The 72089-nt window shown below is 37.8% G+C and overlaps 4 protein-coding genes and 1 pseudogene across 4 annotated transcripts; 1 reads left to right on the top strand and 4 right to left on the bottom strand.

Annotated features, from left to right (window-relative positions):
* Positions 1 to 25952: 25952 nt before the first annotated feature.
* On the top strand, positions 25953 to 27309 carry LOC148588181 (uncharacterized). The gene is made up of 3 exons (XM_088514570.1): positions 25953 to 26102; positions 26195 to 27184; positions 27283 to 27309. Exons 1-3 carry the CDS (start codon positions 25968 to 25970, stop codon positions 27307 to 27309), a joined length of 1152 nt encoding a protein of 383 aa, XP_088370696.1. The 5' UTR covers positions 25953 to 25967.
* Positions 27310 to 36604: 9295 nt separating this feature from the next.
* Positions 36605 to 37743, bottom strand: LOC148588182 (uncharacterized). Its single transcript, XM_088514575.1, has 2 exons — positions 37587 to 37743; positions 36605 to 37095 (listed from the first exon to the last, which is right to left on the bottom strand). Exons 1-2 carry the CDS (start codon positions 37741 to 37743, stop codon positions 36605 to 36607), a joined length of 648 nt encoding a protein of 215 aa, XP_088370701.1.
* A 208-nt stretch (positions 37744 to 37951) lies between these two features.
* On the bottom strand, positions 37952 to 39138 carry LOC132169570 (uncharacterized). The gene is made up of 2 exons (XM_088514578.1): positions 38648 to 39138; positions 37952 to 38516 (listed from the first exon to the last, which is right to left on the bottom strand). Exons 1-2 carry the CDS (start codon positions 39136 to 39138, stop codon positions 37952 to 37954), a joined length of 1056 nt encoding a protein of 351 aa, XP_088370704.1.
* A 444-nt stretch (positions 39139 to 39582) lies between these two features.
* LOC132169571 (uncharacterized) lies at positions 39583 to 40458 on the bottom strand. Its single transcript, XM_059580589.2, has one exon. The coding sequence runs from the start codon at positions 40456 to 40458 to the stop codon at positions 39583 to 39585; it is 876 nt and encodes a 291-aa protein (XP_059436572.2).
* Positions 40459 to 46522: 6064 nt separating this feature from the next.
* LOC148588183 (uncharacterized) lies at positions 46523 to 51600 on the bottom strand (annotated as a pseudogene).
* Positions 51601 to 72089: the final 20489 nt, after the last annotated feature.

Genomic DNA, 72089 nt, shown 5'->3' on the forward strand with positions numbered 1-72089 from the left:
GACATGATCCAATGTTCGGCCAGAGAGTTTGAATTCGGGTTTTAGGGCTAATTTCAAGTGAGGGCTTGGTTTAAGGTTAAGGCACACCCTTGGAGTTTACAAAAATGGTTTCCTAGGCTGAAGTATAACGGTTGATTTTGGGATAAATAATTCTTGAAAATTTGGGGCATCAAAAAACTTAACCCGTATGGGATAGAATGATCGAAACTAATGCAACGTAAGCTTGTGATAGACAGGAATAATAGAAAGAAGAAGGGATAAATATTCCTAAGATCGTGAGACTATCAACAAATCAAAGAAATATTCTCTAAACGCTACATTCAATCTAGGGTTTGAAGGAAAATAAAGAAGAAACTCAACTCTGAGTATTCTTATTGAAGAAAATCAAATAATAATCAAATGTTACGTTCTCAGGGTTATAAGCATGTATTTATCGCCCCAAGAAACCTAAACCTAATAGAAAACATAATTAATGTCGGTTTATGAGTCTACACTGGTCGTCCGAACAGGACATAATGTCGTCTGGACGGTCAGGGAAATAAAGCAGTAAATAACAGAAAATAACATAGGCGTCCGGATGGGCTACAGACAAGGACTTCAGACGAGGCTCTCGGATGCATCTGTTAAGTGCTAAAATATTCATATTTTCAGCAACTTACATGTTTTAATCCTTTAGTTTTAGTTAATTAGACCATTTTAATTCATTTTTGTGTTTTCCATACTTTTGCAGGCTTTTGGAAGAAAATGAAATAAATCTGGAAGATTTGGGCTCAAAGAAAGAAAATGGGAAAAGTTGGAGCCCCTGACACTGCGATCGATCATAGGTTCCCTGCGATCAAGCGCAATACTAGAGAAGACAAGGCATGAAGCGGCCACGAGCACTCGAGCGCACAACTGTCACGCCCCCGATTAAGGTGAATAGGGGAAACACGAACTTAAAAGGAAATTGCAACAATTAAGGAATATAAATATTAAATATCATTACATTAATACTAACCCAAGGAAGTTAGGAAGGCAAAAGTTATATAGAACTAGTGTTTTAATATGAACATTTATAAGATCTTGTATACATATGAGCTGGGAATCCAAAAATAAACATTTCAAGCCCTGTTAGGAGGCATAACCAAAAGTGACTACTGCAGGGAGGTTATAACCTTCCCATGCGTCAAATGTCCTCCTATATACAAAATGACAAAATTTGTGCAGTCTACAAAAAAAACCAAAAGTCTGCACAGCGATGGCGATCCTTGCAACCTATTGGAATCACATGCTCTAAAACCCCTACGGCTCCACAAAGTAGTAGGTCCATGTGTCCCAACCATAAGGCCATATGATCGGGTCCTCAAGTATGAGGACACCTACAGGAAGCCCCATTCTTAGAACTATTATGTACAACAGCATCTGAAAAAATAATGGGGAAAGGGGTGAGTTCGACAACTCAGTAAGTAACCACAACACCAAGATGCAATAAAACATGCTATGCAGATTCTATGCCATAATCTCAGTTATGCACAAATAAAATAATTGACAATTAATACAAGAATCGCGAGTAAATATGGGATATGCAAGCAATTCCTTTTTGCTTTTCTTCCAAAACTACTGTTTTACCCTTTTGATCCGACACCACAAATTTACCATGAGCAGCGCATGTTGGCTTGTCCCGAAGGACCTATATGCTCATCCTATCATCATAGGGGAGAGCTACCAGGTTGGGAACTTCCCTAGGTGAAGGCCACCTGGCCGGTAGCACACACCTTCTCGTAACCGTCCTTCGGTGTGCTTGCCATGCTACCCTATACGGTACCGATCGTCACTATAATCGTGTCTCGAGTTAAACATTTATAACCATGAATGCATATATAACATTTCATATGATCTGTAAGCACAACTGTAACTGTATGCTATGCCATGAACTTTGAGAGCTCTTTTCATTCATAATTGCAGTCATGCATAAATCATGAAATAGGGTAATTGTAACATGTAAAATTCTTAAACAATGACATATGATTGAATAAAAGTTGGCATTAAAATATAAAAGGATGTGCAATTGAAAATCATGTAAGTGAATTCTTTATAAAATCCCCAACATTTTTTCCAAAGATTTATAATAAAATTTGTTGGGGTTTTTAGGTGTTGTGTCCCCTTACTTGGATTTGATGTTGGCCTGAGTCGAGTCGTCCTTTCCCCTAAATAAATTGCAAGGATGAACTTGGAGGAGTATATTAAAGTTTTAGATATATATATATATATATATATATATATGTGTGTGTGTGTGTGTGTGTGTGTACGGATCCCCCATGTGTAAGCATATAAGGTCATATCCCAAATATATATATATATATATATATATATATATATATATATACACATGTGAGGTGCTAATCATTTATCTAACAAGTCTTACACATAAAAAAATTTATTATTGTTATTATTATTATTATGGATGTATAAAATCTAATCACAAAAACATTATAATAACTTATGTGAACTTATATAAAAAAATCTGTCTAAACAAAATATTGCATATATATATAATCTTTATAAAAGCTAAAGAACTAATATATCAATAATAAGAGTAATTTCTTCAAACTCCTTAAATACCCACCCATACAAGAATCCTAAAATACCCATAAGAAGCAAATAATAACCTATCCTAAATCTCTTTCCAAAAAAAAAAAAAAAATGATAATAGAGAAAAAAGGGGGAACAGTGATCCTCACCGTTGCTGTGCTAACGTGAGGTTGCAAGAAAAAAAACTTGAAGTCACCTCCTGCTTGTTTTCCCTACTGTGTGGTCGTGAGAAAAAGAAAAAAAGAAAAAAAAAAAAAAGGCTTTTTGGGGTATTTATAGTCTAACCAGGAGAGTTGGGAGAGAGATATAATAAAACAAAAAAAAAAAAACAAACTAAGAGACAAGTGTCAAAAATGGATATGGGGAAAATCCATGTAAAAGGACAAATGTCCATTACGTGGAAGCCTTCATCTTATGCATGAAATACAAGTGGCAAATGAATTAAAAGGGTAAGACACATTGATAAAATTGGCTTGGAGGCTAATTTTTTTTTTTTTTTTTTTTTTAAGCAATAAATCCTCCTAAAATCTAGGAGACTCCCAATTATTTAATAGGCTAAAAATCCCACTAATACTCTCCTAACTAAAAGAGTCCTCTTTATATATATATATATATTTATATATATACACCTATCACGTACCATGTTGAGTTAAGAAGAGATAAAATCTCTTCCTATTTTTTAGGAGATCTACATGATATTTAATTGGATAAAAACTCACCTAAAGTTCTATTCTAATGGCTTTTCTATATATGAGTATATAAATATTCACATTTATATATAATCACATGAATTAAATTCAGCAACTATATATATATATAAACAAAAATGCTTTATAATTTTATTTTAAATCAAATAAAAGTCTACGGGATGTCGCAACAACAGAAGAGGTTCAATCGCAGATGTGCGATCGAGCGCATACGGGTTGCGACAGATCGCACCCGTGCGCAGGAAACACATCAAAGTTGCGGCCAGAATATTAATATTTCCATATTAGGGTTTTCCAACTCCCAATTGTAATAAGTTTAAAACCCTACGAAATTCCTAGGTTAACTGGTTTGTCAAGGACTTCTAAATCTTATAAATAGACCCTTAAGCCTCTAGAATAGGTATGCTTTGTAAGGAGAAGAATTGGAGCTCTTCAAGTTCAAGTTTCGGGTTTATTTTTTCCTCTCTTTTATTTTATTTTATGAAGATGTTTAACATCAACTTTATGTGTAACTAATTTATATAGTAGGGCTAGATTGAAGCCCTAGTTATGTTTAGTTAATATTCAATATTGGCGCCCTTGTGATGATCTTGTTGTGATATCTAACTTGATTAATTCCTGATTTCATGAATTCTTCATATGTGTGTGCCTGATCAACATGTGCATGTGGTATGGACTAGTTAGTTAAATCAATTTGGATGACTGAGTTCTGGGTTTAACATAAGTAACGAAAGAAATCCACACCGAGTTCTTGGGTTAATCAACATGGGGAATCGGGAGTAGACATCCATGCCCTCGACCTCATGTGTTTATCGATTTCCATAGTTTTATGCTTTCATAAAGAACAACTTAGTAGACACCCATGCTAAATCCTTTAAGAAAGAAAAGAATTAGAGTAGACACCCATGCCTAATTCGTTGCTTTGGGAAAACAATAGCTTAAGGAGTAGACACCAATGCCCTTAGGTTGACAAACATTAGATATTCATAACATGATCAAAACATTGGCATATTGATATATTAGCGAAATATAATTAGTGGTGGATATCAAAGCCCTACCTTTTTATCATTATCAACTTAAATCCAATCTCTTGTTTTATTTTACTTTGGAAATTGATTTTAGACAAGATTTAGCAATCCTCGTGGGAATCACCCCGTAGTTGCACCCTATACTATTGTGTTGACCTCGAGCACTTGCGGGTAAAACATCCAATTATTTGCCTATTAATTTAGGTAGGTAATTGTGAACAACAAGTTTTTGGCGTCGTTGCTAGGGATTGCGGTGAATTTTGTTTAAAATTATTTTCCTTTAGTTGTGTTATTTTAATTTTTAATTTTTAATTTTGTTTTTATCAAAAATATTTTCTATTGATTCTTAATTTTTTCTGTTTTCTGTTTCAGGTTGCGGATTAGCATTCTGTGAATGTGATCGAACGTCAGCCGAGTGCGATCGAGTGCAGTTCCAGGGAGCATCCGGACCAGCAGCACTGAAGCTGCTTTGACTAAAGAAGCAACTCAATTGATGCAAGGTCATCGATTTCAAGATTCAACCGTTATTCCACTCGATCCTGAAATTGAGCGGACAATTTGACAAAGACCTAGAGACAAAGAAGAAGAGGAAGAAATTGAAATGGAAGATTTGCAAGAGAATCCAAGACCACTAGAGGCAAATCCACCACCGGTGCGGAGATTGATGAAACAGGTGTTTGTTCGAGCAAACCTCCATCAACCCTCACGCATAGCATATCAACCGGAGGTGGAAGGCAGCTATTATATTTCTCCTCAAATCCTCAATGCATTGACTCACTTTAGGGGCACAGCTACTGAGGATCCTAACTTACATCTTAAAGAATTCTTTGATTTATGCAAGTTGCAGCATGTCCAAGGCCTAACTCCAAAGAGACTCAGGTTAGTTCTCTTTCCTTTCTCTTTGAAAGATAATGCTAAACTGTGGTATAATTCTTTGCCTGCAGATTCTATCCATACTTGGGAAGAATTAGCCACCAAGTTTATGAAGAAGTTTTTCCCAGCCCAAAAGACAAGACAACTTAAAAGGGAACTTCAAATGTTCCAACAACGAGATGGAGATCTGTTGTTTGAGGCATTGGATCACTTTAATTCATTGCTTCTAAAGTGCCCGCATCACAATATCCCCCAAGATGATCAGGTACACATTTTCTATGAAGGTTTAGATGATGCTAACAAAGGGATGCTTGATTCAGCTTATGGAGGAGCACTTATGGAGAAGAGTAGTGAGGAAGCAATGGAGCTTTTTGAAACATTGAGTGAGCATTCTCAGCAATTTTGCTCTAGAGGAAGGCAAGGAGTCAAGAGCAAGGGCATGTATGAAGTGAACCTCAATGGGGGATCCCCCAATCATAAGGTTGCTGTGGAAAAGAAGTTGGACATGATTGTCAAGGCCATGACTGCTCAGAAAATCTCACCTTTGCAACAGGACACACCAATCCAGGTATGTGATATTTGTTCTCATTTAGATTACACTACTAAGACGTGTCCTTTATCTCCATTTGCAGAGCAAGAAGAGGTGAACTATGTAGGACAAAAAAATTACCCCCACAAGAACAATCCGTAGTCCAACACTTACAATCCAGGATGGAACAACCATCCCAATTTTTCTTGGAGTAACAATCAAGGACAACATAAGGGGCCCCAAGAAGCAAGCCAACCAACTCAAGAGTCAAAGTTGAACCAACTGGAGAATATGATACACAACATGGTGACCTCACAACAGCAATTCTCGGCTGATCAGAAACAATTCAATACCAAGACTGATCAAGCCATTCAAAGACTGGAAGTGCAAATGGGGCAGATAGCAAAGGAGCTAAGTGAAAGGAAGCAGGGAGAATTTCCAGCCCAAACAATACCCAACCCAGGGAGTCACTAGCAACTGAAAGCAGTCACAGTGCTCAGGAATGGAAAAGTCATTGGAACTGAAGAGCTACCTCAAGCATCTCCAGAGGAAGCATCAACTTCTAAGGTAAACAAAATGGAGAAGGTAAATGCACCCCCTTTTCCCTCAAAGGTTAGTCAAACCAAAGAAAGACAAGCAACTTATGGATACTTTTGAGACTTTGAGGAAAGTAGAAATCAATATTCCCTTGTTAGATGTAATTAAACAGATTCCTTATTATGCCAAATTTTTAAAGGATTGTTACACTAACAAAAGGAGGTTTTAGAAGCATGAGACTGTGGCCCTAACAGAAGAGGTAAGTGAAGTTTTGTTGAGAAAATTACCACCCAAGCTAATAGATCCGGGTAGTTTTACCATTCCTTGCAGGATAGGAGACCACCTTTTTGAGCATGCATTGCTAAATCTAGGAGCAGGGGTCAATTTCCTACCTTACATGGTATATGAAAAGCTGGGTTTGGGGGAGCTTCAACCAACCTCTGTCACCTTGCAATTGGCAGACAGAAACATCAAAAGACCAAGAGGTATACTTGAGGATGTGTTGGTAGAGGTAGGTACATTTATTTTACCTACTGACTTCATTGTGTTAGATGTGGAAGAATCTCCTATGCCATCAACCTTGCCTATCATCTTGGGAAGACCCTTTATAAGGACTGCTGATACTACAATAGGTGTGAAAAAGGGTATTGTAAGTATGAAGGTGAATGGTAAGACAATAGAATTTAAAATATTTGATGCAATGAAGTTACCTCATGATGATTTAGAGTGTTTTGATGCTTGTATGATCCAAAATGTTAGTGAGCAAGTTTTACAGGAACCACAGAAAGATCCATTGGAGGCCACCCTCACCCATAGTCTCACAAGAAAGGACATTGAACCAGAACCTGAAGATGTTACTAATGACATCATTGAAACAGTGCATCACCTTGAGGCCTCCCCAAAATATTCAAGTAAGTATACTCCCCCCTTTGAGACTCTTGAGCCTACTAATACCTCTCTTGTTCCTTCTATTGTCCAGGCACCTAAGATGGAATTGAAGCAATTGTCAGAGCACCTGACATATGCATACTTAGGAGAGAACAAGACACTACCGGTCATAATTGCTACAAACCTAAGTTGTGAGGAAGAAGAAAAGCTATTGAGAGTTCTTAAAGAGCATAAAACCGCTTTGGGGTGGACCATTGTTGACATCAAAGGAATAAGTCCAGCCAAGTGCATGGATCAGATCTTCCTTCAAGACGAAGCAAAGACAACCAGGGATAAACAGAGAAGACTCAATCCTCACATGAAGGAGGTAGTTAAGGCAAAGGTATTAAAACTGCTGGATGTGGGCATCATCTATCCCATCTCAAACAGTAAATGGGTCAGTCCAGTCCAAGTAGTGCCTAAAAAGAGTAGGATCACAGTGGTGAAGAATGAAGATGATGAGTTCCTACAAGAGTAACCACTAGGTGGAGGGTATGCATCGATTACAGAAAGCTGAACAAGGTAACCAGAAAAGACCATTTTTCATTACCCTTCATTGATCAAATGCTAGAGAGGTTAGCTGGCCATAGCCACTATTGTTTCTTGGATGGGTACAGTGGCTATAATCAAATTGCAATAGCACCAGAGAATCAGGAGAAGACCACCTTCACATGTCCTTTTGGCACATTCGCCTACAGAAGGATGCCATTTGGATTATGCAATGCCCTAGCCACATTCCAAAGATGCATGATAAGCATTTTTTCAGATATGGTTGAGAAAACCATTGAGGTATTTATGGATGACTTTAGTGTTTTTGGGTCCAGTTTTGATGAATGTCTCCTCCATTTGAAGAATGTTCTCAAGAGATGTGAAGAATGCAACCTAGTGCTCAATTGGGAAAAATGTCATTTTATGGTTCAACAAGGCATTGTATTAGGTCATGCAATTTCAAGAAAGGGCATTAAGGTGGATAAGGCTAAGATAGATATCATCTCCAAACTTCCCCCACCTCTGACAGTAAAGGGGGTGAGGAGCTTTCTTGGACATGCCGGATTCTATAGAAGGTTCAACAAGGATTTCTGTATGATCTCTAGACCCCTTTGTGCATTGCTAGGGAAGGAGGCCAAGTTTGAATGGACTAAAGAATGCATGACTGCCTTCAACACACTAAAAAAGCTGCTCACATCTGCACCAATAATGCGGGCACCTGATTAGAGTTTACCCTTTGAGCTCATGTGTGATGCCAGTGACTTTGCCGTGGGAGTTGTCTTGGGTCAAAGAATCAAAAAGGTACCTCATGCCATTTATTATGCTCTTCTAGAACATTGAATGATGCCCAGCTAAATTATTCTACTACTGAGAAAGAATTATTACCTGTCATATTTGCTTTGGAGAAGTTCAGGTCGTACCTAATTGGTTCTAAGGTTATTGTATTCATTGATCATGTTGCATTGAGATATTTGTTTGCCAAGAAAGATGCCAAACCTAGATTGATCAGATGGGTATTATTACTACAAGAGTTTGACCTTGAGATTGGATACAAAAAAGGCAGTGAGAATGTGGTGGCATATCACTTATATAAATTACTCCATGAGGAGGAAGGAGATGAGCTCCCATTGAATGAAAATTTTCCAGATGAGCAGTTGTTTGCAGTTGACATCCAACTCCCATGGTATGCAGATATAGTGAATTATATCACTGCCAAGGTGTTTCCTCCAGGTATGTCTAGTCAAGAAAGGAAGAGGTTAATATCCATATCTAGACAATACCATTGGGATGACCTCTATTTGTTCAAATTTTTCCCTGATCAAATCATTAAAAGGTGTGTTCCAGAAGAAAAGCACTTGAGTATTTTGCAGCACTGTCATTAGTTTACTTGTGGTGGACACTTTGGGGCCAAGAAAACAGCACTTAAGGTATTGCAATATGGTTTTTATTGGCCTAATGTGTTTAAAGATGCTTTCTTGTTTTGTAGCGCTTGTGATAGATGCCAAAGGACAGGTAACATCTCATCCAGAAATCAAATGCCGCTGCAAAATATTCAAGTTGTAGAGCTCTTCAATGTCTGGGGTATTGATTTCATGGGACTATTGCCTAACTCATTCGGTTATTTATATATTCTTGTAGGTGTTGATTATGCGTCTAAATGGGTCGAGGCTATCCCCTCAAGGACTAATGATCACAAAGTGGTTGTGATGTTTTTGCAGGAAATCATCTTTCCTAGATTTGGGACACCAAGGGCAATCATTAGTGATGGGGGGAGCCACTTTAACAACTATGCCTTTGCCTCTGTGATAAAGAAGTATGGCATCACTCATAAGGTTGGTACTCCATACCACCCCCCAAACCAGTGGTCAAGTCGAGATCAGGAACAGAGAGATCAAAGGTATCCTTGAAAGGACAGTGAACCCCAGTAGGAAGGATTGGTCACTACGCTTGAATGATGCACTATGGGCTTATAGGACTGCTTACAAGACACCCATCGGTATGTCTCCATATCGGTTGGTTTTTGGGAAAGCATGTCATTTACCAGTGGAATTGGAGCACAAAGCGTACTGGGCCATCAAGAAGTTTAACTTTGAAATGAAGCAAGCTGGTGACAAAAGGAAGCTCCAATTAAATGAACTGGAGGAACTGAGGCGTGATGCATATGAGAATGCCAAGCTCTACAAGGATAGATAAAAGGTATACCATGACAAGCAACTGGTCAGGAAGGAGCTTTAAGTAGGCAGGAAGATATTAAAGATGTCTCAAGTAATGGCAGTCTCTGAACCCAAATCAGAGACAAGCACGACTTTCTTGTCTTGCCACCAGCGTTTGGCCTCCCCAGTTAGCTTATTAGCACTGTTAGCCACCTTTTGCTCATTGGTGCACCTAGTATTGGTTAACAGTTCTTCCATATCATTCAGCTAGTTCTTTGCACTGATATGATCGCCCCTTCCATCAAAACTATCTAAATGATGACTACAAAAATCCTTTAAAGAACAACTAGGTCCTTCAGCTGGCTGCCTTGTGACCCTATCTCGATCTAAGGCCGACACTAACTGGCCAATTGCATCCATCACTTGATCTCTTCCCGGGGACGCTACTTTGTAGACCGAAATGTCCACTATTTCTAGATGAATGTCATCCTCGGCATTCCTAATTTCTAGGGCATTAGGCACAGTTGCTGGGTCCCTTCGGGATGGCATTCTCTATAACGAAAAGGAGAGTTAAAACTGACTCGACGAGAACTTGGCAACCAATCTAGAGACTAAGTCCTAGCAACTATCTAGTCTATATTTTGGTGTGATCATTGCCTAGGCTTTCTTTCCTTTTATCCTATAGTCTTTCATAGCATAAGGGTCTAATACCAACTGTAACGACCCCAATGGAAAATCGATTAATTAGTAATTGACTCCACGGTTCGTCTCCTAGCCCTATCCCTTAGGGATCTTAACCTCTCGTAAGCGAGAGAATACAGCGAAAGACTTTAAACTATAGGAACAAAAATCAACAACTACATTCCACACATACGATCACCAGAATAACGATAAAGCATCATGATATGAATAAGTCATCAAATGTGCTGGTCAAAGACCGGTCATCATAAAATAAGTTACAAAATCAAATCATTGTCTTAAAATAAGATAAAGATCAAATCCTAAGTTTAAGTAATGCCAAAGAGATGACAATCTCGATCATTTCCTCCCGCGTGGTACCTCCATCATCCCACATGGACTTCAACCAAACAAAGTCCATATCTTCAAAAATGACTCGAATCAGGTCCTGAGCAATCACCCAAGTTGGGTCCATAGGCATCTTCTTCTAGGCTAGCTAAACCGCATAATTATTCATAAAGGAGGGAGGAACATAAAAATAAGGGGGTAAGTCCAAAGACTTAGTGAAAATTAATGCACATAATACCCATGTCATTTTAGTGATGAACTCCATTTTATAAAGAATACAATAGTTTTGTCATGACAATTATTCACAGTTGCGATATAGATATAATACATGCTTATAATCATAAGTAACAATGATAGTTCAACAGTATGGTCTACTCGAGATATTACCCCTTCTTAGAAAGGTTGGCGCTGTCCCGAGGGACCTGTAATACAACACCAGTGCCTTGGATATTGTACACTACCGTCTATAATACTAGTGGCATGACTGAGTCCGACCTCGGGTGGCCCACACCACGAATGATGTACGTCCTGTAGTGACCCCCCATTAAGGCTGCGTAAGTCACGAAACAACCATTGGATCCAAGGCTCATATAACACACACATTTGACCATAAAGTTAACATGTATAGTAAGCCAATGGCCATTATTCCGCCCGTACCAGTGTACCGTGTCATATGATGCAATTAGTTTTGTCCGTATTTTACATGCATGCTTTTACAAGTCTCAATGTTATTATCTTGTTAAGTAGTACATTTTCACAAAAAGCTGGAGTTCATGTGCAACAAAGTGTAAAGTTGTAAATATGCATATTTTGGTACACAAAATAGTCGTGCAATGTAGGAAAATAAATGTCGAGCATTATGTGAGTTAAAACTCACCTGGGTCGAACAAAGTTTCTGAGTATTCCTCCAAATGTCTCAGGTTCTCCAAATCTATGGAAAGCCCTCTGTTAGTCCTAAGTCCAACGAAAACGAACCTAAATCATGAAAATATGATGTCGATAGGCTGGCCAAAATGGCATTCCCTGGAACGCTTCTAACTGTATGTCCGGGATCGAGGCCATACGTCCGCCCAGAAGGTTCAGGTAGAACCTCATTTTGTCCATGCATCCTCCTTTCCTCCCAAACAGGTTCTAAGTTTATCTAAACGGGTTTCTAAGATCTCTCATCTCAAAATAAGGCCTCCATGTATAAGAAAACACGGTTGATCATAACGAAACGCGTATCCAATTTAAACAAAGATCAATGGCACAACCTAGCTAAAAATTGAAACGAGCAACTAAGATATTCTAAAAAGCATTAATAGAGCATAATGACTTAAGAAACAAATAGGGCTTAGAAGGTTACCTCCTTGAAGCCAAAACCTCCAAGAATCACCTCCCCTTCTCACCAAGACTCACAAACTCACAAAGACACTCACACAAGGGGTTTTGGAGAACCTGGGGGTGAGCAAGAGGCTTAATGGTCGAAGGTAAGGGGGTATTTATAGGTAAGAAAAAGCTGAGGGCGCTGCAAACTATTATGAAAAGTAGCGTACGTACGGTAGTATTGCGGCGTATGTATGGTACTGTTTACCCAGCGGACCAAAAACTGTAGCATATGTCTGGGTATTATGCATGGGTTATCCAAAAGTCAGCGTACGTACGGTGGTCCCCCTACATACGTCCACTTTGAAGACAAGAGCATATGAACGATACTATTGGGGTGTACGTACGGTCAGAAATTCTAAAATTCCTAAAATGGCCCTTCAGCCGAACCTAGTGACCCAACACCCAAATTAATCATCTAACTAAGCTACCTAAGCTTAGTTAATTATTTGGGTCACTACTCTAGACCCGGGCACCAAATCAATTTGGTGTTGGATGTCACGAAGAGGTGGTAGCTCCTCGGGTAATTCTACTGGGAACAAATCGGCAAGCTCTTCGAATAACCCCTAACTGACTCTCGCACCAAGTCCGTGGTGTTGCCTTGTTTCCCATATAGTAAGTACACACACTCTGAGTCTTACATCTCCTTGATGAACTCCTGTTTGGCCAAAAGGGTTTGGCTCGCCCCTTTTGAAGGTTTCGGTCCATCACCCGGGCTAGGTAGTAGTGTTAGCTTCACATTATCCACCAAGAAGCTATAGGTGTTCTTCCTTCCGTCATGGTGAGCATTCCTATTGTATTGCCATGGACTTCCTAGCAATAAGTGGCATGCGTCCATGGCCACCACATCACACCATGTCTTTTCTTTATATTTGGCCCCAATTGAAAAAGACACAAGGCAACGTTTAGATACTATTACCTAATTTCCCTTCTTAAGCCACTCCAACTGGTATGGTGTAGGGTGTTTCTCCATCTCGCGGGCCAATTTCCGGACCACCTCTTCAGCCATGACATTCTCGCAATTGCCCTCGTCAATGACAAGCTTGCATACCTTGCCCCCTATAGTGCATGTCGAGTGAAAAAGATTGTGCCACTACCCATTGTCACCCTCTACCTTCCGGGGTGTAAAACACACCCTCCTAACCATCAAGAGAGGACTGTCATCCCCGATAACAAATTCTTCATCGACCTCGACGTAGTCATCGAAGTTTGCCTCTTGTTCTTTCTTGTCACCTTGTTCATCAAAGGCTTCTCCCGAGTCAATAAGTAGACCCTTACCATATTTCTCCCCCTTGCGACAATCCGCCATCCGGTGGCCTGGTTCGCTACATCGAAAGCATTTAAGCCCACTAGTTGCTCCAAATCGGTTAGGTGGTCCCATTGTTGTTGGAACCCAATTTTGACTTGTAGGTTGAGTGGTGCTTTGAACCGTGAATGGCCCACTTGACCCGTTTTTGCTCCCTCCAGCTCCACGGCCAAATAGGCCCGAAGGTCCTCATGGGATCATCTTCTCTAGCAACAGCGCCCTTTGATGGGCCTCCGACACATTGACGGGATCAAAGAGGTTCAAATAATCTTGTACCTATTGTCGCAAACCTCCAATGTATCGGGACACTAGTTGCGCGTCAGATTCTCCCAAATCAACATGCATCAACAGTTTGTAGAATTTTTCCGTGTACTCATCCACGTACTTCGAACCTTGGCTTAAATTCTACAGCCGTTGATACATGGGTCGGGTGTAGTTGTAAGGCCAACAGGTTGGCCACATGTGTTTCAACAGTTTGTCCCAATTGTTGATCTTTACCTTGCCCCGCCACACTCTGGATTGCTTCAATTGCTCGCACCATGCTGCCGCTCTTCCTCAAAACTTGGTTGCGACCGAAGAAACTCGTCGATCCTCGGGCAACCCCTTGAACTCAAGAATCTCTCTAATGGCTGCTACCCAATCCAAAAATTCTTAGGGTTGTAGACCCCATTGGAATTCTGGAATATCGAGTTTGAAACCGATCTCCCGCCGATTGGCACGAGCTTGCACAGGAGGTTGATGCCCGTGTGTTCGGTGCTCTGCAAAAGGGTTTCCAGATCCATTCCCATCACTTTGTTCGTCTTCCTCCTCCGAATCTTGCTGTGAGGGTTGATGATGATGTCCGTTGTGACCACCCATGTTGGACAATTGAATAGTGAGGGGTTCGATTTGATCCCTCAAAGTCTGAAATTGTGCATCCAAATGGTGCGCCCGTGCCGCTGATTGTTCTTCACGAACTGCCTCCTCTTGACTATAGACGTCTTCGAAGTTTGTATAGCGGTTGCCCATTCCTCTTGTGACTGGAGCCATGGAAAGAAATTTGGGTTGATACCAACTAATGCAGCGTAAGCTCATGATAGACAGGAATAATTGCAAGAAGGGGTAAATATTCCTAAGATCGTGAGACTATTAACAAATCAAAGAAATCTTCTCTAAATGCTAGATACTATCTAGGATTTGAAGGAAAATAAAGAAGAAACTCAATTCTGAGTATTCTTATTGAAGAAAACCAAATAATAATCAAAAACTATGTTCTCGTGGTTATAAACATATATTTATAGCCCCAAGAAACCTAAACCTAATAGAAAACATAATTAAAGTTGGTTTATGAGTCTACGCTACCGTCCAGATAAGACATAATGCCTTCCGAATGGTTAGGAAAATAAAGTAGTAAATAACAAAAAATAAGATAAGCATCCAGACGGGCTTCTGACGAGGACTTCAGACGAGGATCTCGGGTTTAGGCTTGTTTGGACGTGCGTTAGACGAGGTCCAGACGAGGCTCTCGGGTTTAAGCTCGTCTGGACGTGCGTGAGATGAGACTCCGGACGAGGCTCTTGGGTTCACTCATGTCCGGATAGATGCGTCTCCTCGTTCGGACAGGCTTCAGCTTCCGCACAAGTTTATTATCTTGTCTTGATTCCTCGGGGTGCCTCCACACGTACATCTGCGTGGGTCTTCATCTTGTAATTCCAAGCACTGATAAATTTACATCAGAAACACACCACAACGTTTTCGTAACCAACGTCCACGTTGGCCCATCTATCGACAGTGATTTGATGGTAACATTTGCGCTATCACCACAAAAGGACTAGTCAATTTGGAGCTTCCTTAGAAATCATTATAAAGCCCTGTTTCACCTAAAAACTGGGCAATGTGGGACGTAGCACCCATGACTATCTTTATAAATCACCCACTCTATGTGTGCTTCTTCTCATCTTTCCAATATGGGACCGGGGTGTTATAAACATTGTGACAATCGTAAGTCCTTTAGGGTATTTTTAGTTGACTCATAAATTTTTAAAAAGGGTTGGCTTAAGTTAACAATGAGAATGGATGAATAAAAATATAATAATAATAATAATAATAATAATAATAATAATAATAATAAGTAAATAATTAATAAAAGAATAAAATACAATAATAGTAATAATAATAATAAGATAAAGAAAAGAAAAAAAAAATGAAAGCTCTAAGTGCCGCCTACCGTTTGAAAACCCTTTTCGTTATTTTTACTTTTGTCCAACCTATTTAAGAATAAGACAAACCCTAGAGCAAAAGGCCACTCTCATATTCCTTCGTCGCTCTCTCTGCTATTCATTCATACAATCCTGTCAGGTATGGTTTCTTTTCCTCAGAATTTGCTTTTTCTTCATCTTATATCTATACTCATTTCAGGGCACAATTGTGAGTCAAAATTGTAGTTTTTGCCTTGGTTGCCGTGTTGTCTTGTAGTGGGAAAGAGAGATTTTTCTTTTTACCATTCACGTGCAACCATATCTCACACTTACCTTATCTCTTGTGGGAATAAATTGTTATCATATGCCATGCTTATATTTTGAACCAAGCCTTCTCTGTTAGCATTTAAGCAGGGTTCTCCCAATAAAACATTAATGTATTTTTCCTTTGGCACTCAAGCTATAGACCTACAAATAATCACTGTCACATGTGTGCATATATCTAGAATGATGTAAAGTATATATATATATATACACTTTACATCAATACTTTAAAATATAAAGATATAAATATATTAATTTGAGGTGTTGATAAACATATACATATGGAGTACTTTAAAATATATCAACACATATATAGATTTAGGTTGTTCATATATATATATATAGAAAGCTTATGGGAGCTAAGTGGAAAAAAAAAAAAATAATAATAATAATAATTTGTTGCCTTGGTTGTTTATCCAGTAAGAAGTCCAATGAATTTTGAGTATTAATCCATGCATGATTGAGATTAGTTTTGAAATCCCTTGACTATTTGTTGAGTTCACATACACGAGTTGAATCTTGTAATATCTCATAATTGCCATGATTGAAGCTAAGTTGTGATTGCCTGAAATTGTGAAGATAGTGTTTGTTTTATTAAGCCTGTTTATGACTGAGAACCATGATGGTTATGATATTGCATGTTTGAGAACTACAGGGGTATAAAATGTTTGTGGGTATCATTCCTGGAAAACCCTCACGAGACTTCACTCGTCCTCTAGGGAACTCCTAGGGGTTTAAAAGGCTTGTTGCATACGCTAAATGCAACCGTACATCCCAAGAAAGTTGGATTTATCTTTTTAGCTTTCACCTTATTTTCTGTTTTGTATTGCTAAGGGACTAGCAATATGTAAGTTGGGGGATGTGATGAGCGCCGAATGTTGCACATTCAAGCCCCTTAATTTACATATGTTAATTCCTTAGCGTTGTTATTTGTTTGATTTTGTTTTGTTTTTGTGTTTCAGGTCTTACTTGACAAACCATTGGAAATTGGGCATAAAAGATCAAAAAGTTGAGCATTCTGGAACTAGGATCGAGCGCAGCACTCCTGGGATTGAGCGCACTGCTCTCGAGCGTCTGCGATCAAGGATCGAGCGCATGCCTGCGCTCGCGGTCACACCAGCTAGGCTCGAGCGCACCAAGTCTTGGATCGAGCGCACTCGAGCGTACAGTGCACGGCAAGAATCCCTTTCCAGCATGGACTTGGATTTCAGTCTCCCAATTGGACTGGGAGACTGACTTCCGACTTTTTGAGGATTTCTAGGGTTTTAGGGTTTTCCAATTCCCTATAAATAGGGCTCTAAACATTGTAAACAGACACACCGCTTTTAGAGAAAAAATTCAGTAAAATAGTCTGCGGAGCTTAGAAGATCATGAGCAGCTAAACCCAATTGTGGGGTATTGATGTAGCCCTTTCCAAACACAATGGTTTGATTGTATTTAATTTCTAGTATTTCAATTTATGCATGTTGATTGTATAACTCTGAGGATTGCTACAATTGATTTATGTTCTTCATATTAAATGCAATTGTTCTTTAAATTCTAATTCAATATTAGTAAAATTCTTATCTTGTCTTAGAAATTATTTTACTATTATTGAACTCAAATCATTCTTATTTTCTGTGATTATAAGAATGATGGTTATACAATGGTTCTTAATTGGCATGCAATCAATAGGATTAGATAGGCCATACCTAGGGAAGACGGATCGTACTACACCCTAGTTTAGTGTAATTTAGGTAGACGATTCGTGCCAACCGAAGATGGGTTATGCTATTCCATTGATTGTATGAGATTATTTTTATATGTTTTCTTGTTAAAATTATAGCATGCATAGAATGAATTGCTAGAATTAAATATGGTTAACCATTGATGTGCGGATTATGGTGAAGTCAATACCCTACTCTCTCTCTCTCATACATTTACTTCTTTTATTTCCGTTTATTTTATGCACTCCAAATTCACACAAACAAATCACTCTTTTAATTAAGTTAATTTTAATCTTTCAAATTTTGATAATTAAACCCCTGCAGTCCTTAAGGTTCGACACCCTCAATATAGCTTTATCCTACGGGATTCGTCCTATTGCGAGTGATTATTTTTATAATTGATATTTTTGGTCACAAAAATACCACATCAATTTTTGGCGCCGTTGCCGAGGACTGCTTAACGGTTTTATTGTTAAATTTAAGGATTAATTTTAGCTTAATAATTTATTTTTCTGTTTTAAGTTGCTAATTTTAATTCTGTTGTGTTTCGTTTTTATTTTTTATTTTTTTAGAATTTGCAAACAGGTCCGTAGCTGCCATCTCTGAGACTACGATCGAGCGCAGATTGCGTGCAATCGAGCGCATGGACGCAATTCAACATGAATCAAGCAAGCAGCGCTCGAGCCTTCCCCTCCTACGCTCGCACCCATGCGGCAGTACGCTCGAGCGCACCCTGCCGTGCCATCGAGCGCACTTTCGCAGCAACCTGCATCCAAATCCCTAAGTGCACCTAAGGGACATTTGTGAGAGGTTTTTTTTTTTTTTTTTTTTTTTCTGTTGTTATTTTATGTTCATTCTATTAGTTTAGTTCATGTGGGGAGGCATTCCAACACCCCATGGACCATGTTCATATTGCTATAGTCCTTATCATCATGTTAGAGATTTTCCTACAGCAGGACAATTTTCTAATTATTCTTATGAGCATATGAACAGACCTTTCTCTAGACCGGGGAATGACCTTTATTCTGATCCTTATAACTCGGCATGGAGCAACCAGTCTAATCTCTCGTGGCAAGCTCAAGCTCCTACGAATTATGCTCCACAACGTCATGAACTGTACCATCAGGCATATCCGCAATTCAATGATCAATCCTATTCTCCTCAATAACAAGCAACTCCACAACAGATATACCAGGCCGCACCACCTCCCTCAAATTCTAATTTTGAGTCTTGGATACTAAAAATGATAAGTGAGCTAATGGGTGAGATAAAGCAGACGGTGAAATCTCAACTGGAACGTTATACTCCTTAATTCTTCGCCGAGAGAGACGCCAAGATGGAAGCTCATGTTGAACAAATCATCAACCACCTCAATAGGATGGAAGAAGAAGAGCTTCAAAGTCACCCGGTGGCCATTCCTGATGAAAACTACATGGAGGAAGAGAGTACTTCGTGTCATGAGCAAGCTATCACCACACTGAGGAGTGGAGAGGTGGTCGGAAACCACATGGAAGAAAGGAAGGAGGAGCCAAAGGAGGAGCAAATTGAGGTCCCACAGGATCTACATCAGGAAAAAAGCAAGGAAGCAAGCACTGAGGCTTCTTCACTATCACCTCCTATTCCCGAGATGCCATATGAGCCTTGAGCCCCTGTTCCAGGTAATCTGAAATCTTCATTTTTAGGGACAGATGACACTATTCCGGTCATTATTTCTTATGACTTACTAAGAGGCCAGGAGGGTAGTCTATTAGGGCAGTTAGATGAGCAAAAAGAGACCATCGAAGTAGAAAAACTCCCTAAGTATTCTCCCCATTTTATTCCAATTCATGATTCCTTTTCGGATGAGAAATTGTTTGGGAATACTCATAGCGATCCACCTCGAAATGCTGACATTTGGAACTACCCATTTGTGGGTCAAATTTATTCTCTTTGGTCCAAGAGAAGAAAAGATTGGTGCTTCAAATTTAAACTTAAAGGTCAGAGAACACTGCACGCATCAAGGATGTGGATTCTGTTGACTTGGCAGATTCCATATATTTTGACTAGATGAGTTAGTTTCATAGGATCGAGCGTAGGCCCTGTGCGCTCGACTCCTCACTTCACCAGGGTACATGATCTCCATCCAGGTTTATTTTATCCATTGTTGCTTCATTATTTGATTATATTTTTACAACATTGTGTGCACTTGATTGGTATTTGGTTGGAGTATCACTTTATTTTTAGGACATGTGTTTTTGCATTCAAGTTTGGGGGTATGATATGCCCACATCTACTCATTCATGTATTCCTATACTCTTAATCTTATTCTTTAGTTATATATATACATTGGGGACAATGTATGATTCAAGTTGGGGAGTATGAAAAAACAAAACACAGTCCATTATTATTGTTATGTCATTCTTAAGCATATGGTTGAGCTTTGATTTTGGTTTGAAATTCATTGGTTGAGCTTAAAGTTGTGAACACATGATTATGACTTAGGGATTTTGAGTCTTACTACTTACTTTTGGCAACATGAGATGCTTTTTGTTTCAATTTAAATCTATCTTGAGCACATTAGCACATGTCTGTGAGGTATGAATTTTGAGACCAATTATGTTTGTTTTCAATGTCTTGAATTCTGTTGGGTGACATATTAGATGAATAACTTTGGCATGCTATATATGTATAAAAAAAAAAAAAAAAAATTCAAGTTTGAATTTTTCACTGAATAACCGGACCTCTTGCCTCATTAAGCAGTGAGTGTTCGCGTCAAAAAGTGAAATTTTTGGATTGATTAATAAAATGGCTAGCTTAGCTTCGTAGCCTTTTTGACTCGAGTTAGTAAGTCCTTAGGGGTGTCTTTACACCTAGTGCCCTAAAGCCATTTGGTTTGGGAGACATTGGCCTAACACTCGATACATGGGTCAACTAGAAAGCTTAAGGGAGCTAAGCATTGCAAAGCCTACCAAAAAAAAAAAAAAAAAAAAGGAGAAAAAAATGTATGCCTTGGTTGTTTCATTTGATATGAAGTCCAATAAATTCTGAGATGTTGATTCATTCATATTGGAATTATTTTGAAGCCTTATGATTATGTGTTAGTTCACTTTGCACTAATTGAAACTTGTTGTATCTCAATCTGCCATTGGTAAGTGATTTGACTTGTGAATTCCTTGAAATTTTGAAGATGGAGTTTATAATTTTAAGCTTGCTAATGAATGAGAACCATTATTTTTGTGATACTTTATCCTTTTGAATGACATAATGATGACAATGTTTGTGGGTATCATTCCTGGAAAACCCTCACGAGACTTCACTCGTCCACTAGGGAATTCCTAGGGGTTTAAAAGGCTTGTTGCATACGCTAAATGCAATCGTATATACCACGAAAGATGGATTTATCTTTTTGTTTTTCAGTTTATTTTCTATTTTGTATTGCTAAGGGACTAGCAATATGTAAGTTTGGGGGTGTGATAAGCGCCGAATGTTGCACATTCAAGCCCCTTAATTTGCATATGTTAATTCCTTAGCGTTGTTATTTGTTTGATTTTGTTTTGTTTTTGTGTTTTCAGGTTATAGATAAATATGCAATTAATTCCATTGATTTTGGGCTTGAAAGCCCACTTTGAGATGATTAAGCTTAGCCAATCATAATAGAGGACCTATATGTTGTGGTTAAGTTTAATCAAATAAAGGAAGGGATTAATTCGGAATTTCTCAAATTGGAGTCAAAATCGGATTGGATTCAAATTTGGATTCTGCATACGTCTCGGTATTTTGGCCATAACTTTTAGCTCAAATATCCGATTGAGGTGATTCAAGCGGCACTGGAAAGCTAACTCAAATTTCTACAAATCATTGTGAAATATAATTTTTCTAATTCGGAGCGCCGCAATGCCAAAATCGCCTCTCAAGATAGGAACGCAATTCTGGGCGAATCCTATTCCGATTTGGACTTAGGTTTTCTTTAGGGAAATTGTATATAAAATGCTTAGGTAAACGCGCCTTTATTAAAAACTCCCTGGGTTTTTTTTTTCAAAAATTTAGTCCTTGGGTCACTCGAAACTACTAGAAACTCCATACCGTTAATTTTTGGTAACTGCCGTTATTTGAATGAAACGAACCGTTTCACTTAAGTCCACCTAAGTGGAATTTTTGTATCCTACGTGTTCACATTGGACACGTAGGATATAAAACTCACCGTTTTGGACCATCCAAAACGGTGAGTTTTATATAACTTGAGGGGTTATTTTTTGAAACCCATTCGGACCATACGGACCATACGAACCCACCCGATAGAACCAGCGGCAAGCCACCGACGCAGCAGACGCCACCGACCCAGACCCCGCCGGCGACAGAACCACCGGAAACGGAACCCACCGGCGACAGAGGCCACCGGCGACAGTACCCACCGTTTTGGACCATCAATTCCGGCGTCACTTTTCCGGCTAGGTTTCCGTCGATTCACAATATTTTGAATCGGAAAAATCTGGTTTCGACGAAGGTATTTTCCGAAATTTCTCTGTGGGTTTTGTTGATTGACTGAAATGGAAGCCTTTAATAGTTGTGTTTTGAATTTTCTTGTTGTGTTGGAAGCTTTTGGTCGAAACCCCATCCCCAACCATTTTTTGTCCAACATCTGTCGCATATTCCACTTTTGAGCCAATATTATTGTTGATTGGCAGTGGGTGTGGTCCACCTTGGTTGTGGTCCTGGAAAGAGACTGTTTTTCTCGTGTGCACTGGCAAGTTGGTCAAGGGGGATTTTGTCGTGTTAGGCAGAAGGGATTCTATCAATTTTTTTATGTGGGGCTTAATTTCCTTCCATTTAATGTACAGCTCAACTTGCTCAATATACTGTTAAAAAACAGAAAAAAAACTTTAGCTCACTCAATTTTTCTCTCAACATTTGGTGAAGTTCAGTAATTTTGAATGGTTACTCTAATTGCAATGGAAAAAGTGAAAGAACTTTATGGATTAGATTATGGTTAACGTTGTATCATTTACAATTAACCGCTAATCGGCATATCGGTTATGGTTGCGGTTATTTAAAAATGAATAACCGCTTAAATTGGTTGCAGTTTCGATTATGAGGGAAATAACTACAACCGTACATTCCTATTGTACATTATTTACGTCTTTTCTTTTCTACTAACTTATATATCAAAATTGTTTTTCATGAGCTTACACCGACAAACTTTTTTGCTTACATCTCCATACCTTGCATGTTATCGCATCTCTATCGGTTTGGAGCCAAAGAAAAAAAGAAAGCAATTTCTAAAGAAGAAATAAACAGATTTCCTTAAAGAATCTCATACTGCATTCACAAATTTGTGCTGCTTATCATTGATTTGATTGTCTTGTAAAATCTGGATTTGTTTGGTTTGACTTCAGATCAAAATGATAATGATTTTTTTTTTTTGGTTAGTTGCTATTCTCTCCTTTTGTTTGTTAATTATCTTCCGACAAGATTGTTCCTTGGGCCTCTAAAAAAAAAAAAAAAATTCACAAAGCAATAAGAGATAATAAGTTAAAAGAGTACCCACCCGATTCCTTTTATGAATAATGGCTCAGTGTGCTGGGGCCAAGTCAATAAAAAACTTCTATATCCATGACTTGTTTGTCCTTTATTTCTTTTCCTTTTTTTTTTTTTTTTTTCATTTCATTTTATTATTATTATTATTATTATTTTCATCTCACATTCTCTTAATATTTAGAAAGCATGATGGACATGTATATTAATATAATGTAATGGTGACTTTGGCAAAATATTGATCCTATGGAAAGTTATTAAGTAGCAAATGTAACTTAAACCTGCTTCTTTTACCTATATTAACGGTAAGGATTTTCTAGTAGTTCCGAGTGACCCAAGGACTAAATTTCAGAAAAAACAATACCCAGGGAGTTTCTAGTAGTTCCCTTATTACTATTATGTTTTGTCCTTTTTCCCAAATGAATGGTTGTCAACTATGTCAACCTAACATCCAAAATCAGCTTAAGTTGGGCATCTTGAGTCCAAAACATGCACGTAATCTATTTCATGCAATAGATAGATATTATTGTTTTTGTGTTTTCTTGTATGGACAAACATTTTTTCTTACACTCTTTTATATTTTTCTTACACTTTTTTATATGTTTACAGATATGACTGTCAATATAATCATGCACCACGGTGGGACAATGACCCATACCCCATTTAAATACATTGGTGGCGACGTCCATGAAGTGAAAGGCTATGATGTTGACTATTTTAGTATGTGGGAAGTGAAAGAGTTGGTTCGTGACTTAGGATACATGAGCGACTTTAGATGTTGGTATAATGTCGGTGATAGTCCACATAATCAAGTGATATCTTTAAATAGTGATGCAGACGTTGTAGATTTTGTAAATATTATGGCTAAGTACAGATCACAAGATGTTCATTTATATGTTGAGCATATGGTGGACAGTGCTATAATGGTAGAGGAGCATTTATTTCTTGAAGCTGTTGAAAGACAACATGGAGAAGGTGGTGGCGGGGTGGGTGAGATACCTAGTACTTCTCGGCATGATGGAGATGGAGAAGGTGGTGGTGGGGTGGGTGAGATACCTACGGCTCCCCGTCATGATGTAGATGCAGAAGGTGGTGGCGGGGTGGGTGAGATACCTAGGCCTCCCCTTCATGATGGAGATGGAGAAGGTGACGGGGTGGATGAAATACCTAGGGCTGAAGGTAGTATACTTATTTCTTATTTGTTAACTTAATTGTTTTTCAAATAATATATCATGACAGCACTTAGCCTTCCCTTCCCGAATGACTAACAACAAATTTGATTGTTTCTTTTAGGGATGGAGGACATACCTAATGCTGCACGCCAAGATGGAGATGTACAAGGACAAGGTGGAGAAGGTGGAAATTCTCAATCAAGACATTTCAAAAGCCCACGAGTTAAAACTAAGGCTGCCCGTTCTATTACGCCATCCAAGAAACCAAGCGGGGAACCGACCACCAGCCGAGGAGGTACATACAAATTGAAATTGAGTTGGATTCTTATTTTATTTTATTTTATTTATTTTTTTAGAAATAATATTCACCATCAACTAACTTTATGTTGTCACGATTATTTATGGTTTTTTATTAGTTGATTCTTTTGTTTTTGGTTTTTTATTTTAATTTTTGTATATATTTTTTCAGTACGCAGAAGAAGAAGGAGACGGGTTGCTCAACCGGTTTTGCAGGACGAGGAAGACAATCCGAATGTTGGTGCAGACACCGTGCCCGAAACTGGTACAAAAAAAAAAGGACGTGGTGGTAGGCCACAGAAGAAGAAAGTGGAAGAGGATATTGATGAAGTTATCTAGGAGCTGTTGACTGACTTCGAAGCAACTGATGGCGAGGATGAGGACCTTTTCTATGATGCTGATAATGTCAGAAAAGAGAAGAATGGGACGTCCAAATGGTGGGAAAAAGTTGACATTAACATAGGTGAGAAAGGAGCCGATTTGGGGGATGAGGAATCTGATGATGAAAGTGATGGTCTTGCAAGTTTGCAAGAAAGTGACGCTGGCGAGGTTGGAAAAAAAAGGAAGCGGTATAGACAGTTCAATCTGAAGCATGACTTGAAGATTCCAGTGACGTTTGAGCTTGGGGATCAATTTGCAGATTCAGGTTCATTCAAGATGGCACTGAAGACGTATGCTGTGCAGAAAGGGTTTGATTACAACTACAAGCACAATGACACGAGTAGGGTGAGTGCAGTCTGTAAATTAGGGCATTGCTCATGGAGGATTCATGCCTCTACTGATGCTACCAGGACTTGTTTTCAAATTAAGACGTACTACCCGGTTCATATTTGTGGTAATCAATACGAAAACTCCAGATGCGATGTTGAGTACCTTGTTCGTACTTATAAGAGGGACTTCAAGGATGACCCCACGTGGACACCATATGCATTGAAACAGAGGGTGAAGAGAGACCTTAACGTCGATGTTCCTATTGATCGTTGCTATAGAGCGAAGAAGGAGGCATTGCATCAACTTTTTGGAAGGCACTCTAAGCAATATCGCCTCACACGGCGATACGCAATGGCAATACTCAGCACCAACCCTGGTAGTAGTGCTTTTGTACACAGAGATGGAGCATTCTTTCAGAGGATGTATATTTGTCTTGATGCATGCAAGAAGGGGTTCATACATGGTTGTCGGCCCATAATTTGTTTAGATGCTTGTCATCTGAAGGGGGACTATGGGGGGCAATTGTTGTGTGCCATAGGCAAGGATGGCAACGACGATATGTTCCCCATTGCAATTGTTGTGGCCGAGGCAGAGACAAGAGATTCATGGCAGTGGTTTATTGCCATTTTATTGGAGGACTTATGCGGGCCAGATGGCGGACTTGGTTGGACTATAATGTCTGACAGACAGAAGGTATTTGGTGTAAAATACTATTTATGTTCTTATTGTATTATTTTATTCCTTTATGTTATTACATATAATTTAACATAAATTTATGTGTGTAGGGGCTTGGAATTGCGGTTGAGGCTGTGTTGCCACACGCTGAGCATCGCTTTTGTGTTCGGCACCTACATGCGAACCTCAAAGCGAAAGGCTACACAGGGAAAGCTATGAAGGATGAGTTGTGGGGGGCTGCACGTGCCTCCAATGTTTATGCGTTTGACCATCACATGCGGAATATAATGTCAATGGAGAAAGGTGCACACGATTACCTTAGTGGTGTACCTAAGGCATCATGGTCCAGACATGCTTTCAACTGCCAAACCAAAAGTGATATGTTATTAAACAACTTGGTTGAGAGCTTTAACGCGTGGATTAAGGAAGCTAGGATTAAGCCTATACTGACTATGCTTGAAGAAATTCGTCTGCAAATAATGGCACGCTTCCAGCAGAAAAGGAATGGAATCCGGTCGACGCACTACACAATATGTCCAAAGATCCAGAAAAAATTGGAGAGGTCAAAAAGCGATGCAAGGAATTGTATTAGTTGGTGGCAGAATGAGTTGGAGTTTGAGATCGAGCACATATACGAGCCACGGCGTTTAGTCCGGTTAGATCATCGTACATGCACATGTGGAAGATGGCAGGTGAGTGGGATCCCTTGCTCACATGCTTGTGCTGCAATTTACATGCATAAACAAAAAACAGAGGATTATTTGGATGATTATTACAAGATGGACAAGTATATGCAAGGATATGCAGCTCGAGTTTATGGCATGGAAGGTCCGCAGACATGGCCAGCTGATGATCCATGCGATGAAATCCAGCCACCTATCATTAGAAGGGCTCCTGGTCGACCAAAGATTAGTAGGCGAAAAGATGTAGATGAGCCGACTAACCCCTACAAGCTAACCCGTAGTGGATATATCGTTAAATGTGGAAATTGTGGGGGTTTAGGGCATAATTATAAAGGTTGTCATTTACCTTTGAACCCGGACCGGAAGAGGTGGAAACCGAAGAAATATAAGCCGAAAAAAGATGCTGCTCAAGCACAGGTAAAACAAATACATTTTACAACGTAAGGTTCATATTCCAAAATTTGTTAACTTAATTATTATTGTACAAGTAATATAATAATTATTAAATTTTGTAGGTAGATCTTGTTGGATTGTCTCTCTGATTCTGATTGGGTGTTGGAAATTTTGTGTAGATTTTTGTAAGTTTTTGGTTTGGCAATGGAACTGATTTAGTTGTTGTTTTGGCCAAATTTAGTGGAATGTTCTCATGCTGAAATTTATGGAGATTGTTTTGATGTTCTGATTTGTGTTTAACCGATTATGGTTTAGTTTTGGGTTGGTTTCCGATTTTTGTTTTTTGGCTAAAATGAAGTTTTAGTTCTTGGTCCATACCGATTGGGGAGAGTTGAACACAAATTTGTGGGTTGATTTCCTGGATATTTGTGGACATTGGCTGAAACTGAAAAAGCTAAAGTAACGGATTTCTGGGGTTATTTCTGGTGGAGTTTTCGATGGAAAATGGGTGTTTTGATTGAATTGTTTGGTGGTTTGAGGATGTTTCCCTTGATTAAGGCATGATATCTCTTATTGTTTTGTGAGTGATGAAGTGTTGTTACTTGATTGGATAAATTATTACAAGTTGGATTGTGAAGATGAAAAATAATTCTTGTTATTGGTTGTTGAAGGATGTATCTTAAGAATGCTTGGTTATCTTGGTTTGTTGTGGTACATAGATGAAGTTATGGAAGCTACATGTGGAATAGAAATTACTTGAAATAAAGGGTTGTTTTGGCTATTAGAATTAGAAAATATTTTTGAGTTTTGTAAATAGTGATAATAGTATGATACCCTTTTTGGTGGGCGGATTTAGAGTTTCTAGAATATGTTTATACTATGTCAAAGAGCTATTTTCCATACGTTGAGACATATAGGTTGCTGCATCTGTGATTGTTAATGCAACCAAATTTCTATGTTGGCTTTGGACGCTATTGGTGTTTTGGGTTGTTATTGTGGGTAAGGAACCAAGATGATTATAAACGTACACTCATGATTAATGGGGTTTAAAGCTGCTGGAATTCTTGGGGGGATAAAGAGAGAACATGAAAAATTATCGGGCGTAAGTTGTCCACATTCTCTTTTTTTTTTTTTTTTTTTTTTTTTTTTTTTTTTTATTTATGTCGGGGAACCTATTTAAGGCAGGGCCCTTTGTCCACATTCATAAAAGACTGGACATCATGTTTTGATTGTAAATGCTTGCTGGAAAATAATTACTTGTTAGCTATTTTGAGGAGATGTTAATAGTAAATTACTGAGGTTTAAACATGCTCATTGGGTTACTAAGGTTGCTGTATTTTGAGTTACTTACATGGGTATATTCTAGACAGCTTTACTGTTGAGTTAAACTTGATGCTTATGTTGTAGGAAATGGATGTTGACTTATTTACTTGATGTCCATCTATAAGCGAGAATCATGATATCTTGACTTTTTATCAAGTTTTACATATGGTGAATAAGCATTTAAGCTTTTTTTTTTTTTTTAACACATTTTTTTGGATCCGAACATGAACCACAGGCAGAGGCAGAAGCCCACGGGTCATCACAGCAAAGTGTACGTACACGTAGGGCTACTCAGGCACAGGTAAAATCCAAGTTTTTTTGTGGTTAAGAAAACTCTTATTTCACGATGATTCCCCCGCGCCCCCCCCCTTTTTTTTTAACGCATTTTTTGGATCCCAACATGAATCACAGGCAGCGGCAGAAGCCCACGAGTCATCACAGCCAAGTGTGCGTACACGTAGGGCTACTCAGTCACAGGTAAAATTCAAGTTTTTAAACTCTTATTTTTTTATTTTTTTTTTATTAACAAAACTGTTATTTCCCGATGACTCCGTAGCTGCCCACTAATATCTGAATGTTTGAAATTGGTGATTTAATTTAGTAAATTAGTCTGCAGTGTTTTTTTTGTACTTAAAAAACTCATATACTTGTGCTTAATTTGTAATATTCACACTGATTTCCGGTTTTTCTTCTTTTTTCTTCTTTTTTTTTTTTTGGTATCTGCAAATAATTATTATTTTTGTTAACGCATCCTTTGGATCCCAACATGAACCACAGGCAGAAGCAACAGCGGAATCATCACATCGTGGTAGTACACGTAGGGCTACACGTGTACTAAGAAGCCGTGGAAGTAGTGCCACGCAATGATCACAAGCTGAAACTTATCAGATCTCTTCATTTTGCCTTTTTCCCGCATACCCATTTTATAATCAAGTGATATGTCGGGTTTTTTTGGTTTTATGTTTGTAATATAAAAACAATTGGGGTATTCATTTTGGGACTTTATGTGCTTGTTAGCTTCAATGTTGTTCATTAAGCATTAAACGTGTACTGTTAGTTATTGAATTACATTTTTAAATTTCGTCATGACAATTACCAATTCCAGATTGTATTAGTGGACGGATAAAATTAATTATGCCTGCAAATTATATTGTAGGGTTCAATATTTCAGACTTAAGAGCAACATACAAATAATCATAAATTGCCGCATACAAATAAAACTAATGCATGGAAATAGTTGTTCCATAAAAGTAATCAGCCGACCTGATAATTACGAACAACCTGATAATTACGAACAAGCAGGATTTTTACATAATTGTTACATAGAAGCCATAACCATATATCCACGTGGACAACATAGGTAAGTAAACAATATCCTTGACAACAACAAAACAGATAGTCTATTTCACTGATAATAATCTAATTGCGTCATTCCAATGCCTCAATGCCCCATCAACCTTAGACAAATCAACAGTACACAAATCACCAACAAAAAAACCAACAAATATGTTTGGATCTTTAGTTTGCCCCTAAGTAATGACACTTCACATTTCAGGGAATGAACTTGTTTATACAGCGCAGGTAGGACCTCCCTTCCGCGAGCACAGGTTTCTTTGTCATACCATTGGAAAAAAGGACATTGGCCAGCTTTCTGTAATTACACAAAAAAAAATCTGATAATTACGAACAAGCACAAAGTAATAACTATTTCGTAAAACCAAATTATCCAAATTCAAATACCTTTTTATGGTCATACATAGCACACCCATAGAATCGCCTCCCAGGATTTTTTATAGTAGTGGATGTTATAATTGGGCTTGTAAGTCCGCACCTACACTGCACAGGTTCCATATCCTCTTTCACCGATGATGTTATAGATGCCGACGACATTGACTGCTCATTCTACGGTGAAACCCACAATTATTAGAAGTAATCACAATTCCCTAATGGGTTTCACTAATTAAAATTCACAAACCTTTTTCATCTTCCCATCGTAGAATTCGCTTTCATTGTCTCCTATCCCGAAATCTTTCTTCCTCATGTTCATCTTATAATATGAACCTAACAATATATAACTGACATGTGAGAGAATAATCAAGCTCATAAAAGAAAAATAAAATCAAGCTTGCCAAAAGATTATTCTCACTTCAATTTGTAATCTAAACAATACTGGGAAAAATAATGTACCCTAAACCCTAACCGATAGATAATCACATTGTTTAAAATGTGATTCCCCTACAGAAATAGTACTGCTCAATTTGTAATCTAAACAATACTAAGTTGTTAGTGTAGTAGCTAGAGATGGTATATGAGCATAGTGGGCTCCCTACAAACATGCAAATATGCAGTGTAATCAAGCATGCAATAAGAAGAAATTAGCCATAGCATCCAACCACGTATATAATACTGCTCAATTGTAGAATGATGAAACTTCCCTAAAAAAATTTACAAAGTCATTAAAACCCAACCAACCACAATCTATCATATCCCAACAATAATACCACTTTTTTCTCCATTGAAAAATACTTTTCTTCCAAATGTTAATACTAATATGATTAACATTTCTTTCAGTAATTGACCTTTCTTCTCATCAACTAAAAAAGGTGGCAACAATATTGGAGGACCTAAAAACAAAGACATGCATAGAAAAGTATGGCAAGTATGGCATGAACTATTAGGTAAAAAAAAAAAATTCAAAAAATACTGCTCAATTGTAGAATGATGAAACTGGCGTAAACTATGCACAAAGAATTCCTATTTTCATGTCCTCGGCAATCCACCATTTGAGTAGAGAAGCAACAAAATAAAATAAATAATTATACAGATGAAACAATCCCCCTTGACCAACTTGCCAGTGCACACGAAAAAAACAGTCTCTTTCCAGGACCACAACCAAGGTGGACCACACCCACTGCCAATCAACAATAATATTGGCTCAAAAGTGGAATATTAGACAGATGTTGGACAAAAAATGGTTGGGGATGGGGTTTCGACCAAAAGCTTCCAACACAACAAGAAAATTCAAAACACAACTATTAAAGGCTTCCATTTCAGTCAATCAACAAAACCCACAGAGAAATTTCGGAAAATACCTTCGTCGAAACCAGATTTTTCCAATTCAAAATAGTGTGAATCGACAGAAACGTAGCCGGAAAAGTGACGCCGGAATTGGTGGTCCAAAACGGTGGGTACTGTCGCCGGTGGCCTCTGTCGCCGGTGGGTTCTGTCTCCGGTGGTTCTGTCGCCGGCGGGGTCTGGGTCGGTGGCGTCTGCTGCGTCGCTGGCTTGCCGCTGGTTGTCTCGGGTGGTTCGTAGCATCCGTATGGTCCGTATGGAAGGGTTTCAAAAAAGAAGCCATCTAGTTATATAAAACTCACCGTTTTGGATGGTCCAAAACGGTGAGTTTTATATCCTACGTGTCCAATGTGAACACGTAGGATACAAAAATTCCACTTAGGTGGACTTAAGTGAAACGGTTCGTTTCATTCAAATAACGGCAGTTACCAAAAATTAACGGTATGGAGTTTCTAGTAGTTTCGAGTGACCCAAGGACTAAATTTTCGAAAAAAAAAACCCAGGGAGTTTTTAATAAAGGCGCGTTTACCTAAGGATTTTATATACAATTTCCCTTTTCTTTATCCTAATCGGACTTGAACTTAAATCTCCGAAATTTCTAGGTTTCCTAGGGCTTTTAGGACTGGCTTGCTCCCTATAAATAGACCCTTAACCTTCAAGAGAAGGTGTGCTTAGTTTTAAATACAAAAATCTTCTTGGAGGCTTGACAAGTTGAAGAGGAGATAATCCATGGCAGGAGGCCATCCTAGCACCCCGATGAACGGCTAATTCTGTAATAGGGTGTTGATGTAGCCCTATCCAAGCACAATGGTTTGATTGTATTTACTTTCTAGATTTTCAATTTAAGCATGTTGATTGTATAACTATGAGGATTGCTACAATTGATTTATGTTCTTAATTATTAAATGCAATTGTTCTTAAATTCCAATATCAATATTTGTGAAATTATTCTCTTGTCTTAGAAAGTATTTTACTTTTATTGAAATCAAATCATTCTTGTTTTCTGTGATTATGAGGATGATGGTTATACAATGGGTTTAATTGACATATGATCAATAGGATTTGATAGGCCATGCTTAGGGAAGACGGATTGTACTACACCCTAGTTTAGTGTAATTTAGGTAGACAATCCGTGCCAACCGAAGATGGGTTACACTTATTCATTGATTGTATGTATCCTGTTAAAGAATTTGATAATTTATACCTAGGAAAGACGGGTTGTACCGCATCTTAGTGATTAGGTGGACGATCCGTGCCAACCGAAGATAGATTATGCATATTCTTTAATAAGGTAGTTTCTTGTTTATTTATAACATGCATAGAATGAATTTCTGGGATTAATTATGATTAGCCATTGTTGTGTGGATAGAGGTGAAGTCAATACCCTACACTCTCTCTCTCTCTCTCTCTTATTTTATATCTCTTTTATTTTCATGCACTTTAGTTTTAAAGAAAATCAAATCAAAGATCTTTTTAATTAAGTTAATTTTAATCTTTCAAATTTTGATAATAAACCCCTGCAGTCCTTGAGGTTCGACATCCTCTCTATAGCCCTATCCTACAGGATTCGTACTATCGCGAGTGGTTATTTTTATTATTGATACTCGAGTACCTCCACGTGTCGGCTGCAGGGGCCCGCCTTTCTCGGCGCATTTAATGCGCATGTTTCCGAGGCGAACCTTTATAAAAGGTGGTTTCTTCTCTTTTTCCTTCACTTTCTTCATTTTCTGGTAGGAGCTTTCTCTTCTGAATTTTCTTCGTTTTCTGAGAGTCTTCTTCTTTCCCTTTTTCCTTTTCCATCCTTTAACGACCATGTCTAGTGATGAGGGTTCAGGCTCAGATAGTCTCAGTGGCAATACTTACCCAGCCTTCTGGCGGCTAGAATTAACCAAGGTTGATGAGGGCAGGATCCGGGAAGAATGTTTTATTCTCAAGTCGGTGAAGCTTCGGTTCGACAACGAATATATGGGTACCATTGTGCGTGCTGATGCGCACGAAGTCTATTTGTACGGGACCATGTTTTGTGCCGGTTTCCGATTGCCCTTCCCACGGGTAGTACGAAAGCTGCTGAGCCATGTGAACTTGGCTCCAAATCAAATTGTGCCCAATGCATGGAGGTTGTTCTATGCCTGCCTTATGCTTTGGCCCATGGCTCTCGGACCAAGGCAATTTCTCTCTGCACTAGAGTTTTTATGGGTATACCGACTCCAAAAGAACCTAAAGTGTGAAGGCCTGTACAACTTCCAGTCTCGACAGGGGAAGTTCATCCATATGGACGGCAAATATTCCAGCAACCACGGGAGGAAGAGTAAATACTTTTTTGCTATGGGTCAATGGGAGTTTTATCCCACTGAAGTTGCCAAAGGTCCGAGAGTGCCTCGGGAAACATGTGTTCGTGCGGGAAACGCAGCTAAAGAACCAAGCCTTACTGACAATGAGCAGCGCCTTGTGAACAAAGTTTTGGCGTGGGCTCAGAAACATGAGAGTCTGATGAGCTACACCAGACTAATTAGGGCGGCCTTGAAACCCTTGAGGGAGGTGCTGGTGGAACAAAGAAAAGACTTGCTTATGAAATTGTCCAAGACCCAAAGCTTGTCAGCTGAGATCCTCTAGCGGCAAATACTCAAGGGGCTACCCCCCTAAAACCCATACTTGATAAAGGCAAGAGTAAGGTGGTGGAGTTGCCAAAACAGAAGAATTTTCCACTTCATACGGGTGGGCCTTTAAAAATAAGTGGGGACCTGACCAACCTGCGGCTCCACAACTTCGAACCTTGGGGCCTCTAAAGATGGATGCCAAGGCCAAAAACCCAGAACTCCTCCTCCTCGAGTAGCCAGGGTTTTGAAGTTGGTAGATGAGCCTGAGGAGCCCGAGGCTCCTCAACTAAAAAAGAGGAGACTAGTGAAGGCGGCGGAGGCAAAAGTGCAGGATCAGTTTCCATCTTCTTGGCCGCTAGGAGGAGGACTGGTCCTAAGCCCGTGGTGAAACCTGCGGTAGGAGTCGAGGCTATCCTCGCAAATAAGCCCATCTCGGCGCGGCCGTTGAATGCTACTCCGTTAGTCTCGGTTGGTGCTGTTGCTAGGACCACAATCCCCATCGAGTCCGCGTCATTTCAACCCTTGGGCTCAAACATCCAACACATCTTGGATGAGATAGAGCTAGAGGAACACTCGGAGAGCTCTGTAGGGATGGTGCGTGAAAAGGCCGAGTGGTATTCTACAGCGACGGAGGAAGGTCTAAGGCCTCGGCCTCTATCTCCTATTGCTGAGGATGAGCCCATAGCTCAGGCTTCGAAACCTGGAAAGGCTAAGATGCCCACACCATCCTGTGCCGAGAAGGCTTCTGCTGCCGAGGCCTCGTCTTCTTCCGATTTTCTAATAAGGCCTCAAGGGGTGGATTTGACTGTTGGCGGGCCCCTTGCTAAGTTCAGTGGTAATTTGAAGGGCAACCCTTTCCAAGCCTTGGTGGATTTAATTCCCCACAAGAGCCTAACAATGGAATGTGACACATCTACTCAAAGCATGACTGAGCAAATGATTTTCTTCCAACTTTTTGTGAGTATATTACCTTTCTCCTTTTTTCTGTTATATATATATATATACTGATCATATTTTGTTACAGAGCATCATGAAGTCATTGGTCTTGTACTGCTACTTCCGAAAGGTGGCCACAGACTCAGCTACGAGACAAACAATCTCAAAGACAAGGTTGCTGACCTGGAAGACGAGAAAGCCAAGTTGAAAGAAACTGTGGCTAGGCAAGATGTGGAGCTACTGCCCTTGGGTCGACAACAATCTATGATGCAAGTTGAGGCCTCCGAGACTGCTGCGGCTAGGGTAAGAGCTGAATTTTAGGCCAATGAGCTGTCGACTGAGATTGAAGGTCTCCGAGCTGAAGTGAACCGACTTCAGGAGGACAACTCCATCATTAGGGAGGATCTAAGCCAACTGGAGGAAACGCATGCGGGGGTCTCAAATCAGCTGAAATTGGCCTAGGCTGAGGTCACAGATCAAAAAGCCTTAGTAATGAAGGCGACTGAAGCCAAGGTTGTCACCGAGGAGAAACTTAAATTCTTCAAGGACTAGCATGTCCAGGTGAGGGCTCAACTGAAGGAAGCCAAGACCCAAGCTGCCAATTATCTGCGCCAGTTGTCCTTCGCCTCATGGACTCGAAACTCTGCCTGGGCTGATGTGCTATTCTAGGCTTCGTAACCTTCCAAGCTTGGGCTAAGGATCCGACACTCTCAATTGATCTTGACAAGGTGAAGATTGAAGACATCCCTTATTCAGATGCAGCTATGGCACAGTTGGTTAACCTTGGCCAAGAAGAAATGCCCGATGCAGCAGGCATAAAAGAATTTTTCTATGATCCTTTCACGGATCAACAGTGCCAAGGTACCGAGGCTGTCCCTGGTAATGTAGAATCTGCAGAGGCCGACATTGCTGAGTCTACATCTGTCGAGGTCCCTGATGCTGTTCCTGCTTTTGACCCCAAAGAGGGACAATGTATAATCCTTAAAGGATTTTTTGTATATATCTCAATTCTCTTAATGAAATGAGTTTTTGTATATTTTTTTGTGTTTAACTGTTTGAAAAACATCGTAAGTCTAACATCAGGTCTCGAAAAAATAACACTTTGGTTATTTTTTAAGATAGTTTCAACTCATAACACCCTTTGATGTTTGCTTTTAGGTTAAAGCAGTTAAAAGGAACCATAATTATGTTTCTCCGAGTTTGGTTTCGGGAAAGCTTTTAGGCTTTAGATTTTACTTAGATTTAACCATAGTTATGTTTCTCCGAGTTGGGTGTCGGGAAATCTCTTAGGTTTTTGAACTATGGGTTATGTTAAGCTTACAGAGAGCTTTTTCAGCTACGTCTCTTTAGGACTCGGAAAAGCCTCTTCAGCTGTACTTTCCGAGACTTATATTTTTGTTAACAAAGCTTCTTCAGTTGTACTCATGAACTTTAAATGCTGCTTAACTCCGAGATACTTTATTCATTGGAATGAAAATAATGAAAAGAAAAAGAAATCATATATTACAGCATCTTAGACATAGTACTTTTTAAGGTGTTTAGCATTCCATGGCCTCGGAAGAGCCTTACCTTTAGAATCTTCCAAGTGGTACGCTCCTTCCCTTTTGCACTCAATCACCCTGTAGGGTCCTTCCAAGTTAGGAGCCAGCTTTCCCTCAGCTAGGTCCTTGGTCGCTAGCGTGACTCTACGTTGGATCATATCTCCAACTTTGAAGCTCCGAGGCTTGACCTTTCTATTGAAATACCGAGCTACTCTTGCCTGGTGTGCTGACATAGTCACTTGGGCTTGATCCCGTTTCTCTTGTAGCAAGTCCAGGTGTAGCTGTAAGCCCTCGTTACTGGTCTCGGGCTGGAAGGTCTCTACACGATAGCTGCCTGAGCCTACCTCGGCTGGGATGACCGCCTCAGTTCTGAATGCCAAGGCATATGGTGTCTCCTCGGTTGGAGTTCTTTTGTTTGTCCAGTATGCCCTCAAAACTTCTCGAAGGTCTTCTGCCCACTCTCCTTTGCGATCATCAAGTTTTTTCTTCAAGATTTTGAAGATTGTTTTGTTGGTGGCCTCTACTTACCCGTTCACCTGAGGGTGCCTCGGAGATGAGTAGTAATTCCTTACACGGAGTTTGGTACACCAGATTCGGAATGAGTCACAGTCGAATTGCTTGCCGTTATCCGTAACGAATGCATGGGGAATGTCGTACTGGCATATGATGTTCTTCCATAAAACCGTTCTATCGCATTGGCTGTGATATTCAATAAAGCTTCAACCTCTACTCATTTGGTGAAATAATCCACAACGACAACTGCAAACCGTACACCCCCCTTGCCACGAGGCAATGGTCCCACTATGTATATCCCCCATTGTGAGAAGGGCCAAGGTGAAGAGATTGCACTCAGGTCTTCAGGGGATTGGTGAGTAACATTAGCGAATCGCTGGCACTTGTCACAATCTCTGACTAATTCTGCCGAGTCTCGACTCATGTTGGGCTAATAGAAACCTGCTCGGACAGTTTTGTGTGCCATTATTCTAGCTCTAGAATGGTTTCCACAGACCCCTTCATGGATCTCTCCGAGGATATAATTCCCTTCCACTCTTGAAACACATTTGAGGAGTGGTAACATGAAACCCCTTTTGTAAAGAGTTCCATTTACCATTGTAAACCTCATAGCTCTTATCCTCAACCGAGTAGCTAACTTTCGATCTGAAGGAAGGACTCCCTTTTTCTAGGTATTCCACGATTTCTAATTGCCAATCGGGTATGGTCTCGGCTGTCGAGACCGACACCGTCTCGGTAATGGATGACTGTGGAAGAATTTGGATTGGTGTTTCATCTTCAGTCTCCCCATCTACTGTCGAAGCTGTTCAAGCCAGTCTGTCTGCTCTTTCATTCTCTGGCCTGGGGATTTTCACAATGCAGAACTTCTTGAACAAACTCTGCATCTCCTGCACCTTAGATAAGTATAACTTCATCTTTTCTCCCTTGGTTTCAAATTCACCGCGAATATGTCTAGCGATGACTTGGGACTCACTTCGTACCTCCACGAATTTGGCTCCCATTTCACAAGCTAAACCGAGTCCTGCCAGAACTGCTTCATATTCAGCCTTGTTATTTGTAGTTTTGAATTTTAACTTCAAAGAACTGCACAACTCTTCCTCATCAGGAGTAATCATCACTATTCTAGCTCCACCATGCTTCTTCGTAGATGACCCATCTACATAAATTACCCACGTCTCATCACTTGGCCAGCCAGTGACATCAGGCAAATTAGTGAACTCTGCCAGAAAATCAGCCAACGCTTGACCTTTGAGGAAATTTCGAGAGAGAGACTCAATGTCAAACTCTCCCAGCTCAATTGCCCAGTTAGCTAATCTTCCCGACAGATCTAGCCTCCTTAACACTTTCTTCAATGGGTACTCAGTCAAAACCCTTATAGTATGAGCTTGAAAGTAGGGTCAGAGCTTTCTGGATGCTATGATCAAAGCGAAAGCCAGTTTCTCCATCAAAACGAAAGCCAGTTTCTTTCTTCGGCTCCCCTTAAAGCTCTGCTAATGAAGTACACAGGCCATTGAATTCCTTCTTCTCGGATTAATGTTGCACTGACAGTTGTCGGAGATACAGCTAAGTACAGATACAACACTACTCCAGATATTGTCTGGCTTAGCAAAAGTGGACTCATCAGATACTTCTTTAGCTGTTCGAAGGCTTCTTCACATTCATCAGTCCATTCAAAAGCCTTTCTCAAGATCTGAAAAAATGCAATACACTTATCGGTTGATCGTGAGATGAACCGATTTAGTGCCGCAATTCTTCCCATCAACCGCTGGAGCTGCTTTAGATTCTTGAAAGACTGCATGTCTAGAACAACTTGTATCTTCTCGAGGTTGGCTTCTATTCCTCGGCTCAACACCATATAATCGAGGAATTTTCCCGATGAGACTCTGAATGCACATTTTGAAGGATTCAACTTCATTCCATACCTCTTCAAGGTTGCGAACGTCTCTTGTAAGTCAAGGGCATGGTTTTGCGGCAGCACACTTTTGACCAGCATACTTCCATATTTAGTCCGATATGGTCTCAAAACATTTTGTTGACCAGCCTTTGGTATGTTGCCCTACATTTTTCAAGCCGAAAGGCTAAGTTTGTAATAGTACAGACCTCGGTCAGTTATGAATGCAGTTTTCTCACGATCTTCTGGATGCATGTAGATCTGGTTATAGCTAGAGAAAGCGTCCATGAAGCTGAGTAAGCCATACCCAGCTGTCGAGTCAACCAACGCATCAATGCGGGGTAATGGAAAGCAGTCTATTGGACAAGCTTTATTGAGGTCAGTGAAGTCTACGCACATCCTCCACTTCCCATTGGATTTTTTGACCAATACTACATTGGCTAACCAATCGGGATAATAGACTTCCTCAATGAACCGAGCTCTGAGCAGCTTTTCCACTTCTTCAGCTATAGCCATATTCCACTCAGGAGCGAACTTCCTTCTTTTTTACTTTACCGGCTTCACACTCAGATCCACAATGAGTTGGTGGAGAATATCTTCAGGACTGATTCCTAGCATATCATCATGAGTCCATGCGAAAACTTCCAAGTTCTGTCGAAGGAAGTTGACAAGACCTTCTCGGATCCTGGGACCGAGCTGCGTCCCGATCTTCAAAATTCTGCCTTCACCAACTACCACATCTTCCAGTGGCTCAGCTGGCTCACCCTTTGGCTCATTCTTGCCTTTACCACCCACTGCACCAATTACAATAGGAGTCGAGTCCGAGGCGTTCTTGAGGGATGTATTGTAACATCTTCTCGCTTGAGTCTGATCTCCCTTCACTTCTCTAACTCCCTCTTCTATTGGGAACTTCATCATCAAGTGGTAAGTTGAAGTTACGGCCTTCAACTTATTCAAGTCAGGACGACCTATGATGGCATTGTAGGCACCAGGTCGATCGACGACCAAGAAATCTACCATCACAGTTTTCTGCTTGGGTGCCGTCCCTACTGTTACAGGGAGAGAAATAAAACAAATTGGTTGGACTTGCTCCCCTGAAAGTCCGACCAGGGGAGAGCCAAATGGTTTGATCCTATCACGATCAATACCCATTTGCTTAAAAATCGGCCAATACAGGACATCAGCCGAGCTTCCATTATCCACCAAAATTCGATGGATCTTATGGTTGGCCATCGTCACTATTACTACTAGTGGAACATCGTGTGGCTGCATTACCCCCCTGGCATCTTCTTCAGAAAAAGAAAGGACCATTGAGTCTTTCCTTGCAACCTTAGAAGGTCTTCGCAACGAAAAGACCTCTTCAGTTTGTGTTTCCCTCGCGTAAGCCTTTCTGGCCGAATTGGACTGTCCACCACTAGCCATCCCTCCATAGATAGTGTGGATTTCACCTACTACTCCATGGTCCTGAGGCGCTCTCGGATCCTCTCTCGGATCATTGTCCTGATCACGTCTCGGTTCTCGTCCCTCTGCGTCTCAGTTCCCATCCAACAAGAGGGGTTGTGGGTGAACCGCGTCTCGATTCCTCTCTCCTGCAAGGAATCTCACAAGCCTTCCATTTCTGATGAAGGTTTCGATTTCCTATCGCAGGGTTACACAATCTTTCGTCAAATGTCCATGATCATTATGATACTCACAGAACTTCGTTCGATCTCGCTTCCTTGGATCACCCCTCAACTTATTCGGCCACTTGAAAGCTGGGTCCCTTCTAATCTCCATAAACACCTCATTGACGCCGGCATTCAAGGGAGTGAACTTTCGGTTTTCGTGTCGCCGGGGTTCTATCTTCAGGAAGGATGGTACGGCCTTCTTACCCATTTTCTTTTGAGTTTCCCCTCTTTTAGAGTGGAAGTTGCGCGTAGTTCCTTCTTGCTGTTATCCTTCGCTCGGTCTTCCTCCTCCTGACCCTTCATTAGAGCCCCAATCATTTCCTTCTGATTGATGTACTCCTTTGTCTTATTGATGAACTTGCGAAGAGTTAATTCTGTCGAACTCTTTGCTATCTCGGCCATCAAAGGCTCATTCGGCCTGACTCCGTGCCATAATGCGGATAGTACCGTTTGGTCATTTGGGCTCTCCACCAACAGCTTCTCTCTATTAAACCTAAGCATGAAATCTTTCAGGCTCTCTTCCTTTCCCTTAAAAAGGGATAATAAGCAAGTTAGGTGCTTCTTCCTTTTTCGGGTCGCCAAGAATTGGCTTAAGAAGAGGCACCCAAGTTCTTTGAAATTATCTACACTACAAAAAAAAATAGTTCTCCCGACGCCTAAAAAACGCCGTGGAAGAGAAAACAAATGCCGGGAATTGTATTCCCGGCGTTTGGTGCTAAAGCTGGCTTAAACAGTGTGGGCATTGCTGTTTTCTGGCGTTTTGGGCGACCCCTGGTGAAGAGAATGAAGTTGTGCCGGCGTTATCGGTTGATGCCGGTAGAGATGGATGCGCCGGCATCCTCTGTCGACGCCGGCAGATGAGGATGCGCCGGCATCCTCTGTTGATGCCGGCAGATGAGGATGCACCGGCGTCCTTGGGTAAAGTAGCAGTGTCGACGTTCTCTGTCGATGCCGGAGCCCTCTGAATTTCTGTTCTGGCATTGTCTCTGATTTTTACCGATGTTGTCTGTGATTTTTGCCAGCGTTGTCTGTGATTCAAGCTTTGCCGGTAAAAATCTGAAACTCACCTAATTTGAAGCTTTGCCGGCTGTGTTTCCGGTGAATTAAGATGTTGAAATTTTTCTAGGCGTTTTGCATTTATTTAATTGTTATTTTTTTTTTTCATCTGTACTCTTTCTCACTGTTGCTTGCTCAATGAACAAAGATAAACCAACATAAAAATGAATGATAAAGCATAAAGCTTTTCACCTTTCAAAGTCGTTCTTTTATTAATGAGTAACTCTTTCATTTAAAAAAGTTAATTAATACAATGCACGCTAGCTACTTAGCCAAAAACTTCAAGAAAACAACAATCCTGAACACTACCACTATACAGATTACAACCAGTAAAGTAACAAACTACATCAGCTAAACCATCACATAGCAAACCAAGCAACCAGCAACATCCCAAACTGCAGCTTACTATTAAAAAAAAAAACATATGACTGCAAAAAAACCTTGTTATACACTTGTTGTCTCACTAGCAGCAACCATCCAGCATGACCCAATAGTTTTATAGGTGAAGCGGGCTGAGGGTATTGTATTTCAGGAAATGGCATCATTGAGGCCTGAGTTGTTGGCAGTGGAATTGAGCTAGATTTGCCTTTGTCCAACTTGCAAAGCCTGTATGTTTTGGGATAAATTGACAATTAAAATTTGACATAATGGTAACCGCATAAATTATTAAACAAAGGGCTTCTGACAAGGGTTTGGATATGATCTCAAAGTATTTCACCACTAATCAGATAAATGTAAAAACATGAGAGCACTTAAATTACTCCAAAGTTGGTCAGCTTTCAAAATCATATTTGGGCATTGATTTCTAGAATATAAGGTCAAAACAAATATTAAGATAAAGAGGAAAAGAGTAATAAGGCTTACATCATTTTCATTCAAATTGATAACCACAGCTTTCTTTAGTCTGCTGTGAAGAAAATGCTCCCCACTATCACTGCAATTAGGGGTGTAAACAAGCCGAGCTTGAGCGAGCTTCCCTTGTTTGGGCTCGGCTTGTTTAAATTTTACTCGAGCTTGAGCTCGAGCCAAAAAATCGAGCTCAAGCTCATAATAAGTCAAGCCGAGCCGAGCCAATTCACGAGCTGGCTCTTGTATTTAATTTAATTTATTAATTTATTCTTTTATTATAAATTTAAACTTCAAGTACTCATAAATGGCTTAAGAAGCCAACTTACATATGAACATTTGCTTAGTCTGGCTAACAGAGTATGGAGTCCAAGTCAATACAGTAAGGCACTTTGTTTCAAAGAGAGATAATATGCATCATTTTATAATAAAAGGATGCTATTAGAAAGAAAAAAAAAAAAAAAAAAAAAACAAGAAAAAAAAATCATCAATTTTTAATATTAATATGAGGAATTATGTGAATAACTTCCAATTCGAGCTTTAACGAGCTGTTCACGAGCTTAGTCGAGTCGAGCCAAGCTAGCTTCATTTAATATTCAAGCCAGGATTCGTGTTCATGAAACGCTTCATTTAATATTCAAGTCAAGCACGAGCCGAGCTTACGCGAGCGAGCGGCTTGCTCTCTTAACCGCCCTAACTACAACATACCATGAGTCAGCTCATACTAAACCATGTACATTGAATGACATATAAGCTTTACAAATAATTTGTTCATCTAGATGCTACCACAATCTCTCAGCAATTTTTTTTTGTCAGCTCATTACCTGATCAATCTCAACATGCATCAAACACCAGATAATTAATAAAGATACTGAGAAAGGAATTCTTCAAGATATATATATATATATATATATAGAGAGAGAGAGAGAGAGAGAGAGCAAATGCTGCAGATAATTAATGATATTAGTAGCTTCAAAAAGAAGAGAGGAAAAAGGAATGAAGCCAAAGGCAAAGCCCAAGTGCACCTTGATAATGAAGCCATTAGTATATCGTGTGGGTGGGAGAGGAGCATGTACAGGCGGATCTGAGCTTCAAACTATACAAAACCTTGCAAAACTATATATATATATATATATATATAGTTTAGTTAGCCCCCCTACAAACCAAGATCCATGGACAAAGACAAACAAACTTGCATCACAAGTGCATTTTAGAGTACCTCCATACTTGTAGTACATATTTACATGCATAGATGGAGTTAGAAAGCAACCAAAGAACAAAAAGGCAAACCCTGCAACCAAATTTTTATGATCAAAGATAAATAAATAAATAAAATGGTTTGGATCTGTATATAATACAACTTAGTGGGTATTTAAAGGGAGGCAAATCTATATATGAATTTAAGGCAATATCCGAGAAGATATTAGGAAAATAAAAGGAAACTACTTGAAAATAACAAAGTCTTTAGCAATATTTTCATTCTCGAGTGAGGGAGAGATAAGGAGAGAGATCCATGTGGGGGGTTGCTTACAAAAATTTAACTTCACTTGATGATGGCATAGACAGCATAAATAATCCCAGGAATGTAGCCAAAAAGGGTCAGCAACAAACAGATCCAAAACTCCACCTGATGAATCACCCAAAATATATATATATATATATATATTTGATGAATAAGCAACTTTATAGGTCAAAACAAGAACCAATTACACATCAACACCTAAAACAAACCTGGCAAAGCAGGCTGAAAACAGCCTCCGCAAAGGCCAAAAACCAGAACCACACTAAAAAAAAAAAAAAAAAAAAACAAACAAACAAACAAACTGCAAAACACCAACAGCAACCCAGAAACATGCTAAACCAAGCCCTTACAAAAGACTAGAGAAAACCAAACTTTCATCAACAAAGTAAGTTGCAGGCAAGGTCAGAAACTTGCAGTAACTTCCATCAACAAAGTATACTTGCAGGTAGGTTCCATAAGGAATAGAGCACCAAATTCTCCCTAGTCTTTGGGAATTTTCCTTTCCCAGCAACTCTTGCATGAACTTCCCATAAAGTTTGAATATCCACCAAAGACATCAAAGAGAAATTACAAAGGAAAAAAAAAAAATATATATATATATATATATATATATATATATATATATATATATATATATCAAAGAGAAATTACCAAATCAATGAAGGTTTATTTTTAAGAGAATCAGATTTTGCTCCCAACGTCAAGGTTCTTTTTCCATCTCCAGGCAATAAATTTCGTTAACAGCTGAACTATTAGTTGAATTAGTTAAAAACAATAAATAAATAACAGACCTATCATGACAGCTAAGAAAAAAAATAATTTGTTTGTCCCGTATCCCATATTTTCCCGGTAACCAAACATATCTTGAAGGAGAAACCCAGTACATCAAAGCAAACTTACCGGTTCCACCATCTCCGACAATCACAAACTTGATCCTCGTGTAATCAACAATCTGTTGGTTCGGCAACCCTACAATACAAAACCAATAAATCAAAATAAAAAAAGACTGGAATAATTCATAAAAAATAAAAAATAAAAATAAAAGAAAGGAAAGGAAAGAATAGATGGAAGAAAATAGGCTCTGTTTGCCGGCTTTCGGCAACTGAAGGATCAAAACCCCCCACTTTTTCCAGATTTTTTCTAGCTGCAAGGTTCCCCACTTTTTCCTATGCAACTAGGGTAGAGATTTCGCAGAGAGAGAGAGCGAGCGGAAGAGGGGGGTAGGAGGGATATGCTATTGATTTCACCCAAGAATAGAAGAAAGATTCAGTACAAAAACTACAAAATAGTCTGCACTCTGCAGGGTATGGGAATCTGGAGAGAACCGCTGCTATGAATGAAGGAGATGAGGGGGTGGATTTGCGAAAATTGGGGGAATTTTGAGAAGGGTTTAATTCACCCATTTCGGCGGCTAGCGCCAAAAATTTAGGTAAATGTCTATTTTAACCTGTTATTATAAAAATATCCTTATATTTCAAGGGTAATTGAGTAATATGTGCAATTTAATAACATCACAATAATCATTAAATATGAATATTAAATAATAAAATTCTTATTTTTCAAGGGTAATTGAATAAATATGTGCAATTTAATAACATCACAATAATCATTAAATATGAATATTAAATAATAAAAGTGAATAATATTAATGCTTCATGTTATATAAAATCGAAGATTGTACAAATTGTTAGAGATCATATGCTAATACTTAGATCATGTCATCACATACTTAGGAATTATGATCATTATGACTCAAAATTATCATATTATTATATGATAATCATTAGATCATATTATCATACTTAGAAATTAATCATATTATTATATATATGATAATTGTTAGATCATATTATCATATTTAGGAATTATGATCATTATGACTAATATTGATCATATGGTCTTTGATCTTGGACAGCATTATCTAATGATTCATATGTAACTAGTGATAATACTAAGATGTAATGATTATATTCATATCATATAGTAATTATATAAATCATATAACATATGGTCATATGAGATTCATATGATCATACTTAAGAATTTGGATAACTATGAGTCATAATGATCATACTTATCATAGATAATCATATAAGTCATATGATATATGATACTATGAGGCATTAAAAATTTGAAATATTATCTTAAATTCCATTAATCACATTCCATTGAAAATTACATTAACCAAATTCATATATCCCTAATTGAAAAACCCAATACAATATCTAGTTATAAAACAAAAACCAAAACCATAATATTATTAGCCTCCTAGTTATAAAACAAAAACCAAAACCATAATATTGTTAGCCTCCAAGTCATGTCCAACGTAAATATAAAAACTTCTACAATCTACTACATTTTGCATCATTTGGTGAAGCGGAATGAGTAAGATCTTTCATCGTTGCCTAAAGTTTTCAAGTAGGGGTCTTAACTCTGCTATCTCTGCTATCTCTGCCCTCAATGCTGCTCTTTCTTGTGCATCTTCCTGTATACAATAAACAATTAGAACATAGTTGACGAAACCAAATGAATGTAATACAACATAACATAATTTAGGAAATAGATGGATTATAATTTAACCTCTCGTTGTCACCTCAACTCTGCTACCTCTAACCTTAGTGCCGCAAGATCTTGTGCATCTTCTGGTGTAGAAGCACCGGCAATAGATTATGAACTACCATGACCCGGAAGGGATGAAGGGTAATCCCTAGACCAAACCCACGAACGGAACCATGACGTTCCTTACCCAAAGATTTTGAGTAGGCATCATTATGATGGTACATCATGCTGCCTACTTGGGTACCCTCTTGCGAGTTTGGAGGCTCCTGCATTATGTTTTTTTCAATTTGAGACTGTAACCAAGTGAAGCCATGAAATACAGTAGTAAGCACATGAAGCTTAGTGAAGAAATAAATAAAATTTAAAACAATACTAGTTAATTAGTGGTATTAAATATTACTTACAACATTTCATCTTGTCTCCTCGTTCACATGCATGCCATCATTATGCTTATGTGTGTCAACAAAGACTACGGGCCTGGTTGGTATAGCCCCAGTAGATTTCCTCTACACATTTCAATTTATCACGTTTGTAAGCAAAATCAACAACTTCAATTGTACTACTAACTAAAAACTAAGTACTATTTTGTTGGCGTGTCGAGCAAAGCTTTTTGCCCGGATGCGTGGTGGATTTTTTGCTTCTATCAGCTCACCTTAGCAACTTACACCTTCTCCTACGTTGTCAATATAATAGTGGCAAACATTTATAATTCTATAGTTGCTTATAAATTATTTTTATAAGTTTGGTACCTGAACTTTTCCATCTTTCTAGTAGTTTACAAGATTAGCAAATTGCATGATGTTAATTTTGGTTGAGTCAGCACTCACTACTATGTCTGCAGCAGTTAATGAATTGCTAAAGTGATTACTCTTCAATTCATTCCGGTAGCTCCGCAATTGCTTTCCCATGTTTTCCAATACCCACTTTTTGATTTTCAGGGCTTGGCGTTCTATTATGAAGAACTTTTTCTACAATCAAATAAAAAAATTAATGATGTTATTGTTGCAATTTTAAAAATTATTACAAAATATATAGAAGATGTCAACATAAGTGGAATTTTCATACTTGTATTAAGTTCCACGCATCCGCCTTGTGTCTATTAGGAACTTTCTTCCAATTCACAACATCTATAGGCATAATGTTCTTATTCCTAACAAGTGTGCCAGCGAAGGTACTGAACTTCCCGCCATGATTGCAAATTGGCTGACCCAAGTTATTAAATTCAATGATTACTTTTTCATCCTCCGGTAAATTCCATATGCCTGGCATGCAGGTAACACCATGCCTTTTCTTGTTGCCTGCAATGCGTAGAAAATAAAATTAATGTTAAGAATTTGAAAAATATATTTCAATTAATTTTAAAAATGCAACAATATGTTACATATACCGCCGGTGTCTACCTCCCCATGCATGGGAATTGTTTACGCAGGATCCTCATTAGGGAGAAAAGCCCCTAAATCATTGTTGCTAGTAGCTCCTTGGAGTGAAGGTCAATCGCCTATGGAATCATGTTGTGTAGGGGCCTCCACAAGCTGCACAGATCGGGTAGTCCTCAATTGTTTGTTCGGGGCCATATGCCTACACCAATCAACATCATATCAGACTAATAGCACCAAAGTATGTAATAATCACAAAAAATCATCAGCAATCACATGAACACTCACATCCACACACTTGCATGGACAAATGAACATTTCAAAAGTGAATACATAACGATGACTATGTTAAGTCATCCTGACTTTCATCATGATGAATTTCATCTCTCAAATCCTCAGGGGTATCAAGTGTTACTCCTTCTATGCCATTTCGATCACATACAAGATTATCAATGACATCCTCAAGTACTCCCTCAATGTTAAGGTTGGAAGGTTCATTATCATTATAGTCATCCACGTGCCCTTCACCAACGTCAAATACATCTCTTGGTTTTGTCTTCACAACAACAACCCAATTCGGGATTCTTTCATCAGCTACATAATATACTTGAGAAACTTGGGAAGACAATATGAATGGATCATCAGTAATCCGTTCCCCAGTGTGTATTAGATGCGAAAAATTCACAAGGCTATAGCCAAAGTCATCAATCTTGTAACCCCTGCCTAGAGCAATGTTTGCCCAATCATACTTGAATAGTACATATAGAGATCCATCATAATATTGAACCTCAATGATGCATGTTAGTTGGCCGTAGTATATAGTGTCATCTTCAAATACACAAACTCCACTATTTTGTGTTGATTTGCCCTTTTCATAATCTTAAATGCGAAACATCACGCCATTCACAACATATCGCTTAAATTCTTGGGCCACCTTTATAGGACCTAAGGAATGAGATGCAATTTTACCATCAATTTCATTTCTACGAAAGTCATCCATGTTTTGAACCTGATATTTGCACATTGTTATTTGTGATTAGTATAACAATTAAGTGTGTAATCTCGTAATATTAGTTATTTGACTTAAAAATAACACTTACATAGCCCCGGAACCATTCACAAAATTGATCTCTGTGCAACTTATCTAATTCATTTGCCATTCGTCGATTCCTACGATTTCTCGTCTTTAGCTCTTCCTTGTGCATCCTATATTTGTGGGTGGCACCACAAATTCATGTTACAATTACTTTTTCAAAATGTAATGAATTTCTAAGTGTACAAATTAAAAATGAAACTCACATGCGAAATGGAATGAAATCATCAGAGTTGAAGAGAATATATCGATGTGCTTGAGCCAATGATTTTTCATCAAGATTGAAACTCTTGACCTCTCCTCTAGCATCGTCATGGTTTCTAATGGGTCTATTGAATACCGTTCGCGATGATTCCAAATAGCGCGAACAAAACGTCAATAATTCCTCTACTATGTACCCTTCAACAATACAACCTTCAAGTGACGCTTTATTGCATACATAACCCTTATATCTATGTAAGCACCTATATTAAATAAAGTATATAAGTATCATGTCAAATAAGAAAAAAGTAATATTAGTTTGCAAGATAATAATTTCATACCTTTCAAAGACATACATCCACCGATAGTGAACGGGCCCACCTAGCCTACATTCAGTAGCCAAATGTACGAGAAGGTGTACCATCACTGTGAAAAATCCGGGTGGGAAGACCATTTTCAATTGGCACAGTATGTAAGGGATTCGAGACTCAAGTCGATCCAAATCTGCCAATTGTAGGGGTTTGGAACAAATCTCTTTAAGGCAACCAGACAACTCAATTAAAGGTTTCACAACCTTATTCGGTAAGGATCCGCACAAAGCAATTGGCATAAGTTATTGCATTAGAATATGGCTATCATGACTCTTCAAATCTACAATACTACATTCTTCAACTCTGATACAACGTGACACGTTTGAAGCATATCCATTAGGCATTTTTACATTCTGTATAACTTTTAAGAAGTTCGTTTTCTCCTTCTTAGTTATTGTGAAACAGGCTGCGGGCAAATACCTTTTGTTTGCACCTTTAGGAATTGGGTGAAGTTCAGGTCTTAAACCCAATTCTTTTAAGTCCAAACATGCTTTTATGTTATCCTTCGTTTTGTTCTTCATGTTCAACAACGTGCCAATAATATTGTCGACCACATTTTTCTCTATGTGCATTACATCAAGATTGTGGCGCAAGATATTATTTTTCCAATAAGGCAATGTGAAGAAAATACTTCGCTTCTTCCATATTGATTGCTCATCATGACCTACCTAATAGCCTCAACGACACTATCAACACCTTGAACTTGTCTCCATATTTCATTGCCAGTTTGCATAGGAGGTGGATGATCCAATTCTTGGGTACCATCAAACAACGTTCTTTTCTTTCTCCACCTATGATCCATTGGCAAGTATTGTCTATGCCTCATATAGCAAAATTTGGTCCCATATTTTAACCACTTAGACTTTGTACTACCCATACAACAAGGACATGCGTTCCGTCCTTTTGTCCTCAACCCAGACAAATCACCATACGCAGGAAAATCATTTATCGTCCACATCAAGGCAGCACGCATCGTAAACATCTCATTAGAAGATACATCATAAGTTGGTTCTCCAACATCCCACAATTCCTTCAACTCTAAGATTAAAGGCTCTAGGTACACATCTATTTTGAAAGAGGGTGATTTTCGGCCTGGGATAATCAACGACAACATTAAAGATGATTGTTTCATGCACATCCAATGAGGTAAATTGTACGGTACCAAAATAACCGGCCACGTACTGTAACTTGTACTCATGTTTCCAAAAGGATTAAAACCATCTGATGCAAATCCAAGTCTGACATTGCGTGAGTCAGAAGCAAAATCGGGGTACTGTGAATCAAATGCCTTCCAAGCTAAGGCATCGGCTGGATGCCTTAGCACCCCATAATTCGTTTGATTCTCTGCATGCCACTTCATATCTTAAGCGGTTTTTGATGACATGAATAGCCTATGCAATCTTGATTTCAAAGGAAACCACTGCAAAATCTTTTTCGGTTTTCTCTTCGATTTTTTAGATGACTTAGTCACATTTATAATATCCTTCAACTTCGATTTTCCACACACTGTACAATTATCCAAATGCTCGTTGTCTTTCAAGAACAACATGCAACCATTAAGACAGACCGTAATCTTCTCATATCCAAGCCCCAACTCCTTCATGTACTTTTTAACCTGATATGTGTTATTGGGCAACGATGCATCCGATGGAAGCATTTTACTCAACTTTTCAAGCAACAGTGTAAATGAGTTATTACTCCACCCAGACATACACTTTAACTTATACAAGTCTACAATAGCTGTAAACTTAGTATATTCTGTGCACCCTTCATATAGTGGCTTCTTAGCATCATTGAGGAATTCATAAAACTTTTCAGTACCCCGACTAGTACCTTGTCGATCTTCGTGTACTCCTTCAGCTTCCCCACCCATTTCGGATATAGGGCATTGACTAGTACCTTGTCGATCTTCATGTACTCCTTCAGCTTCCCCACCATTTCAGATATAGGGCATTGACTCATATTAGGATCCGTTACAATAGGAAAAACCTCATGCAACATGTCAAGCATTCCACTGGAACCGCCATGTATTGGCTCCCTATGAAAGGGGGTGTTAGTAGCCTAATGACTAGAAGTAGCCCCAAGTTGTTCTCCATGAGCATACAAACACGTGTAACCTTGACAAATTTCATAATTTATCAAATGTGCATGTACCACACCCCGTACCCACGAGGTGCCATTGGCACACCTCGTACACGGGCAACAAATCTTCCCATGATGAGTTCCGTTGTTAAATGCGAACTCCAAAAAGTCATTAACCCCCACCCCCACCCCCCTCTCACATACTCCTCCGACCATTTATTCTTTGTCATTCAACTTTTGTCCATTGCTAACTACATCAAATGCGTAGAAACATATTAACCATCAACTTTTGTCCATTACTAACTATAACACATTGAATCATTTTTCCTTTTTCTAATTGTATTTAGCACCCACTAGCCTAACAATGAAAAATATATTTCTACATTTGTTTTAATGAAAGCTCGATTATATTTAGTAATAAATCATTAAAAAATTATGTAGTAACAAATTCATAAAAATTATGAATTTATTTATTTAATTACTACTTTAATACTCAAGGCTTAAATTTCCTCTCCACAATTGAATCCTTTTAACATCATATTAATTTATCATTATCTCAAAAAAAATTAAGTCACATAAAAAATAATATATTTAATTATTTAATTAATATCTAACATAAAAACTCAAAGAGACCTCATGTTTTATCAAAATCTATGCTATCAGATTAGGTGTAATGACACCATATTTAATTGATAAAAGAATGTCAGACTTTATCTTAAGCTTAAAGCTATAAACAAGGGTGGATTGCACAAGAATAGGGAATTTTTGTTTGAGAGTAAAATGACTATTTTGACCTTCCTAAATGAAAAGAATTTAAAAAGTTGTTTGTACAATTTTGTCTTTCTCCATCACCTTTTTCTTCTTTCTCCCAATTTCTCCGCCCTACCTCTTTCTCTTTTCTTATTTTCTCCTTCCCCACCACTCACTTTGTTTTATATTATTTTATTTATTTCCTTGTCTCTCACTATCCACTCCCTTTCTTTTCTATATATTTTTTTTTTAAAAAAAAAGGAAAATTTTAATTGAAAAAAAAAGATTTTTTTTAAAAAAATTAATTATTAAATTTTATATTTTGAGACCTCATGTTTTATCAAAATCTATTTTATCAGATTAGGTGTAATGACACCTCATTTAATTGATAAAAGAATGTTAGACTTTATCTTAAACTTAAAGCTATAAACAAGTGTGGATTCCACATGAAGAGGGAATTTTTGTTTGAGAGTAAAATGACTATTTTGACCTTCCTGAATGAAAAGAAATTAAAAAGTTGTTTGTACATTTTTGTCTTTCTCCATCACCTTTTTCTTCTTTCTCCCAACTTCTCCGCCCCGTCCTCTCTCTCTTTTCTTAATCCCCACCACTCACTTTGTTTTATATTATTTTATTTATTTCTTTGTCTCTCACTATCCACTCTCTTTCTTTTTTTAAAAAAAAAAAATAGGGAAATTTTTAAGTCAAAAAAGCGATTTTTAAAAAATAAAATTTAAAATTAATTTATTTTTTTTAACAAGCTGTGTTTAGGAAGAGCTAAATGCACTTGGAATATATTTTTTAAATGGAGAAATACCCAAATAAATTCGGGAAAAATTAAAAGTATATTAATAATTTTTATTTTTTTTAAACAAACGAAAAATTGAAATTCAAAAAAAAAAAAAAAAAAAAAAAAAAAAAAGGTGCAACTCACAGAATTTATGTGGAGACTGCAATATCAATGAAATCTCACTGCACAATATTTATAAATATTATTTATCTAATTATACAGAGTTATGATAAAAATAATTTCACACAGCATCACTGCAAGTTTTAAATTATGTGAGCGTATTTCTGTGCATCCGTAGATTGGTTGGTTTTTTAATGTTTGGAAGATAGTTATCAGGTGTTTTAGTTTTTGTTTCTTAAAATATACTAAATGAGGTGTCAGCATTTTAATGAAAAGCAGCCAAGACCGCATAGAACTTCTAATTTTAGTTTTAGTTATTTAAAATGTACTAAATGAGGTGTCAACACTTTAATGGAAAGTTATGTTTTCTGCGAAACCATATAAAAGCACCTCTTATCCAGTAATTTAGGAAGATCTCATATCAAACTACACTCGGTACAAAAAAAAAAAAAAAAAACAAACAAACAAACAAACAAAAGGTACACCATACCACAAAATAGTAATTTCCTAGTTCTTCTACAAAGACAAACGTACTATTTGATCAAGAAAGGCATATGCATCAATACAAATCACTTAGTTTTGTCATATCATCAAGAAATAGAAAAAAATTAAAAAATTGAATTACAGGCACTCTTAAAATGAGCGTTTCACACTTGCAAAATAAAAAATAAAAAATAAAGAGGCCGGGTTTATTTTGTATAAAACTGATAAGAAGAAATAAGAAAAATTTACTTACTTGAGTCGTCTACCTCACGATTGTAGCTTGTATGAGTTGAAAAGTATTTGCGAAATTTGTAGGAATGGGCAGAATTTGCAATAGGTAGTGGCATGATAAGGGGCTACATAGCTTATATATATATTTTGCTGAAAAAGATGATCAGAGCAAGATATTGATTTGATTTACGAGTGTTGAATTGCAGAGATTTTTAAAAATTTAGACGGTTTAGTTGAACCTAGTTTTCAAGACGTTGATTTGCATAAATAGATATTAGTTGAATCCGCTATCTTTTATTTAATTTTTTTGAATTCATTTTTCTTTTCTCTTAAGTGATAATTAATATTGTGTTAAATTGTTAATCATATCCCAACATACAGTACGTAGGAACTTATATATATATATATATAATATGTTAGTCATATAATTAATTAAATCATATATGATATTGCTGAAGAAGATCAGAGCAAGATATTGATTTGATTTAGGAGTGTTGATTTGAAGAGATTCTCAAAAATTTAGACTCTTTAGTTGAACCTAGTTTCCAGGATATTGATTTTCATAGATAGATATTAGTTGAACCTTGTATGGTTGAACCCACTCTCTTTTATTTTTTATTTTTAATTCTTTTTTTTGACGAAGATCAGAGCAAGATATTGTTTGATTTAGGAGTGTTGATTTGCAGAGATTTTCGAATATTTAGACCGTTTAGTTGAACTTAATTTTTGATTTGCGTTGATAGATATTAGTTGAACCCACTATCTTTTATTTTTATTCTTTTGCATTCTTCTTTTCTTTTTTTTTTAATTGAGAATTAATATTATATTAAATTGTTAATCACATGCAACTATAGGATTGTAGGAACTTACTAATATAATAGGTTAGTCATATAATTATTTAAATCATATATGATAATTGATCGAAATTTAAGGAGAAAATCACGACCTTTAATTAATTTACGAAATTGAAACGCAGGTGTGCAATTCTTCTTGCAGCATTTTCCCACAACGTTGATATATATATAATAAAATAAATAAATAAATAAAACGACCACGTTTAAGCCTTTTCATAATAGGTCTGCAGTTACTTACAAATAATAATAATAATAATAATAATGCTTGCCAGCTGATTTCACCCACCATGCAATTAGCTCCACGTGTCCAACTTGATCGAATAAGCTACAGACCTATTTTCACTTCCTTCTTACCTTTCTCTTTTCGTAAACCAGGCGTCGATCTCCTCCTTCTTCCTTTCTTCTCGCACGAGTTCCATCTCTTAGCTAGTTAGGTTTAACTCCCCAGACTAAACCCTACCAAATAAACGCCTTACCCCAAAATGGACGACCTTTTTTTGGCAAACGCGGACCTAGTGACGACGTTTCATCTAAAAACGATGCCATTGCTGGCCCATTACCGGCGGCTGCACAACACACCGGCATTTAATGTTTTAGACGGCGTTTTATAGAAATGCTGGAATTGGAAACGCCGGGAGAGCCTGTTTTTTTTGTAGTGCTACCGATTGGGCAGGCAATCTGGCGAACCAATCCTTGGCAACTCCTGCCAAGGTGAGGGAGAATATCCTGCATGCGATTTCATCTGGAGTTCTACAAAGAGAAAAATGAGCGCGGATGCTTTTCATATGCTCAGCAGGGTCTCCATTACCGTCATACTTGTCGACACGAGGCATCTTGAAGTTGTCAGGCAAGGAGCCCAACACTCGATTAGTGAAAGGCAAATTGGTGTTGTCCATAAGCTCTCCCGCACTACTTTTCTTCTCCTTGATGGCCAACTGGCGAGTTAGCTTGTGACAATCCTAAGTCCCTTTAGAGTATTTTTAGTTGACTCGTAGTTTTTCTTTTTTTTTAAAAAAAAAGGGTTGGCTTAGGTTAACAATGAGAATGGACAAATTAAAAATATATAATAATATTAATAATAATAATAATAATGATAATAATAATAAGTAAATAAAATAAAAGAGTAAAATATAAATAATAGTAATATATATATATATATATATATATATGGAAAGCCTAGGCACCGACAAAAAAAACCCTAAGCTCCTCAAAACCTATTTTCTATCTCGTTTCTAAAGCCTATATAATGGTATGGAACAAACTCTTGCCGCACACCAAGAAAGGAAGAGAGAAAGGAAGAACAAAAAAAAAAAAGAATTTCCCTGCCCTGTTGTGCGTCAGGTATGTTTTTTTTTGCCTCACATATTGTTTCTTTCTTCTTCTTATATATATATATACTTAATGGAGAGCATTAGTGTTTTGTCAAATTCAGAATTTTACCTTGGTTGCCGTGTGGCCTTGTAGTGGGAAAGAGATTTGTCTGCTTGCGTGGACTGCTTCCACAAGGAGATCGTGTTTAGACCACCGGGAGCAGCAGAGTTCAAGATTCGGGGGAATCAGAATACCGGCACAGTCAAATTGATATCTGCACTACGGGCGACCAAATTACTGAGAAGTGGGTGTTCAGGATACTTGGCTTGCGTGACAGAAGAAAAATCAAGATGCAAGCTTGAGGAAATACCTATAGTACGAGAATTTGCGGACGTTTTTCCAGAAGAGTTGCCAGGGATACCGCCGGAGAGGGAGATCGAATTCACCATTGACTTATTACCAAACACTACACCCATATCCAAGGCTCCGTACAGAATGGCATCGTTGGAGCTCAAGGAACTCAAGGATCAGTTACAAGAACTTCTGGACAAGGGTTTTATCCTCCCTAGTGTTTCTCCATGGGGAGCACCGGTCCTATTCGTGAAGAAAAAGGATGGGTCGATGAGACTATGTATCGATTATCGGGAACTGAATAAGGTGACAATCAAGAATAGATACCCATTACCGAGGATTGATGACCGCTTTGACCAGCTCCAAGGGTCATAGGTATTCTCAAAAATTGACCTTCGTTCCGGCTATCACCAACTCAAGATTCAAGAGAAGGATGTACAAAAGACGGCGTACCGAACAAGGTATGGGCATTATGAATTTTTAGTCATGCCTTTTGGGTTAACTAATGCTCCGACAGCTTTCATGGATATGATGAATCGGATTTTTCGACAGCTTGTCGATCGGTGTGTGGTGGTATTTATCGACGACATCTTAATCTACTCAAAGAGTCGGGAGGAGCATGAAGAGCATTTGCGGACGGTGTTGAGCGTCTTGAGGAAACACCAACTCTACGCGAAATTCAAGAAATGCGAATTCTGGTTGGACAATGTGGCGTTCTTGGGGCACGTTGTTACCAAGGATGAAATTGCAGTAGACCCAGGAAAAGTTGGGGCGGTGGTCAATTGGGTGAGGCCGTCGAATGCCCATGAGGTGCGAAGTTTTCTGGGTCTTGCCGGCTATTATAGGAGGTTCGTTGAAGGGTTTTCTCGGTTGGCAGCACCATTGACCAGACTTACAAGGAAGAACGAAAAATTTCAGTGGTCGGAGGAGTGTGAACAAAGTTTCCAAGAATTGAAGCAACGTTTAGTCACCGCACCGGTCCTCACTCTCCCATCAGGATCGGATGGATTTGTAATTTATAGTGATGCCTCACACAAAGGGTTGGGTTGCGTACTAATGCAGAAAGGGAAAGTAATCGCCTATGCCTCGAGACAGTTGAAGACTTACGAGCGCAATTATCCGACTCACGACCTTGAGCTTGCTGCGGTAGTCTTTGCTCTTAAGATATGGCGACACTACTTATATGGGGAGCGTTGTGAAATCTACACAGATCATAAAAGCCTGAAATACTTCTTCACCCAGAAAGAGCTCAATATGCGCCAAAGACGTTGGCTGGAACTCCTAAAGGACTACGATTGTACGATCAACTACCACCCAGGGAAGGCGAATGTAGTTGCTGATGCTCTCAGTAGAAAAACTATTGTTGGAAGCGTATCTGCCATGTTCACCATGCAAAAGGAACTACTCCTTGACTTGGAGAGGGCCGGAGTAGAGATGATGGTGGGAGAAATCCAGTCTTACATGAGTAGCCTAAGCTTGGAGCCGACCTTAATGGAGCAAATTAGAACCGTCCAGTTATCAGATAACGAAATTATTAGATGTCGTGAAGAAGTTGAAAAAGAGGTACAATCGGATTTTGACATTGGTGGAGATGGGATATTAAAGTTTCGCAACCGAGTGTGCATTCCCAAGGACGCAGAACTGAAGAGAGTCATCTTGTTAGAAGCCCATCAGTCCCTATATACAGTCCATCCAGGTAACACCAAGATGTATCGGGATTTACGTGGAAATTATTGGTGGAAAGGAATGAAGAAGGATATCGCACGGTATGTAGAACAATGCCTTACTTGTCAGCAAGTTAAGGCAGAGCACCAGAGACCTGCAGGACCTTTGCAACCCCTACCTATTCCTGAGTGGAAATGGGAACGTATTTCAATGGATTTTGTGTCAGGCTTTCCTCGAGCTCCTAGGGGCCAAGATGCAGTATGGGTCATTGTTGATCGGTTGACTAAGACTGCGCACTTCATACCCATCAAGATGACTTACAGTATGGATCGACTTGCCGAACTTTACATCAAGGAGATCGTACGATTACATGGGATTCCTGTGTCGATTGTGTCAGATCGTGATCCAAGATTCACCTCTAGATTTTGGAGGAGTTTACAGGAAGCATTGGGAACAAAGCTAACCTTCAGCACAGCATTTCACCCTTAAACAGACGGACAGACTGAACGGACAATTCAAACCTTGGAAGACATGTTGCGACTATGTGTTTTGGACTTCAAAGGAAGCTGGATCCAGTACATTCCATTGATAGAGTTCGCTTACAACAATAGCTATCACGCTAGCATCGAGATGGCACCCTATGAAGTCTTGTACGGGAGGCGGTGTAGGTCGCCATTATACTGGGACGAAGTAGGAGAGAGAAAATTACTCGGGCCAGAGATCATTCAAGACACCTGTGAGAAGATAGCAGTGATTAAGCAGAGATTAGCAGCAGCTCAGAGTCGACAGAAGAGCTATGCCGATGTTAGACGACGAGAACTGGAATTCGAAGTCGGCACAAAGGTCTTTCTCAAGGTCGCCCCTATGAAAGGAGTAATGAGGTTCGGAAGAAGAGGAAAGCTGAGCCCCAGATTTGTGGGCCCTTTCGAGATTCTCGAGAAGATTGGCACAGTGGCATATCGTTTGGCACTACCACCAAACTTGACAGGAATTCACAATGTATTTCATATATCCATGCTAAGGAAGTACGTACCGGATCCCACACATGTATTGGAAAGCGAGCCCCTGCAGATTCAATCCAACATGACTTATGAGGAGACACCGACAAGAATACTGGATAGAAGGGAACAAGTCCTCAGGAACAAGACTATCTCTTTAGTGAAAGTCTTATGGAGTAACCACTCCGTGGAAGAAGCTTCATCAGAATTGGAAGAGAGCATGCGGGAGAAGTACCCGTATCTGTTTGAGTGAAAGCTGACAGGCCTTGAGGCAACTCTAGCACATCAGGTACTTCCTATGGTTAGTGGATTAGTTGTTCACCAAATTCCGAGGACGGAATTTTTATAAGCGGGGAGGATTGTGACAATCCTAAGTCCCTTTAGAGTATTTTTAGTTGACTCGTAGTTTTTTTTTTTTTTAAAAAAAAAAAGGGGGTTGGCTTAGGTTAACAATGAGAATGGACAAATTAAAAATATATAATAATATTAATAATAATAATAATAATGATAATAATAATAAGTAAATAAAATAAAAGAGTAAAATATAAATAATAGTAATATATATATATATGGAAAGCCTAGGCACCGACAAAAAAAAAAAAAAAAAAAACCCTAAGCTCCTCAAAACCTATTTTCTATCTCTTTTCTAAAGCCTATATAATGGTATGGAACAAACTCTTGCCGCACACCAAGAAAGGAAGAGAGAAAGGAAGAAAAAAAAGAGAGAAGAATTTCCCTGCCCTGTTGTGCGTCAGGTATGTTTTTTTTTGCCTCACATATTGTTTCTTTCTTCTTCTTATATATATATATATATATATATATATATATATATATATATATATATATATACTTAATGGAGAGCATTAGTGTTTTGTCAAATTCAGAATTTTACCTTGGTTGCCGTGTGGCCTTGTAGTGGGAAAGAGATTTGTCTTCTTGTTTTACTCCTCACGTGCAGCTATATATATATATATATATATATATATATATATATATATAATGAGTTGAAGGATTTCAAATATATGTACATCTAGTTGTTCAATATATTTATAATGATTCAAGGTATATATATATATATATATATATATATATATATATAGTAGTACTTTAAAATATATCAATACATATATAGATTCAAGTTGTTCATATATATAGTTCTGACGGAGGTATATTATATACACGCATGGTAAAGTTATATATATATATACACATAGCATGCTGACGGACGTGTATATATATATATGGTATTCAAGTTGTTCATCTATATATATAGATGGGGTAGTGGGCAGTGTATATATATATATAGTATGGAAGACCTTAACGTATATATATATAAAGGAGTACTACTAAATAAAATAAATTCTGAAAATTTGATGAGAAAATATACCTAAATACCTAAGTAAGTTCATTCTCAATTGATTAGCAAGCCAACTCATAATAGTAGTAGAATGTTTTGTTGTGACGTGTATGAGGGTAGTAATGTGTCTGTATTTCCTTCAGGAGATTAGTTAGCAGTCAGAGAAAAATTTTACTGCAGTCAAGAGGTAAGTGAATTTATTATCCCTTCCATAAAAATTATCATGTCATGCTATTTATGCAATTTTGTTTTCAATTGCAAATGATTATTTTGTTTATTTTATGGAATTTTGCTACATGCATGACAAGTTTGAGAAAAAGAAATATTGTGAAAATAGTGATGTTTATAAAGAGAATTTTGAGACAATGATCATAAACCCTCCTACATGTTGCCCTAGAGAAGTACAAGCAATGAGAAAAGAATGTTATAAAATGAGGGCACATGTAGGGAGGAGTGTATTTTTGGCCCAAGAGAAACAAGAGAAAAGCTCGGTACCGATGCTAAGGATGGAGGCGCAACCGCTGAAGGAGGCTCTGCCAGAAGGTGGTTTCATCATAGTTTTATTTTTGCCATGCTGAGTGCACCTAGAGTTAATCGGCTGGCCAGGGGACGGGGCTGCGGCCACAGTATCTCATCCCAGGTCGCAAGGACCGCGCAACCCTAGTATATGGGGGTAACAGTATACATGGGCCCTAGTATGAGATAAAGACTATCATAAATTTTATTGATGAAAATATATTTTATTTGCTTTCTGTTTTCTTTAAAAATATACTGGGAACATATGTAGTTATGAGTTCCATTTTTCAAAACGGGACAAGGAGTAAAACTGCTCATGGCTGTGGATTTCACTTACTGGGCCCCCTTTGGGCTCATCAGTTTTTATTTCTTGTTTCAGGTGGTGACCAGGCTGCAATAGGAGGCCGGAATGGGGGCGGGCGTATTTAGGATTTCTTATGATTTCATATTAGTCAAGTTAATAAGTGCGTTGGCACAGTTTTCTTTCAGAAATTGATAGATTTATTTTAATAAGGATATCTATCTCGTTGTGAGACATATTTCTGTTAAACAAGAATATTTCAGTTTAGTTATTATTTTTAGACATGATATTCTAGACTTTCATGCATTCATTGTTATACTAGTATTGTTTAGTTGATAAACCTTATGGATCTTTGCGAGTAAGAAAATCATTAACAAACCTAACCCTAACAGGCTGGGGATGTTACATAGCTCCTCATACTTCTTCTTGAGGTCTTCCATATCAGCATTAACTTGGCTCTCATTCTGCCCATCATTGTGATCTTTTTGGCGAGATTGCTCCCGTCGAGGCCTAGTATGCTAAGACTTCTCTGGGTTCTCCTGCTCACGATGTTCCTCATTCTAGACAATCGTATGATGGCTAGCTTGAACTGAACTCGCATCCTCTTCGCGATGCTGGTCTGCAATCAGCTTTCCCCCGCGGATCTCTGCACGCCTTTCCTTCTCACACCTCTCTTCTCGCTTCTTTGCCCGCCTTTCCTCCCGCTCTTGGTCCCTTCGGCTATTGTGGCCTTCAACAACCGTGAGCCTTGTGGCGAGGTCTTCATTCTGCTTCTTCAGGGCATTCATAGATTTGGTCATCTGTTTTATGAAATCGACTAGATTAGGAGTTGGCGCGTTGGAGGCGCGTGCTTGAGTGGAACGGGTGGTCACCATATCGGATTAATGGATGGTAAAAAGTGATGAAAATCAAGTTCCCACAAACGACGCCAAACTGTTGAAGCATAGTTTTCTTGCTAGTGATGTGGCACACCTGCCGAGTCCGAGTCGACTAACACTCAAGAGCTTTGACTGCACAACAAAGAAAAAGTGAAGGATCGAAGAGACCGGAGGTGAGCCGGCGAGGACACTCCGATGCCTAAGTCAGAATTTGAGAGAGAGAGTATAAGCAACAAAGAGAAGTTTATGGGCCAAAGTTGCGCTTACCCAAATGTGAAGAAATGATTTGTCTTTTATAGGCATGAAGTAGTGGAAGTTCCCTAACCGATGACTTACTCTTCCCTAAGTTTCTGCGATGCAGTTGCTAACAAGGGATTCAAGTAGTTATCCTTACCGAGATCTTAGGGGATTAAGATCGTAGGATTTCATGGTTACATGTATCACTTGATTTGAATATTTGTATGCGATCATTGGATAGCATATTTGATTTGTATTTTAAATAGATGTGATAGATGTGATAGATGTGATAGATGGATAAGATCGCTTATCTATTAACAGCTGTATCTCTCAAGACATCCAAGTTATCCTTGCTACTGAAACCTGTGTGTCCTGAGTTAGTCTCGGACTTAATGGTCTCGGCTTCAAAGGTCTCAGATTTTATGGGTCTTGGATTTGTAGGTCTGGGAAGTTGGGGATTCGGGCCTGGTTACCTGAAACCTTGCTGAGCTTGGATCTTTCCATGCTTAGATTGGGCCCGAGGATTGCCGGACATTTGATGAGTTGATCTATGACCCAACAGAAAATACAGCCTCTCGGTGGATAACATTGTTGATGCGAAGCTAGTTGATGTTAATGGCAAACTTCTTGACAGAAAATCCACGGGAGTAGATTTGTTTTGTGCTATTCGAGACAGCGGACAGCGGACAGCGAGCTTCGGCATCGTCGTTTCGTATAAAATCAATTTGTTTTTAATTTTTTTTTTCTCAAAACGACGTCGTTTTGGGGTATTTTTTTAAATTTATTTTTTTAAAAGGGCATTTTAGTAACTTAACCTTGCCAAAACGATGTCGTATTGAATTTTCCATCCTATTTGACAGTGATGACTAAAAGAGTGGCCAAATTGCAACTGATTAGTAGTTTTGGGGCTACTTTATTACTTTTTGAACATTGAAGAGCTAAATTGTAAATAGCTAGTAGTTTGGAGGGTGAAATTATATTTTTCCCTTAATTTTTTTATTTTCAGCTGTTCTAGAAATGGTATTCATGTTCAAAAGTTAGAATGCACAGCCCATTCACTTTTGGGTTCTATACCTGGCCCTTCTATCCCAACGGATCACAGGAATGCATGTTGCTCAGAGAAATATCACGAGAATGTAAATTGGTACAGAATTCAAATTTTTGATATACATACATAGATGCCAGATGGGCAATTTTAGAAAGTATTTATACAAGAAAGGACAGGTATTAAAGGAATAGCTAATTCTCTTTAGGGTTTATTTTATTTAGGAAATCAAATTACTTTTTACTTCTCTATTTAAATACACTTCATAATAAATTCTCTTGTTTTTTCTTACATCATTAAAATCTTATTTCTTTACAAAATACTTCCCAACTTACCTTTCACATTTTTTACAAAATTCTAACACGGCCTCCAATGAATAGTTAGAAAAAAGGAGAGAGGAGAGAGAATAGAGAAATATTTTAGGTTAAAATAATTGATAGGGAAACTAAAATGTTACTAAATGAATTAGGTAGCACTTTTAGCATACCCAATGTTTAGGGAAGCAGTAAGGAAATTTCTGCACGTGACTTTTTGTGTGTTTTTTTTTTTAAGTTTTATTTATATTTAGGGAATGGTACATTTGACTCCTAAATTTCACACGGTGAACATGCGTTTTTAAAGAAAAAAACAAAAAGCATTATTGTCTTTGGAAATGCGTTCGAAGAAAATAATTGTTTGAAAATGAAAGAAGGAAAGGATTTCACGCAACAAGCTAAGACCACTTAACAAGAGCTTCCCTAAATCTCGTTTATTTTCTTAAATATAGGAAAAAAAATCTTTTCAAAATTACTTTTTTTTTTTTTTTTTTTTTTTTCTCACAAGAGTAAACACCTGTATATCATATCAATAATTTTTTATTACTAATCAAACAAAAAAACTTACACAAAACATTTTCCAAACAGAACTTATCAAGACCGTTTTGTGGTAAAAAGCACTCAAAATCGTTTTGAAGATATCAATATCCTCAAAGTTTAGATGAGTGGAGCACCAAAGTTTGTCACCCCGGAAACAAGTCAATTTAAGCATGATTAAAACTAGAACCACTCTCAAGAAAAAAAAAAAAAAAAACTAGGTCAAGATCACCGAAGTTTACTTGAGTGGAGGCTGCTGTCCTTTGGAGCACCTACGTCACCCAAAAAGCAAGTCAATTTAAGCATGATTAAAACTAGAAACCACTCTTAGGAGAGGGAGAGAGAGAGAGAGAGAGAAAACACTAGGAAATGACACAAAACCGTCCACTCAGCACCCTGGTCCTCTATTATCCGTGAGAAATGCTATAAGGTCAATAAGTTCTCCATCTTTGACCCATATTCCCTTATAAATTCAATAGATCAATTATTAAATTTAAAAGGTCAATCATTGACTTATGTGAGTCCACGTAAGTCTACAAATCAAATGATTGATTTGTAAGATGAGATTGAGAAAATAAAAAAAAATAAAAAATAAAAAATAAAATAAAATATTGACACATAGCATTTCTCATTATCTATCCCCATATTGGGATAGGGTTAGACCAATGTTTATAGAAACTTAAATAAAATATAGAGAGATAAAAGAATGGGAGAAAACACAGATTTTAAATAGTTCAGCTTATAGTCTACTACACGTTAAAGTATTTTTGACTACATCTTTTCTTGATAAGTTTACAATACAAAAGATTATATATTTATAGAGCTTATAGATTATTTGAATCCAATATAACCCGAAACAATTTTTTTTTTTTTTAGTTCGATCTTATCAAATTATCCTCAAATTCCTAAATTTAAGAAATTTAATCTTTATTAATCTCATAGGATTTCTGTTTTTATCAATATTGACTTCGGTGAATGGACAACTTGGTGGGGGCTTAAAGTCCTCACAAAGTCCTCCATTGCAATTCCGCAATGATTATTGGAGACTAGAAGAAGAACCTCCCCACAATGTCCCTTCATATTATTAATATATTTATAATGTGATGATTTTATTGGAGCCTTGAAAATGAATATTTTTCCAACAGAAGTCCTCCCTAACAATTCCGCGATGTCCCTTTGACATTCATGGCAATGACTTTTCCCAAAGAAGTCCTCCACCATAACTCCTCCACTAACTGACGACCACGTTGTACAAAATTTATAGGTATTTGTCCACTAATTGTTTGACAAAGAGGGTCGGGTCAAATAAAAAATGATTCACAACGGCGGCTCAAAGAGCTTTGCTAGACGCCCACGAGATGGAATGTTAGTACGGCCTTATCTAGGATTGCAAACGAGCCATGCTGCTCATGAAAATACTCGGGTTCGGCTTAATTAAACTCAATTCAATTATTAAATAAACCGTTCGAAAACATGAAAGTAGATTTGATTATTTAACGATACACTCAATTAATGTTCATGAATCCGCTCATATATGATTCGACTCAAGTGTTGGGTCCCATCTCGTGTATATATATATATATATATATATATTTAGCTCGTTTACACCCCTCGTCCTATGCATGGTTAATTTTGTTTTACAAGTAATATTAAGTTATTAATTATGTGATTTGCATGTGTTAACTATAATATGTAGACATTAGCAACTCGAGCAACGCTGAAAAGGACTGGCGCTTTCATTGTCACACATAGGCATAATGATGGCACCCCCATGTAATCATCAACTCCGTGATGATTACACGGAGGCAAAAATTGTATGTGAGATTAATTTTTTAATTTATTGTTTAATTTTAATTGTTTGCAATTTGTTTTAGTTATTGACACTACAAAAAAAAGGGCAATCTTTTGACGTGGTAAACAATGTCCATTTTTTGCCACATCAGTAAATGTTGACGTGCCAAAATTGGCACGTCAACAAATTTTTTTTTGACGTGTCACTCAACATTTATTGACATGTTGAATATAACATGTTAGTATTTGCTGACGTGTCTATATTTGACACGTCAGTAAATTTGAATTCAATTTAATTTTAAAACATTTTATTTAAATAACTTAATAATTTAATATTTACTTACGTGTTTAACTTTGACACGTCAGTAATTATTGACGTGTCACTTTGACACGTCAATAATTTATGACGTGTCAAGGTGACACGTCAATAATCAAGGTGACACGTCAGTATATATATATATATATATATATATATATATAATATGATCCCAACATTATCAGGTTTAATATTGTACAATATGATCGATCCCAACATTCAATAATATTTCTACAAAACAAACACTTTACTTCCCCTTTATAACACTGTACCCCATTTCAACATTAAAAAATATAAGACAATTTCTGATTGTTAGCCATGCATAACAAGAAAGCGCGCATGCTTTAATTGGGATAGCATATATATATAGCAAAACCAAAAGGATATATAACATTTTAACATGCATGGTTCAAACCTAACGAATATATATATAACATTTTCCTCGTTCATTTAGAATCTCATTAAAATAATTAAAGTAACATTAGTCATATTGAAGTTTTGACATATATCCTTTAGGTTTGAACCATGCATGCACGTTAAAATGTAGCAGCTGTTGGTAAGATTGCACTCTCTTAACATTTCAATATCAACCGTTAATACTATTTGTTTATTCAAGTTATATTTGTTTATTTTTCTGTTGTAATCTCGATTTTTTTTCCCTTGTCTTGTTCTCATCTTATATATATATATATATATATATATATATATATATTTGCAGTTTACATGCCATGAGTACTTCAGCAAGAGATGCAGAAACTATAAGCCTGCAGCTCAGTTCAAAGATATTTGTTCCTTGATCATTTAGTAAACATTTCTATCATTATGTTAGTTTGTATTAAGAAAATAAACATGATATAAAAAAATAAAAAAATAAATAAAAAGATAAAAGAAATTTTTGAAATTTCTAACGTGCCACATTTGGCACGTCAGAATTTCTTTTAATTTTTTTTATATCATGTTTATTAATATTATATATATTTCATCTAACTTTTATTTTTTATTAGGAAGGATTTTAAAAATGAAAATGAGACTCAAAATCTTTCCACATCTTTATTAAATAACTCTATTGCTGCTCTTGGCCTTCCGATCCGGATTTCTTTAATTTATTATTCTCCATTCGCTTAGTATAGAAATTAAAAAATTAAAAAAATTAAAATCTATTTTCTGCTCTCTGTCTTTTTCTTTTTTGCATGAAAAAAACACTATTTATTTACAGATAAAACAAAGAAATATGAAATGAAATTGTCGTTTCATCTACTAGCTAGGTTTTCTTCTTCAATTCTTTCTTCCTCGTCTTCTTCTTCTTCTTTTCTTGTCAATCAATCGGACCATTTTACAAACCTGTTTTAGTGTACAAAAAACAGTTATATATAATATGGGCACGATGACAATTTGATATTTTCCAATATATATATATATATATGTCAAAACTTCAATATGAATAATGTTAATTTAATTATTTTAATCAAATTCCAAACGAAAGAGGAAAATGTTATATATCCTTTTGGTTTGAACCATGCACGTTAATAAATTTTTATTTAGTATTAGATCAATGTGGGTTAACCACATCTTACTTATTGAGTTAATTAATATCTTCATTCATTTTATTTCCTCTTGTTAATAATTTTCACCTTAACCTTATTAATTATTTAGTTTGAATTTGCCAAACAAAAAAAAAAAATTAGTTAAAAGAAATTCATATGGCACGTTAGAAAATGTCTGACGTGTCACGTATGGCACGTGAGAACTTCTTTTATCTTTTTTTTTATTTTTTTTATTTTTTTATTTTTTATTTTTATTTTTAATATCATGTATGTTTATATATATATATATATATATATATATATACCTGACGTGCCACATGGCCAGCGCCTGCTGGCCGTCCAATTGCCCATGCCTTCTTCTTTAATTTTTTTTTCCCTCTCGATCTCCCCCAGCTTACTCTTTCTTCTCTCCCGCTCGGCCAAACCTCCCTCAGCTCCCCCAATTTTTCTTTCTTTTCTTCTCCTCCCTCAACTCTGATCGGCCTGCAGATCCACCTCTCCCTCACTCTTCCTCAGCTCCCTCATCTCCCGCTCCCTCTCTCTCTCAGCTCTATCTCTCGGCTAGCACTCTCTCTAGCTCTCAAGCTCACTCCCCATCTCCGGCGGCCAGCTCCACTATGCTGTTGCCGTCTCCGACAATTCTCCGGCCGAAACTTCTTCGTCAATCTCTTCCATCTCTCCTGCAGGTATATATATATATATATATTGTTTTATTTTATATATATTGTTTTATTGCAGAATATATGTTTTTATATTGTGTTGTTTTATGAAATTTATGTTTTATTTTGTCATTAATCCGCATGATGTTTGTTAGTGCACTAGATTGAGTATTTGTGAGCATTTAATTAAGGTGTTTGTTTTATTTTTTTGTATATCTATTAATTACTTATTGTATGTTGGATATGCACATGCATGCAAAATGATGTTTCTCATGCTAGCAAGCTAGGTTTTTGTTTCAAAATATAATAGTTTTTTAAATGTGGGCTTTTTTTTATTTTTTTATTTTTTTGTTTAGCTGAAAAGGTTGGCTTATTAGTAAGGAATTTATAGAACGTTATGTCAATTTTAATCATGCTTTCAATCATTTGACCTCCGAAGTACCTGTAGTACGTGGTGATAATTATATAGATCGATTTAATTTAAGACTTTGTTTAATTAATATTAAAAGTTAATTAAGAAGGTCTGAATTTTTAAAAAAAGTATTTTGGGCTTTCAATTATTTGTTAATGAGTTTGACAACATAAAAATGTTTTAAAAAACATTACCGAATGAGGAAAAAGATTTTCTTTTATTCTTCTGGATTTTTTATTCATAAAGAAAGAAAAAACAGTAGGATTTTTTTTTAACTTATGCTCTGGTTTTTCATATAAAACCAACATAATCGACAGCCCATAAGCTCCAAAAGCATGTGACCAAAGTTCATATATGGCCCCTATTATTAACACATTTTCCAAAACAAAAGACAAAACTTCTATCAAAACTCAAAACACTTCTTAAAACAACAATCACCATATAGCTAGCTGCACAGTAGCGGGATCATTTTTTACACTTAAAAAAAAAAAAAAAAATTCATAGTTTTTACACTTTTCAAAACGTAATTAAAACCCAAAACAGTTAACAAAACTTTATCGAAATGGCAATGAGTCAAAGAGGGTGAGACGGCAATAAGTTTTGTTGAGACATCTTTAGTTTGTCATAAACAAATTTCTACTTGTTCGCAAAACAAGCAATGGTCAAACATGCTGCCACGAAAGCGATTGTTGTAAAATATATTTTTAAAACAAGTCTAATCATAATTAAACACATAACCTAAAACACATGCAAAATATATTCAATACGATTTTTACTTAATTCTATCCCACATAAAATATTTTTTCAAACAAAAAAAACCATCCAAAAAGGATTAAACTTTTGGTTTGAGGAACTTAGATTTTTCAAGTTGAAATATAACACATTAAAATTAATATTACCTAAAAACGAATTGGAATTTTCTTAAAATTGTGATTAATATGAAAGAAATTAATCTAATGTGTCAATAACCCAAGAAACATCCCAACAAAAAATATTAAGAAACCATTTACAATATTTCCATGACACTCAAAATTCTTTTAACCTTTATATATATATCATATAAATAAATAAATAAACCAAACAAAAGAGTTGTATGACCCATGCATGTCATCACCTACTAATGCCAAAGAGTGACATTTAACCTAGATTTATTGTATTTAGGGTCCTCATAACGAACCTAGCGCGGTAGATGTTATAGAACAACCTTATAAAATAACCTAGCTAAAATTATTTTGTTTAGGGTCTCCACCAAATAAAATGCTTATGGATCGAGTATTTTTTTTTTTTTTTTTTTTTGGTTTTTCTAGATTAATTATATTAGATAAGTGTTATAAATACACACTTTGGTACTATCCCCTTATATAACAAATTCATATCCATGAATACTGGATATATTTGTCAATTGAATAACTAACCTAGTTCTGTTTTATTTTAGGGTCCCCATATATAACAAATGCATATATATATATATGCATTTGTAATATATATATATATACACACGCATGAATATGTATTATATTTGGACATAAACAATTTAAACCTATATGAGAATATATAGGTTTATATTTTTTATGTGATTGCAATATTTAGGTTTATATATATGCATGTGCTTGAAATTAGATATATATTTTTTAAGTCTAATATATCTATTCTTAATTTATGTACGTAGAGAAAAATGGACAAGAGTTGGATGACAAAGTCTAGGGGTACGAGGGAATACAGAGACAGGTGTAGATTGTTTGTAGAGTTTACAGTTAGTAACTGTAGAACCCCTGATGGATTCATCGGCGCTACCCGCCAGGTTTCGTATTCGACCACTTGACAGGGGGAAAAGGAATGGTGCCGGAATACATACTATGGTACTATCACGGTGAAAAGCATGTACAGGGTCCTGATACATGGTCTAATTCCAATCGCCCGGCCTTAGATGCGGGTGCAAGCGCAAATCAGGGTGGAGACATGCACGCATGTTGCGTGATTTATTCGGCATGCATGAAGTAGTCAGGGAAGACAATTGTGAGCCTCAGGTCGTGGTGTAAGGGGGTGAATAAATTGTGAACGAAGAAGCCGTTGAAGGTGACGCACTAAAGTATTATGACCTTCTTAAAAATGCAGAGAAACCACTTCATACTGAGACAAAACATAGCAAACTAAGTGCGACTGTTCACCTGTACAACTCGAAGTGCATTGGCGGACTTAGTAACGTGATTTTCTTGGCTTTTTTAGAATTTATCAATCAGTTGCTACCAGAGAGTAATGAAACTCTGCCAGTTAATACATATGAGGCAAAAACGTTTTTACGAGACATGAGACTCGGGTATGAGAAGATTCCGGAATGACGTAATGACTGTATGTTATTCTGGAAGGGTAATAAGGAGTTGGATTCATGTAGCGTATATGGAAAATCTAAATGGATGGATGCAATCAATTTAAATGAGGATGGTCAACCTATATCGTCGGGCAAGAAACGTCCGGTGAAGGTGTTGCGGTGGTTTCCACTCATACCACGACTACAGAGGTTGTTTATGTTAGAGCATACTGCATGCTTTATGAGGTGGCATGCAGAAGGCCGCACTAAGGATGGTGTATTGAGACATCCGGCCGACGGCGAAGCATGGAAGTCATTCGACAATTTACATCTGGAGTTTTCAGCATACAGCAGGAACGTAAGGCTCGGACTAACCTCAGATGGATTTAATCCATTTGAGAACATGAGCACATCTCACAGCACTTGGTTTATAATGCTTGTGCCCTACAACTTGCCTCCTTGGATGTGCATGAAACATATGTCTTTCATACTATCATTGATTATCCCAGGCC

This window comes from Corylus avellana, chromosome 1 (assembly GCF_965113065.1).
Source record: "Corylus avellana chromosome 1, dhCorAvel1.hap1.2, whole genome shotgun sequence".
NCBI classification, from domain to species: domain Eukaryota; kingdom Viridiplantae; phylum Streptophyta; class Magnoliopsida; order Fagales; family Betulaceae; genus Corylus; species Corylus avellana.

Bases quoted from the DNA above. Each gene is read 5' to 3' on its own strand.
- LOC148588181 (XM_088514570.1), top strand. From the start codon at position 25,968: ATGTTCCCCATTGCAATTGTTGTGGCCGAGGCAGAGACAAGAGATTCA. The intron at 26,103-26,194 runs GTATTTGGTGTA...TTATGTGTGTAG, and splicing joins TAATGTCTGACAGACAGAAG to GGGCTTGGAATTGCGGTTGA. The intron at 27,185-27,282 runs GTAAAACAAATA...TAAATTTTGTAG, and splicing joins AAGATGCTGCTCAAGCACAG to GTAGATCTTGTTGGATTGTC.
- LOC132169570 (XM_088514578.1), bottom strand. From the start codon at position 39,138: ATGCTGGTCAAAAGTGTGCTGCCGCAAAACCATGCCCTTGACTTACAA. The intron at 38,517-38,647 runs GTACTTCATTAG...TCATACTATAAG, and splicing joins GAAGGAATTCAATGGCCTGT to GGTTTTGACTGAGTACCCAT.
- LOC148588182 (XM_088514575.1), bottom strand. From the start codon at position 37,743: ATGGTAAATGGAACTCTTTACAAAAGGGGTTTCATGTTACCACTCCTC. The intron at 37,096-37,586 runs GTTTCTATTAGC...ATGATCGCAAAG, and splicing joins ACACAAAACTGTCCGAGCAG to GAGAGTGGGCAGAAGACCTT.
- LOC132169571 (XM_059580589.2), bottom strand. From the start codon at position 40,458: ATGGCTAGTGGTGGACAGTCCAATTCGGCCAGAAAGGCTTACGCGAGG.